Below are 63,480 nucleotides of genomic sequence, written 5' to 3'. Positions count from 1 at the left end.
GCCGTCTCGGGCACGTCCACGCCACGGAGCCCCTTCTCCGCACGGCGCGCAGGGACAGGCCTGGGAAGGTGGCGAGTCGCCTGCTCAGAGCTGGGGTGCTGTCGCCGGCCGGTGGGGCTCTGCCGGAGCGGCCCCCTCTTGCCCCCTGGGCCCCCGCGGGAAACCGGCAGGACTGCAGATGCTTCGAAGTCGATGACACGTCGTCAGTCCACGCTGCCGTCCCCAGATCCCCGCTGAGTTTAGTTATGAATGGACATTTTTTTGCAGGTCTCAGTGGTTATTCCACCGCATCCGCGGCGCCCGCGGCAGGTGAGGGCTCACGGGCCGCGGGACCTGTGCGGTGGCTCCTGTCGGGACGGGACAGGGCGGTCACCCGCCGCCCGGTGCGGGCCGTGGGGCGAGGGTGGCCAGCGCCGCGCTGTCCCGGGACAACGGCGCTGGGCTCCCGAATCCACTTTCTCCAACGCGGCGATGCGGAGCTGCCAGCACAGGGCACCGCGCCGAGGCCCGCGCTCTGCGCCCCGCCCTCGCCCTCGCCCCTGCGCGGGGCCCCCGCCCGCACGGCCAGCACGGCCAGCACGGCCAGGACGGCCAGGACGGCCAGCACGGCCAGGACGGCCAGCACGGCCAGCACGGCCAGCACGGCCAGCACGGCCAGCACGGCCAGCACGGTCCCCGCCCGACGGCCCTGCGCTCCCGCGGGCACACCCGGCCCGTTCGGGGCTCACGGGTCCGGAGAACGCCCATTCCCGCCTCGGGGTGGCTTCACCCCCACGCCTGTCCTCTCCGCACACAATCCGCGTGGCGCGGGGTCACCGTGCCCCGGAGCAGCGGACTAGCGTCCCCCGCCCCAGCCGGCGACGCCGGGCTCCCGAGCCGCCAGTCCGGAGGCGGGGCGGGGCTCCTGGGTGGGCGGGGCCCGGGCGGGGTTCCTGTGTGGGCGGGGCCCAGGGCGGGGCTCCCGTGTGGGGGGGGCGGGGCGGAGCTCCTGGGTGGGCGGGGCCCTGGGCGGGGCTCCCGTGTGGGCAGGGACGGAGCTGGGCTCCCGTGTGGGCGGGGCCCGGGTGGGGCTTCCGTGTGGGCAGGGCCCGGGGCGGGGCTCCCATGTGGGCGGGGCCCGGGTGGGGCTCTTGTGTGGGCGGGATGGGGCGGGGCTCCTGTGTGGGCGGGGCCCTGGGCGGGGCTCCCGTGTGGGCAGGGCCCGGGGCGGGGCTCCCATGTGGGCGGGGCCCGGGTGGGGCTCCCGTGTGGGCGGGGCCCGGGGCGGGGCTCCTGTGTGGGCGGGGCCCGGGCGGGGCTCCTGTGTGGGCGGGATGGGGCGGGGCTCCTGTGTGGGCGGGGCCCTGGGCGGGGCTCCCGTGTGGGCGGGGCCAGGGGCGTGGCTCCCATGTGGGCAGGGCCTGGGGTGGGGCTCCAGTGTGGGCGGGGCCCGGGGCGTGGCTCCCGTGTGGGCGGGGCCCGGGGTGCGGGGTGGGGCTCCTGTGTGGGTGGGGACGGGGCGGGGCTCCCGTATGGGCGGGTACGGGGAGTGGCTCTCGTGTGGGCGGGGCCCAGGGGCAGGGCTCCTTGGTGGGCGGGGCTCCTGTGTGGGCGGGGCCCGGGGCGGGCCTCCTGGGAGGGCGGGGCACCTGGTTTGGGGGCGGGGGCCTGTGGGGGCAGGGCCTGTAGAGGCGGGGCTCTGGGGGGCGTGGCCCCTGTGAGGGTGGGCGGGGCGGGCGGTTGGGGGGGCTGGAAGGGCCGCCCCGGGGCTGAGCGAGGGGGCGGGGTGGTGAGGGGGGCACGGGGGGCGCGGGGGGGCGGGAAGGGGGGCAGGGGGCGGGGGGAGCTTGGGGGGCCGGGGGTCGGGCCCGGGGCTGGGGGGGCGGGAAGGACGGAGGACGGGGGTCTGGGGGGCACTGGGGGTGCGGGACCGGGGCGGGGGGCTGTGAGGCGGGTGCTGTGTCTTCTGTCCGGAGGGCGTGTCCGTCTTCTGTCCAGTCCCCCTGGGGCCCTGGCCCTGCCGCGGTGTCCCGCAGCCCTGCTGCCTCCTGGCGCCGGCCGGCGCGGCCCGCTCAGCCTGCGGTCAGCCTGCGCTCAGCCTGCGGTCAGCCTGCGGTCAGCCTGCGCTCAGCCTGCGGTCAGCCTGCGGTCAGCCTGCGCTCAGCCTGCGGTCGCCGCGGACTCGGCGTCTCGGGGCGTGTCCTCTGGTCAGGCGCGCGGCCAGGGCGGCCGCCCCCAGGCTCGCTGCGCTGCGCGGGCTCCGGGGCCGGACCCTGGGCGCCCCCAGGTGCGCGTCCCGCGGCCGTGGCCGTCGGGCGGGCGCTGACCGGGCGGGCGCGGGCGGCGCTCCCTGTGCGCGACCCCGCGCGGCGCGGCGAGGGTGGACCGAGGCGGGGCGGGGGGCGCCCGGGCCACGCTGGCCGGCGGTGGGGCCGGAGCTGGGGCGCCCCGCGAGCCCGCCGCCCCCGCCGGGCGGGGTTCGCTGGGAGCGCGCGGAGAGGGACGCGCCTCCAGGACGCGCTCCTGCCCCGGCCGGCGCGGGCAGCTCCGAGGCGCGTGTCCTTCGCCGGAACTGTCCTAGAACAGCTGCCCGGAGCGCGGGCCCGCGCGGGCGTCCCCCGGGCGCTGACGGGGCGCTGACCGCCGGGTCCCGGGCCGCCCTCCGCGCAGCCCCCGCCGCCCCCGCCGCGCGGCCCCGCACAAACGAGAGGACCCGGCGTTGCCATTAAACGTTTATTGTTTTATTCCGAGGCTGCAGGAGCGCGCTCGGCACGGGCCCCGGCGGCGCGGTCGGGCAGGGCCCGCAGCGGCGGCCACTTGCCCCCAGCCCCGGGCGCCCCGCGCGCTGCGTGTTAGTGGACGGTCCAGTAAACCCGCGGGACATTAGAAGGGGATTAAAGGGTCGCCCCTGCCGGCTCGTCCTCGTCTTGGGTCCGCGGGGAGGGGGGCCGGGGGCGCGCGGGAGGCCGGGGCGCTCTCCGCAGAGGGCGGGTGGGTGTTGGGGGGGAGGCAGCGGTTAGAACGGCTCGCGCCGGCGGCCCGGGCCGGGCCAGCCATCGCCGGGGCGCCCTGCCGCGCCCTGGCCGGTCAGCTCCGCCGGCGCGGCCTGCAGGCGGCCGGGCATCCCGCGTCCCGCTCGCACGGGCGAGTCCCTCGCTCTCCGGCCGGCCCGCGCGGGAACAGGCGGGGGGCGGGCACCGCCCCGCTCCGCGCGTCCCCGCTGGGGGCCAGCGCCCCGGCCACGTTCGCTCCTGTCCATCCGTCCATCCGTCCGTCCATCCGTGCTCTCCGCCGCGCGCCCACGGCGCTCATTCGGGAGCGGGGCGCGCCCCTGGCCGCCCCGCCGTGCGCGCCGCGCGCCGTCCACAGCCCCGCCGCCTCTCACGTACCGAAGCCCGCCGGGCCGGAGCCGGGCCGCCCGCCGCCGGGAGGAGGAGAGCGCGCGGGGCGGGCGCGAGGAGGGCGGGGAGGAACACCAAGGAAGCGGGGAGCACCACGGGCCCGGCCACCCCGCGCGCGGCCGGGCTGCCGCAGCGCCCCCAGGGCAGCACCACCCAGGCGGGGGCGCCGGGCAGCAGCGCCAGGCAGCGCCCCGGAAAGGCGGCGGCCCGGGGGCCGGGCAGGGGCACCTGGGCGCGGGCACTCCCAGGTGGGCCCCGGGCGCGCGCCGTCGGGGGCATTTTTCTCCCTAAAGGTAAAAGCTGCGCAGCGGGGTCGCGGCGGCGCCATGGAGCTGCCGGCCGGGGCTGGGCGGGGGGGCGCGGCCTGGAGGCGGCGGGGCAGGCGCGGGGCCGGGGCGCGGGCGCTGGGGCCGGGACTCCGGCGCGGGCCGTGTTAGAGTCTGGAGGCGGGAGGTTAAGAGGCTGAGGACGGGAGACGGGGCCGAGGCGGGGCTTCAGCGTCTGGCCATGGGCGACCCGGAGCGGCTGTCCCGGCCTCCCTGCGGAGAGGAAGGGGGTCAGGGCGGAGCCGGGGCGCGGGGCGCAGTGGGGCCTCCCCAGCAGGCCCCCAGGCCCCGTCACGACCCTCCTTTGGGTCGTGTGGAGCCTCGGCCGAGTCCCTCCTCCGGCAGCTCCGGCGCTGGCAGACCCGCCGGGGCGCAGGGCGGGGAGGGCGGAGGCTGGCCCGGGCGCGAGGCGGGGCGCGGGGCCTGCTGCTCTGGGGCCCAGAGCTCGCTCGCCCCACCTCTGGTCGCCACCTTCCAGGATCAGGGCGCGGCCGCGCGGGGGACCCTCCCCTGCTCGTGTGGACGTGGAGGGCGCGCACGGCACGCGGCCGAGCCCACCCGGGAAAGCGCCGGCCCCTGCGCCCCCGCGCGTCCCGGAGCTGGGCTGAGGCCGGGTCAGCGCGTCTCCACCCGGCGGGGCCTCCGCACACGGGCCCGCAGCCCCCGCCCGAGCTGCAGTCAGGCGCGAATCCGGGCGGCTCGGGGCCTGCCCAAACCCTTGCGCCCCACCGGGGTCCGCCAGGCGGAGGGTCTCGGACCTCGGCGGGAGGGAGCCCTGGGCGCTGCGGCGGGAAGGGGCTGGGCCCCGGGACCGTGCTTTGATGTTCCTTAGGCCCCTCTGGATGCTGAGCAAGGGCCCCGCGGCCTCGTGAATCTCTGCTAAGGGACCCGCAGACCCCCCCCCCCCGCGGGCCGCCCCCCACCCCCAGGTGTCTCCATTACCAGCTTAAAGATTCTGGAAAGCGCGCCCTGGGCGTCGTGGGCCTTGAGTCCCTTGTGGGCGGACGACGCGCGGCCCCCGTAGCCGAATCCCGGCTTCTGCCCCTCGGCGCCCTGCAAGAGAGCGGGCACTGAGGGTCGCGGGCTCCAGCGGGCAGGGGCCGCAGGGCGGCTGTGGCGCCGGCCCTGCCTCTGGGAGCGGTTAGGGGTCCCGGCCAGCAAGTAGCCAGCAGGGGCAGGTGTCTTCAGGCAGCGCTGGGCCTGCAGGAGGGCAGAGAAGGACGCTTGCGGCCAGGCCCTTCACGTCTGTCCACACCCCGGGAGACCCAGGAGGGTCGCCAAAGTGCAAGTCAAAGTTCTGCTCTGTGGTCCCGACAGCTGGTTTCCTGGACGTGGCCGCCCTGAGTGTGTGGCCCCCTCTCCTGAGTGGCCGCCGGGGTGGGGGCAGGTCTGGGCTGGCAAGCCTCCCCCAGCCCTGAGGGCCAGAGCCCCCGGGTCTCACAGGCCCGGACAGAACAGGCCCCTGTCTAGGCGGGGAAGACCCTCCGAAGCTTCCTCGGGCACTGGCACAGGCAAGCCATGTTGCAGCTGCGCCCCACCTTCCTGCCTGACCTGCCCCAGTTCCGGCTGGGGTCCCCCGTGAGCAGGGCTCGGGCAGGAGCCCAGGGAGGCACAGCCGACGACTCAGCATCTGGGGTGGTGGCGCCCCAGCCTGAGGTGGGCACCCACGTGCTCACGGACGGGCGCAGGGAGTTTGCTTTGTTTGCCCAAAGAACGGGGAGGACCTCTGCACGGTCCCCCCCAGGGGGTCCCAGCCACAGAGCAGAACCGTCTCCTGGGGAGCCCAGGCTGCTGGCGGGCCCTCAGCCCCATGTGTCACGAAGGGGTTCAGCTCTGGGGAGGGGAAGCCACCTGACCCCCTGATTCCAGAGGTGTGCGGGGCAGGACGGGTGTGGACTGGGTGCCCATGCCGGCTGCAGACCCGGTGGAGCCGCGTACGGGAGAGCAGCCAGGTCTGCCCGTGCGTCCTGGCGATTTCCACGGACGCGCCGTCTCCACGCCGGCCCCCGGGGGGTAGGTGATGGTCAGGGAGTGCTGCGCCAGACAGACAGACAGACACGGGAGCTGGTGGAGACCAGCCTTCCCCACACCAGCGGGCACTGGGCCTCGTTCTCCTGTTTTTCTCCAAAAATAAAGCGCGTCCGAGAACTGAAACCAAGGACTGGGGTTCAGGTCAGCGGCGCGTGGCTCTTCCTCCCTCAGGTCCTTGGTCACCTCTATCTGTGGACACCCTGGCATCTACCACGACACGGACGACACAGCTTGGAAAAACAAAGCGGCGAGGGTCGGAACCAGCAGGGGTGGAGCGCAGGCGGGGGCTCGCTGGGGAGGAAGAGGCGGCCCAGGCAGGTGGATGCAGCGGGGGCAGGGCAGGCGGGCGGGTGAGGCCAGCTCCCAGGCGGGCGCCCGCCCCTGCGCCCGGAAGCCAGGCCGGAGTCCACACCAGCGGGGCTGCGAGGCAGAGAAAGCTCAGCGCTCACTAAAAGAAGGTTCTAGAGTTAAAATGGATCTGGCTCTTCAGGCTCATCTTTGTTTCCTGCTGGCACAGAAAGTCAAGCATTAATTGTCTGTGGGCACCGGCTCGTGCGAGTTTCCGGCATTTTGTCCCTGTGCAAATTCATTAGGTCAGAAAAGGGCCCAGATACAATCAGGTGAAGGGCGACACAGCTGACCCCGTGCAGCGCGAGCCACGTGACCCGGGTCTGGGCCGCCCGTGCCCCTGCCCCTGCCCCCTGCCTGCCCTGCCCCCTGCCTGCGCTGCCCCTCTCCCTCCCTCCCTCCCCTCCCCTCTTTTGTCCTTCGTGCCTTCATTTATAGGACCTTCCTGACGGAGCAGGAGGACAGGGGCCTCTACTAGAGAACAGGACGTTGTGTCCCCACGACAGACAGCTCCCGGCCCGGCGCTGGAGGTCAGTTTCCATTTTGTTCTGAAAATGAAACTTTTTCTAAAGTAAGAACCATGTTTGCTGTTTCACTAGAATACACTGGTGGCGTTTTAAGTTGGCTCGGACCAGAGATGTCGTGAGTAGAAAGTGCCCGAAGGACCGTTTTGAACCTTCCCTCTCCTCTGGGTGTCTAAAGCCTGACGTTCCCCAGGAGCTCGGCCCGGCCAGTCTCAGCCGCAGCTGCCGCTACGGCCCCCATAACGCCGGGTCTCGCGCATCGGCTGGGCCTCTGCGCACGGAAGCTGGCCCTGCCTCCTCCGGCGGGCGAGGGGCTGCTGCAGCTGGGGCCGCCCCCCCCACGCCCGGACGGGGCTGGCCTTCTCGTCGCCGCCTTGGGAGGAAATCGGGAGTTTCTGTCACGCGGCTCAGCGCCTTCCCGGGCGGGGCCGTGGATCTCGGGCCCTTGGGTGAGAGACATTGGGCCCAGCTGCGCGGCCCCGGGCGCGGGGCGGAGGCAGGGTGCTGAGCGGGGGGCAGCCAGGGAGAGCAGCGGGCGGCAGGAGAGACGGGGTCGGGAGCAGACGCCAGCGGCCGCGAGTTCTAGGGCGGAGAGAGGCGCGCGCCGGCCACCTACCCAGCTAAATCTGCTGAGGGACAGTCCTCGCCCCTGTGAGAGAGAGAGAGCCGGGTCACCGGCGCGGGAAGGAAGCCCGCGGGCGGACACTGCGCTGGGGCCTGCCCCAGGCGGGGAGGGGCGCTGCCGGCGCGGCCCGCACGGCCGCAGGGAGCCCGTGGGCGCTGCCCAGGTGGTGCGTCCCCTCCGGGACAGCGAGGGCTGCGGGGAGGCGGCGAGGGGACGGCCTGGCCTTACCTTGCCCTGCGACGGAGGGGGCGTGCGCGGCGTCACCTACGGAGACAGAGAAGCGTGAGCAGCCTGGCCCCGGGAGAGCCGGGCCCCGCGTCCAGCCTCCTCCCGCTGTGCGCCGTGTCTAGCGCCTACCGGGCACCAGCCCCGCTGCCCGCTCCCCCTCCCTGTCCGCGCCGAGTGGGGAACCCACAGGGTCCAGGGCTCCACGGGCCTCCCAGGTCACCGGAGAGGGAGGGGCCGTGCTGCGCGGATGGACCCAGCCCCCGCCCGCTGCCCCTGGGCTGAGTGCAGCCCCCGCAGGAGCCTGCAAGGACGCCCCGGGCCGAGGCTCCGAAGACTCAGGTGCCCACAGGCAAAACATGCCCTTCGGGTGTCTGCCGAGGGGAGACGTGTCATCCCGAGCCGGGGCTCTCCCTCCTGCCGCCCCCGCCCCCGGCAGAGTCTCCACCCGCGAGCCCGGGTGCCGCCAGGCAGCACAGCAGGAGGCGGAGGACAGCCCCGGCCCCGCCGCCTCGCCCCGCCTCCCGGCCACCTTCACGCCAGCGCCTCGGGCCGTCCCGTTCCCGGGCCAGTGAGTCCTGCAGACACGGGCGGGGGCGCAGGTGCCAGCCCCACGGGCAGCCTCCCCGGAGGAGGCACCGGGGCAGACGCGCTCCCGAGGCTGGCATGTCGGGGCCCCTGGCGCCCGCGGCGGGCGGCGCACTCACGATGTTCTTGAAGAAGTGGACCACGGGGTTCTCGTCCTGGGCGCGGCCGTGCTGTGACTTCTGGGGCAGCGAGCCGTAGTGGGTGGTCCTCGCCGCGTGGTGTGTGTCCTGGAAAACAGGGCGCAGCAACCACTGAGGACTCCCGCCGCGGCCCCGCGTCCGTCCTCGGGGATGCCGCTCTGCTCCTTGCGGGTCCAGGTCCTTCTGCCCCCCGACCTGGTGCCGGCGGCCGCGGAGGCGGCCCAGGCCAGCCTGGAACCCGCCCAGGGGAGCGAGGCGGGGCCTGGAGGGGCACCCTCGCCGCTGCCCGCTGGGCCGGGGTGCGCGGAGCCTGGAGTGCGGCTGGCGTGGCACCAGATGCCCGGGCCTGGTCTGGAGCGGGCACACGGGGCCCTCCCATCACCAAGAGCCCCAGCAAGGGCCAGACGCTCAGAGCGCGGGGGAGGGTGCCGCGGGGCGGGCCTCCAGAGCCCCAGCAGCGTGCGCCCCCCGTCTCAGAACAGGCCAGGTGCAGCTGGGGCGGAGCCTGTGCGTCCGAGGAAAATGGAGCCGTGGGGCCGGCGTCCTGGACGCTGTCCTCCGTCTCTGGCTGCGCCCGCCTGCCGGCCCCTTCGCACCACTGCAGCAGCTGGAGCGGGCAAGGAGGTGCTGGCCCACCCCATGGCGGGGGGCCCTGGCGGACGTGGCCCCGAGGACACCCCACTATTGGGGTGTCGCGCTTTAGGCCTCCAGCGGGCGCTCCGTGGGGGTGAGGGCTGCACCCCAGGCTGCGGCTGAGGGAGGGCCCTGGGCGCCCGTCCTCCTCTGACCCTCTCTCGGCGGGCCTGGATGAGGGGCTGCCCCCCTCTGCCGCGCGGCGCCCCTGACCAACAGCTCTCGGCTGCAGCCCCGCCCGGCCTGGCAGGTCTTCCCCAGCGACAGGGCAGGAATAAAACAAAGAACTGAAACGCCAGACACGAACCAGGAAACCATTTCAGCGACTAACAGGACAAGAGTCCTAAGCGGCCACCTGCCTGCTGGGTTATTAGACGCCCCCTCGAGGTCTCCCGCCACCCCTGGCGCCGCCCGAGCGCACCCGCAGGGACAGACAGCGCAGCAGGCCCAGGCGCCTTCACCCCAGCCTGGGATTCAGCTAGAAAAAGGGCTTCGACGTTGGGTCAAGGGTTTCAAACAAGTGAACGTTCGCCCTCGGACGGCTGTGGCTTATTTTGCTGTGAGACGCTAAGAAGTCGACGAAGGACAGCGTCCCGCGCAGCCGCTCTGCGCGCCAAAGAAAAATAACGTTTCGTGATTTTTACAGTCAAAACATTGGGCACCAATATTTGGGGGGGAAGTAATTTGATCTTTTAGATGCACATGGAGCTGGCTGTGCCCTTTCGTTCCAGGGGCTCAAATCAAGGACCAGCAGCTCGATGACAAGCCGGCCAGGGGCATAGGCCCCACGCGGACTGTGCGTGAGGAGGCGCCAGCTGGGGCGGGTGCGCGGGCTGTGGGTCCAGGTCAGGCGGAGAACACAGCTGCGCGCGGGCCGGGGCCAGGCGGGGGGGACAGACTGGGGCAGTTTCCGCATCACACACGCCCCGGGTGGCGAGCGGCCCTCGGCCTGCCCCTGCTTGCCCGTCAGCTGCCAGCTGCCCGAGCTTGTTGCCCTGCAGCTGTGACAGGATGCGACGTGCCGGTGGCGATGCCTGTGGCTAGAGGACACTCAGGCGGCCACTTCCACAGAGCAGCGCGCCAGCCACGCACAGCAAGACACGCAGAGCAGAACCACCGCCCCGCGCGAGGGCGTCAGAAGCAAAGCACCAGGCGCACGTCGAATGGAACCTGCACAGAAAGCGCCGCTGGGAGAAACCTAAGTGCTGAGGTGACCGCAGCCGGCGGCACACAGACGCCCACTGTCCCCAAGCTGACCTGAGGACTTAATGCGGCCCCAGTCGCGCCCCCCGCAGGGTTTTGTTTGGTTACAGACAAGCCTCTACTGCGAGGCTGCGTGGAAATGCAGAGGAACCAAAACAACCAAAGCGAGCGGGAGGGAGCACAGGTCGGGGACTCACTCGCGGCGCAGGCAGAGGGCGGCCCGCGGCGAGGGCACAGCTGGGATCGCCACAGCCGGCGGGGCCGGGCCGGGCCGGGCTGTGCCAGTCACCCTTTAGAGCACTTTAAAAATCCCGCAGCGCAGCACACAGCGAAATTCGCCACTCGGCTGCTTGCGGGCGCACGGCTCGGCGCACTGACCACGCTCGGCCTGTGCTGCGGCGTCCCCAGCGTCAGCTCCAGGACATTCTTGTCCCCCCACGGGGAACTGTCCTGGGGGCACCGGATCTGCCTCCCGCTGTGGGAGTGGGGCCCCAGGTCCTCTGGCCTGCGGCCTCCGGCCCATCCCTCTGGCCAGCCGGTCAGCAGAACCCTGTCCCGGATGGATGTGCGGCCTCGGGCGCCCACTCACCCCAGATGGACATCTCGGTGGGCTCCACCTTCGGTCGCCGTGCTGAGCTGCCTGATCTGACCTGGACGTGACTGACCTGAACTGGCCGTGACCCCTCCTTGGCCTCTGGCTGCGGCAGGAGAAGCTCAGCTCCCAGCTCCCTCCCTGGACGGTGGCTGAGGGGCAGCCGGGCCCAGTGGACGCCGGTGGAGGGGCAGCTGCTGGGAAGGAGCTCGGGGCTGTGGCCCAGCCTCGCTTCCACCAAGGGCCAGCAGGACATCCCTGGGATTCATGGTCAGTTGGCAGCCTCCAGGGGAGGTGGCGGTGGAGCCAGGAAGAGGGTCCAGTGTCCCAGGTCTCCAAGCTGACCACCAGATCTGACCAGGGTCCTCAGTCCGTGGGGCCATCTGAGTCAGGGAGCGCCCAGCAGGTTCTCAGCCGGGCCCCAGGAAGGCTGTGGGGTCCCCTGTGGGGTCACTGGACCCGGGGTCGGGGAGAGAGGAAGGACCTTTGGGTGGCTCGCTTGTAGGACGCACGTTCAGTGACCGTCAGGGGAGCGCTCTGCTCCCTGCTCCCGGAGAATGACTTTAAAGCCCACGCTGCACTTCGCCATCGTTTGCCAAACGGGCGTCCCTCTGCCCGGGCCGCCCTCCTTCACTCAGTAAGTGATTAAACGGCAAGAAAAAGCTGGAAGGCCAGTTGCCCCATAAAAGGGGGGGCAGGACAGTTGAAGGACAGCCTGGGTTTTCAGACAAAAGCTTTGTTATTCAGAAAAAGATGACGAGCTTGTGCTGCCGATGAGCTTCCACCTCAGGCCGGGGAGCACCCGAATGCCGGGGTGGAGCCCGCCTGGGGACGGCGCACCCCGGGCGCGGGCGAGGCCACAGCAGCAGCCGCCCCTGCCCCGCCTTGGCCGGCTTGGAAGGGACGCTCGTGGGGACCCGGCCCTGCCCCGGGTGCCCCAAGTTCCCTCCCTCAGGCGCCCGAGGCCTGGGGGTTAGGCGCGCCCCCACGGTCTGCAGAGCCGGGGCCTGCGGTGGACACTTGTCCTGTGGGCGGCGGCTGCTGGGCTGTGAGGGTCGCGGCGCCTCCGCGTTTGGGTCAGAACCCGGTGACGGCGCAGGAGCGAGAGCCGCTTCCCGAGCAAAACCAGGCCCGCTGGCCGGCCTACCTGTCTCCGCCAGCCCAGGGGTGCCCGCGGCCTCCCGGCTCCCCTTCCGCACGAGGGGCCTCCCCCGCCCGGCGGGGCCGGTGTGGACGCGAGTGGACGCTGGACGCGGACTCTGGACAGCGGGACGCGCGCCCCGAAATCCGTCTCCGCCTGCGGGTGGGGCGCGTCCCTGGGACGGGCGCAGGCTCAGCGCCCCGGGGACCCGCCGGGCGGCTGCTTCTCGCCGCCCGCCCGAGGCCACTCTTGCGCGGCCTGCGCGCCTGGGCCTGGGCCTTCCGCACTGCGGCACCCGGAGCGCCTCTGGGGCCCCAGGAAAGGCGGGGCGGCTGTGCGGAGCCTCGCCCTCCACAAGGCGGGCTCCCCGCTTGCGCTGTCTCCACCTGCTGCGGGCTCAGGTCTGTCCGCGGGCTCCTGGCCTGGGGCCTGCACCTCCAGGCGCAGGGGGCAGCCGGCGAGGCCCGGGACCACCTCAGGGCGACCGTCGGGCGGACAGCCCCGGGACTCGGCTCCGACGTGCGCACCACAGCCTGGCCTCTCACGGCCTGTCCGCACCGAGCGCGCGTCTGGCGCCTGGCGCCTGGAGCCGCCTGCCTGCGGGCACAAGGCCAGGAGCCCGGCCCCTGGCGTGGGTGCCGGGGCGACATGGCCGCCTGGGGGCTGCACTCACCGCGCCCAGACCCCAGGGGTCCGCAGAGCTCGCAGGAGGACTCGGCCTAGTGGACCCCCAGGGCGGAGGAGGAGAGGCTGCCCGGACGTCCAGAGGGACTCCGGCACCAGGGCCCCCGCGTGGGGAGGGCTGCAGGGCTGGAGGCCGGCTCCCGGGCGTGCGCTCACCTGCGCGGCTGAGGAGAGAGCTGGGGACCAGCCTCGGGCAGGAGAGAATGTCAGCCTCCCACGGTGTTGGCCGGGGTTGGGAAGGAGCTGCCGAGGCCCCTTAGAAGGCCTTGGAGACCAGCCTGCTGGTCACCTGGAGTGCGGCCTCTGGTCAGGGGTGCGAGGGGCCTCCGCCTGTGGCCATCTGTCCAGACTGGAGCCCAGCGGGCAGTCACACTCCTCGGAGCCTCGCTGTGCTCTCAGGTCCAAGCCCGCCCGCGGCCAGCCCGTGGCCAGCCTACACCCCTGCCTGGGTTCTCAGGCTGGCCTGGGAGGGGAGCCCACCAAGGCCTGGGCAGGGCTGCGGTGACGCCTTCCTCTGACTCTGTGGCCTTCCTGGAGCCGCGGGCTCAGGCGGCTGCGCCCCCCACGTCCACACCCCTTCCCCCGGCAGGACGGGCGGCTGCTTCCTGGCGCGGCCTCTAGGCCACGCACAGGTGGGGTTTGGGGCCCAAGGAGCCTGTTGTGCTAACAAGACAGCACGCCGGGTCTCTGTGGTCAGTCTGCCGGCGACAGGCCAGGGAGCGTGGGGCCCACTGGGCCCGGGCTGCCTGCGCCTTCTCTGGCAACATGCTTCCTCCCCCGACTGTCCCCCAAGGCTCCCGGGAGGGGCCTCTGTCCTCACAAGGCGCGTTGTCTCGCTGGCCACCCCCGTCTTCCTCCCAGCGGCAGGGCAGCGGAGCGAGTTTGGGGTGAATGGAGGCCCCTGAGGATGCCGGGAGAGTGGGCACCCCTGCCCTGATGCTTGTGGTCCCAGAAGACGCCGCCCGGCTTCCCTCCTGCCCAGCAGCAGGCTTGGTTCCTCTGCCTTTGGGAGACGTGACGGGCCACTCTGGTCCAACAGCTTCTCGTCCCCGAGACGGTGAGCCGGTGCTGGCCAGCGCTCAGGTCTGTGGCCAGGGAGAACGCTTCCGGCCGTCTGTCCGGTGCTGTTGCCCTTGGCAGGTCACAGGAGACATTTGTTCCTGAACCACCCACTGGGACGCAACGCCACGTGCTTTGCTTCTCTGCGGGGGGCCGCGGGGGCCGCGGGGGGCTGCAGGCGGTGAGGAGCTGGAGACACGGTGCAGTGGCTGGAGCCGGCAACCAGGGCGCAGGGTCTGGCGAGGGCGTTCCCAGGGTGCTGCGTTCCCAGGGGGCTCTGGCGTTTCCAGGGTGCTGCGGTGGCTGGGCCTGAGCCTGTGGGGACCACTCCCTGCTCTTCTCCCCGGCCAGCGGCAGGCAGGATGGCCTGGGGTCACGGGGTCATGGGGCCCAGCCTGGGATCAGAGGCTGCGACAGCAGAAACTGTGGACGCAGGGGGCTGGGCTGGGCTGGGGAAGGCGCACTGGACTGTCCACTGTCCACACTTGCAGCCGCTCCCGCTTGGACGATGAGATGCTGTCTGAGCCGGTCTGAATCCAGAGCCTGGACTCCACCTGCCAGAGGGGCGGCCGCAGGAGAGGACATGGTGCCGCCGGAGCCGGGTCCTCGGCCGGGCGGGAAGGTGACAGGAACTAGCGCGTGTCCACCTGGCTCCCGCTGCGGCGGGGCAGCCGCAGGTGTGCAGAGGGGCCCCTCCAGGAAGAGGCGTGGATGAGAGCCGCCCGGCCCCCAGGCCTCGAGTCTCATGCGGCCGTGCTGGGGGCGGGTCTCCGGGCGGAGAGGCCGGGCTCTGCTTCCCAAGCGTCAGGCAGGTGGGGGCCTGACCTGGAGAGGGCGCGTGAGGCTTCCGTGCTGGCTCCTTCCCAGCTGCAGGCGGCCTCGGCCCTCTGATGCCCTCTTGGCTTCCAGGTGCCGCTACGGTCACACGAGACCTCCTTGACGAGCATCAAGCCCAGTGCACAGGTGCGCGAGCCAGCGGCCATGTGGAGGCCTTTCCCGGGCCAGGCATTTGGTCATCGCTCAGAGAACGTGGTGAGCAAGGGTCTGTTGGAGGGAGGCCAGGCTGAGCCTCTGCTGCATGGGCACTGCGGGCCGGAGGCCAGGCCCGGGCAGCCAGTGGTGGCCTCCCGGGGGGTCCGTCTCCAGGGGCCTGGTGGGCTTAGCCCCACAAACCACTCATCCATGGCCAGAGCCAGTGGGGAAACGAGCCAGAGGGGGTGAGCCTGGCCCGGCCTCGTGAGGGCAGCGGGGCACTGACAGGTCCTGGCCTGGGAGCGTCCTGCGGGGCTGGGTGGGTGCTGGAGCTCTCACACCTGCACGTCACGACGCCGGAGACTCGGGAGACCCGCGGGCTGGAGCCGGGAGCGCTGCAGCGGTGGGCGGCGTGGGTGGTGTGCTGGGCGGCAGGGGCCTGCGGTCCTGGGGGAAGGGCCGGAGCGTCAGCCGACAGGACCCCCAGGCATTTCCGCTTCCTGGTCTCGGGGCACGGAGGCCGTCGCCCTCTGCAGCTGCTTCCAGGCGAGGAGGGGCGTTTGGAGTGGACGTGGCCATGCTGGGTCCCACGCGTGTCGCTGGAGTCACATCCCACGCGCTCAGTGTCAGCGCACAAGGTTGTGGGGTCGCGCTGGGCTGGCCTTGGGTGGAGCGGGCTCCTGGAAGTGGGTTCTGGACAGGCCGCGTGAGGAGCAGGCCTCTCGGGCCGGCGGTCAGCAGCGGAGCCCGGGTGGGGAGGGCAGGCCGCCCGCATTTCTCTGCTCGGTGCCCTCGGGCTCGGCCTTCACAGCTTGCGCTGGGCCCCAGGAGCGCCCTCCTCGCTCCTCCCGCCTGCCCCCATTGTGCAGCCTCCAGAGGCCTTCAGCAGCCAGCGTCTGTCCAGAGAGGTGGCTCCCGGCGAGCTCCTCGTGTGCTGCCCCTGGCGACACGGCGGGGGACGCTGGGGGTGCTCACACGGTGGTGCCTTCACAGAGACACAGAGAGACACAGACATGGGGGAGGGACATAGGTACAGAGACGCCAAGATACTGAGAGAGAGAGCCGAGGGGAGGTGGAACGTTCCAGAAGGGTGCACAGGTCAGCTTGCCGTTGCCACGGATTCCTCTGGAGTCTCCGAGGGGCGGGAGTTCGCTGGGTTCTGTTGGCTCAGTGCCCACCGCTGCCAGTGCAGCCCGTGGCGGCCGCCCGGCCACGTGCCCCAGTCAAGGCTGCGCCTCTGCGGCCGAGGGGTGGAGGTCCTGCCCCGCAGCCGTCCCGCCGGCGCCGCCACAGACCCAGTCACTTTCTTAAAATGACGGAGCCCCGATGCTCGAGGGAGGCCACCAGGGCCACGCTGCTTCCAGAGAGGGCCTGGGCTCCCTCCGTGCGGGGTCGGGCGGCCCTGCCTCTCCTGTCACTCAGTAGACGTGAATCGCACACTCGTACGCGCTCACACTCGCACCCCGGTGCTCCTGGACACGGGTGCTGGCGCCCTCGGTGGCCCCCGGTGGCCGTGCGCAGGCGTCAGCGTCCTGGCCCCTGCGCTGGTCTGCCCGGGGAAGCTGTTGGGGCGGGCACTGTTCTTCCTGCGCCGAGTGATGTTTTACAGAGAGACCAGGCATCCCGTCGGGAGTCCAGCCCCGGCCTCCTGCCCTCGCCCAGCTCCATCCAGAGCCGGCCTTTCCGGCAGGTGTGCCTCGGGCGCAGGGGCCCTGGCAACTCTGTGGCGCAGGGGCTGGGGCAGGGAGGGCCCAGGGGCCGGGTGAGGGCGCAACTCCCTTCCCGGGACCCCGCGCCCAGCACGCGCCCCTGCCCCGCTCTCCGGCTCACGTATGTGCCGTCCTGGCTGTGGAGCGGGGTGCGGCTGCACGAGGCCCGGGGCTCCCCCAGCGAGGCTAAGCCTGGGGAGGGGTGGTGCTGTCCACGGGCCGCGAGCGCCCGGAGGACGGCTCTCCACGGATAAGCCGCCAAGCGACCGAGTAACTACAGGAAACACAGCGGAGGACATCGGGGACTCAGGTGACCGTCCAGTCCAGCCCACGTGGGCAGTCACTGCCCAGCAGCCTTGGGGAAGGTGTGTCTGGAGCAGCAGTGGCCGCACCATGTCCAGCCAGGCTGCCTCTGCCCTCAGGCCCCGGGCTCCCTGCCCTGAGTTCCGTGAGGATGCACCGAGGGCGTGGCCCGCGCAGGACTCTTGCCCGAGGGCCTGGCCGGGAGCGCGCCCTCCCCACATTCCCACATGCGGAGAGGCTGAGCCGAGGGGGACAGAGTTGCGGACGCGAACGTCCTCCCCCCAGGGGCTCGGGCAGCGTGGGGCGGGCAGCCGGCGCAGGCCCCCGGCCCTGGGTGTGCAGGTTAGTCAGCCGGTGGTTAGTGAGCGCTCAGTACCTGTCAGGCGCTGGTTTGCAAAGACTCGACCCAGGCAGGCCCATGCCTGAGGCCGGCGCCCCCTGATCCGGCCGCCGCTGCCCGGTGCCGGGGGTCCCGGTCCGAGGACAGCCGCTGAGCCCCACCGGGTCTGAGGCCAGCCCTCCGCTGCCTCCGGGGCCCCGGGCCTGGCATGGGCCTGTGCCCACCGGGAGACTTGTGAGCAGCAGGCCGGCCCCGCTGGCCCTGCCGGCCACGGTGGGGCAGAGCGACTTACCTTGTACAAGTGGCACAGCCCGGGCCGGCTCCGGGCGTGGGAGGGCAGGGCGCTCCGGCTCTGCTTTAGCCAGGGGACCTGCCAGAGGACACAGAGTGGCCGTTTGAGCGACGTCCAGCCTGACGTCCTCGCCTGACGGCTCGGCCAGGCCTGGCGGTGAGCGGCGCTTGAGGACGCAGGATGGATGGTGGGCGCGGGGTGGGGCCCAGAAGGAGAAGCCAGCTCCGGGAAGGAGGAGCAGGGGAAGAGGAAAGGAATCCTGCCCTCGCCGGTCTGGGGCTCCGGTCCCGCCTCCGGGCTTGCTGCCCTGGCGGCCCCCCCCATCCGGGCTTCTCAGGAGCAGGCGCAGCCCCCCACAGCCGTGCGCGGGGCTGGAAGGTGTTTGGTGTCTCTCTGCGGTGGGCGGGCGTTCCACGGCGTCTACTCACTTTCCCCTCTAGAGCAAGCGCGGGCTGCTGGTGGCGCCCACAGGCAGAATTGCTTCTGCCTGGCGGGGTTCGCGCGCTGACCTTGCAGACCCAGCGCCTGCTGTTCTGTCAGCCGCGCTCGACCTGCTCTCAGCCGCAGACGGAGGGGCCGCCAGGGAAGGGGGCTCGGCGCCTCTCTTTCTGACTGTCCACAGTGGGATGGAGGCACGGGGAGACAGAGACCGACACGGCCTCGAGGGAGAAAATCACCACAAAGGCCTCGGGACGTGTGTTGGCTACAGGCAAAGCGAAATCCTAAAAACCAGCTTAAAAGCTGGTTATGCGTGGAAATGAGCAACGTTAAGACAGAACGCCGCCGCGACCTGCCTTCCCGAATGGAACGTGGAGGCGTTGGGCACAGCGGGGTGTCCGGCGCGCCTGGGGTGTGCTCGGCTGCCGGCCAGGCACCCTCCCTGCAGGGGCCACTTCCCCACGGCAGGAGGCCCCGGTGCCTGCGGCCCCTGGTGGTGGGGCCCGGAGGAGCGGTGACTCCCCCTGGGGTCTCCACCTTGTGCCCACAGGGAGCGACCCCCTAGAAGGTGGGGTGCAGGCCGCCGCACGTGGGTCACAAGGCAGAGAAAGAGGTTCTGATCTGCTCCCCCGCAGAAGCGCTGCCCCTCCCGAGCGTGTGCAGAGTTTCAGCAGCGCCCGGTAGCTGCTCGCCTCGCCTCTGCACACCCCAGCTTCCGGGGCCGGTGGCCAGGCAGGAACGGGCGCACCAGCTGCGGCTGAGTCGGGATGGCCCTGTGTGGAGCCTCCCGGAAGGGCGGTGGGTGAGGCTGGATGGAGCTGGTGCCCAGCGCCCCGGCCGGGTGTGGGTGACACGAGAAGGGCCTCCCATGGCGGGTGCTGGTCACCCCAGGCCTGGGGCTGCCCCGGGAGAGTCCACTCTCCTTTGCGCCCAACCCCTGCTGTTTGCTATTATCGATGGAGAGCGGTTTGGGGGCCTTCAGGGGTGGGGGGTTGGCGATGGGGGCACTTGGGGGGATGGACGAGAGGCCACCAGTCTTAAGCACTGGACGAGGCCTGACTGGTTTCCCCGAGACCTCTGCTGACTTTCCCCGAACGGTGACATGGTCCAGGTGTCGGGCCAAGTGCTCCATCCCCAGGGAGAGTTGCCTGGCGCCCCGTGGCTGGTCCTTTCACCACCGGGGACGGCAGGAAGAGCTGAGACCAGACTGAGCTGCGGGGGACAGGCGGGCCAAGGCCCAGGCGAGCCAGGCACATGGGCAAGCCCTTCTGGGAGCCAGGCCCACGCCCGTGCACCCGCTCTCACTCCCAGAGGGTCGCCCTGCCTCCGTGTGGGTCTCCAGTTCCCCTGGACAGGTGCCGGTCTGCCAGGGTGCCAGTCTGTCCCCCAAGCTCGTCCTGGTCAGTGTCCAGGACGCCCTGGGTCCCGGCGGGGCGAGGGATGTGGCCCCAGTGTCTGCATCCCCGTGGCACCTGCCAGGCGGGCCCAGCGAGTGGGGAACCAGCAGGACACGCGGGGCACAGGAGGGGTCAGGCCACGCGGCGGGTGGGCGGGGAGCCTGCCGTGGGCGAGGCGGGACCAGGCCCGGACTTACCTGGCGTTTGTCGTCTGGGGACCGACGGGAGTGCCAGGCACTGGCGCGTAGGGAGGGGGGACAGCAGTGAGGGCAACAAAAAAGGTCCAGGCAGTTAGTACATCACCCTTGGCTGTGAGCGTGTTTAATGAGTGCACAAAAGAAATATTTACAAAGCGGGGTTCAGAACCATCGGGAGCACAGTCTCAGGGGACGCCGTTTACAGCAGGACGCCCTGCAGGGGCTTGGCCGGCCCGGCCCACGCGCTAGTTTAACCTGCTGGTTTAAAAATGGACACCTGGAGATGACAGGCCAGTGTCGGCCTGGGGCAGGGCCAGAGGACCCACGGGCCCCATCTGGGGACCTCAGGAAGAAATCCCTGCAGGAAACCTCAGGAATGGGGGCAGGGACGAATGTGCCAGTGTATTTGGGTTCTGCCCAGAGGCCACCGGCCAGGCCTGAGGGTGAGCCCGGCTGCCAGCGGCCGGCGGGGCCAGGAGACATGGCTGTGCTGGTGCCGGGGCCACGGCTGGTGGGGGAGCCTGGCCACACCAGGGCGTCCATCCCGCCCGGACGGCGGGGCCGACCCGGACAGCCTGCCCCGGATTGCCGCATCCTGCCTGCCATCTCCAGGAGCACAGCCCGGTTCCCGGACAGGCCGCACGGTGGGGGCAGCAGGGGAGACCTGCGCACTGTAGAGCTCAGGCGTGTCACATGAGCTGAAACTGCAGGCATCTCCGCCCCCGCGAGCCCCCCACCCCTGTAAACCCCCCGGCCCCGCGAGCCCCCAGCCCCTGTGACCAACGTGCAGGCCGAGGCCCCGCAGCTTCACGCGACAAGAGCGCTGACTCTGCCAAAGCAGCCCCCGGGCGCCGCCCTGAGACGGAGACGAGAGACGGGCCGACTGTGGCGAGAATGAGACGGGGAGCCCTGTCCGAGGGCCGGAGCCCGGGCAGGGGTGGGGGCGCAGGGCTCAGCCTCGCACGGACACCCCAGCTCAGCCTAGCTCTCGGGAGAACTCACTGCTCGGAGCGAGAGCAGGTGCAGAGCCCAAGCCTGGGGCGGGCTGGGGGGGCGGGGGCGGGGCGGGCAGCAGAGGACGCTGCCAGCTGCGAGGCCACGCCCAGGCCTGGGACCCTTCCCTCGGGCACCACAGCCTCCTCCCGCCTTCCCCCTCGCAGAGGCCCCTGCTCGCCACAAAAGCGCTTTTCATGTGGCCCTCAAGGCCGCGCCTCCCCAGGAATCTGCGATGTGCTTTCCTGAAGGTCAGCTGCGGGCCACACGGGAGGGGGTGTGCATTCCTGCCCGAGGGGCGGGGTGGGGCCGCAGGGGGCGCTGCACACAGGGCCCTCTGGGTGGTCAGCGCCACGCAGTCCCACAGCGCCCCCCTGAAAAGCTGCCCTGGGCAGACAGCATGACAGGCGGCGGGGCCGCTCTCCCAGGTGCAGGGCGGCCCGCGTCCGGCCCGTGTCGGGGCGCGGCGGGGCAGGGGCACAGCGAGGGGCGCCGGGCTCCTCTGTCTCAAGCCTCCTGGCGAAGGGCCTGTGCGTGCCCGGGGCTCCTGGCCCGCCAGAGCAGAGGGAGGAGAGCGGACGCCAAGCCGCCCGCAGCCTCCCACCGAGACCGCCGGCCCCACCCGCGCTAGGGAACAGCAGGCAGCACCCCTGCGGCTCCCGCCCAGGCAAGCTGTGCCTCTTGGAGCCTGTTAGACTTGGCGCCCGCCGGGAGCGGGCACTGAGCGCCTGCTGGCTGCCGCAGAAGGGCTAACACCTCGGCTTCAAGACTGTCCGTGTTCTAAAGTCCCGCGAAAATGTTCCCATGTCTCTGCCCCGAGGTCCGGCGATGCTCGATCTTGCAAAGCGGGTGCCCGATTCTCGGACGCGCCTCCTTTTGCTTTGAAAATACTGGCGCGTCTGAGAGGCTCAGGCAGCCGCTGTCCCCGCGGGGCCGGGGCGTGTGCGAGGCCGCAGCGGCCACGGGGCGGATTCTGCTGACCTGCGTCCCTGAGTGAGCGCACTGCACCCCCACACCCCGCCTGGGGCCCGCAGGCACCAGCCACGGCCAGGACCAGCTCTGCTTGGAGCCGCCTCAGCTGGAGTTAGCGCCGCACACGGCCAGGGAGGCTCCGCGCAACCGGGAGGACGGGGCGCCTGCAGAGCCGGCGGTCAGGAAGCCTCCAGCAGACGGGCACCCCGAAGCACAAAAGGCCAAGGTCCGAGTCTCCCGTGAGACCCCCCAGAGCAGATGCCTGACGTGCTGCCCCAGGTCCAGGTGCCCAGTCTGACCTCACCCACTGCGGGGGCTGGGGCGGGGGGACCGTCCGAGGCAGGGACTCGAGCAGGCCCTTCGCTCCCGGCGGCCAGGGGTCTGAGACGCTGTCTCTGGCTCCCCGCTGAACCCCCCACCCAACCTCCCATCCGGAGGCTTCAGGCCATGCCCGGCACCCATGGAGAAAACCCGTGTCCAGGCCTGGGGCAGCCCCAGGAAGCTGGGCACTTTCTGGAGAAGCCCCTCTTCTCCCAAACCGCGCGCCGTGCAGCCTCTCCAGGGCCGCAGGGACCAGCTCTTTGGGCAAAAACCTGCCACCGGAGGGCCCCACGAGCGTTATCCCCACCGGCCCAGCCCCTCCGCCCCCCCATGCCACGGGCCTTCCTGGGGATGCAGCGTTCCCTGCACAGCACCCAAGTCCCGAAGGGCCCCAGGCTCGCTGTTCAAGCGGTACAGTACGGAGACAGAATTACCCGCCGCCCGTCCACGCCGCCGCTCAGACGGAGGGAAAGTTGGCTCCGGGCCAGTGCAAAGCTGAGTCTGTCAAAGACTTCACTGGCATCGCCCTGCATTGCCCTGCAAAGCCTCCTGAAGCCGCCGGCTGGCTCCCAGCAAGACCAGCCTGACCCCCGCTGAAGCCCCGAGGGTGGGCAGCAGACACGACCGGCCGTGGAGCTCCAGGCCCGAGACGCCAGGGACCCAGCTTTCTACATGGCCCCGTCTGTGCCACCTGCACAGCAGGCTGCACCCCTGAGTCCGGCAGCCGCGTGGGAGGGGTGGAGAGGGAGGGCCGCGGGGGCCTGTGGGCATTGCGCAGGGCCCCAGGCCGGGAGCAGGGGCCGGGGTCGGCGCCCGGGCTGCGGCTGCCCCTGCTGGCCCTCTGGCCGGCGAGCCGGCGAGCAGGCGCCCGGCGCTCCTAGTCCTCCGCGCTCACCTTGCCCGAGCCCCGCTTGGGCACGCCCCTGTCGCCGCTGAAGAAGCGCCCGAGCGAGTCCAGGAAGCCGGTGTCCCTGTGCCTGGGCAGGAAGCCGTGCCGGGCGTGGTCCATGGTGCTGGCCGAGGCCAGGTACTTGGAGCCGTGCCGCTGGGAGGGTCTCTTCTGCGAGGCCATCACGCTGGGGCCCTCAGGAGCGGCGGTGCTGTCCTCTTGGATGGTCTGGAGCTCGTCTGATTCCGAGGGCCTGTCTTTGAAGGTGTTGTCCTCCCGGCCCGGGGCATCTCGGGAGAAGAGGCGGATCAAGTGGGGGCGGCCCCTGGGGTCAGCTGGGCTGGCGCCCGGCCAGGCATTCTTCGGGGCGGCTGTGCGCGTGGAGTCTGTCACCGCGGAGCCCGGGGAGGGGCCCACATTGTCCGGCCCCGCATCTGCCTGCCCTGCAAACAACGGGGAGAGTGAGCGCGGGTGAGCAGGGCCAAGCGCGGACAATGCCGCTTTCTTCAGGCCCCGGCCCTGCCCCCGGCCCACGGGCAGCGCCGCCTGGATCCCGGGCAGAGCCCAGGCAGACGCCCTCCTGGCGGCCGGACCCCGGAGCCCCCTGGGCAGACAAGCGGGGCTCGGCCGGGCCTGGCAGGGTTGCTGCTGGGTGGTGTGGCTGCTCGGAGAAGCCGGGGCGTGGGAACCCCGAGGAGCCAGGAGCCGGGCTGAGCGCTGTGGGAGGGTTTATTTCACGAAAGGTGCTGGCAGTGCTCTTGGTAAAGCCCAGTTGCCCACGTCTCTGCCACCCAAGCCTTAAAGAGACGGAGGCCTCAGGAGGCTTTGCCGTCCAGACCCCACAGAGGAGCGGCTCGGGCACCGGGGAGGGCGCAGCTGGACGCCTCCCCGGGCAGCCAGCGAGAGCCGGGCCGGGGCCTCGGGGCGTCCTGGAGAATGCGCCCCGTCTGCTCCCCAGTTAGCGTGTCACCAGCTGCAGTGTCTCGTCAGTTACTGCAGGAAATGGGCCCCCTCGCACCCCCCAGCACCACAGCGTTCACGGTCACTGCTCTGCAGCCTCCGTCCACGTGTCCATCTGTCTGTCTATCCGCCCCTCCCTCTAGACACCCAGACACCCCTCCTCTCCCCACTCACCCCTCCCTCCTCCTACCCCTTCTTCCCCCCACCCGTCCAGCCCTCCGCGCTTCCTGCCCGCCCTCCCCATCCACCCTGCCCTCCCGCCTCCCGCCAACCCAGCCCCCCAACCTGCTGCTCCCGAGGACGGCCCAGCAGGGCCTGGCCCCGTGAAGGTGGCCGCCCTTGGAAATGGGTCTCTGGTGGCTCTGACCATGCTGGGGCCATGCCGGTCGCCCTGGGCCGTGACCGGGCCCTTGTAAGAAGAGGGGATTTGGCGGCGGACCAGGGAGGGGCTGTGTTCCGGGCAGGGCACCTGAGTGCGGGCACCCTGGACACAGCACCCTCTCCCTCGGGGCCGGGCCAGGCACCACCACACCTGGCCTGCTGGCCCGCACTCAGAGAGGACGCCTGCCCACTCGCAGCACGTGTGGCAGAGCCTGGAAACAGTCGGCGCAAACGCTCACCGCGATGCGGGAGGTGGCGGCCGGTGGGCGTCAGGCCCTGTGGCGTCTGGGGTGGGGAGGCAGCGCTGCTCCAGGGAGGCCCCGGGGCCAGCCCTGGGGTGGGGAGGGCCGGACCAGACGCTCACCAGGGCGAGTGGGGAGGCTGGAGCCCCAGGACAGCCAGGGCCGGGGGCCGAGGCGAGGGCACGCCGGCGTCCAGGTGGAGGGCGGCGACTCCTTTCCTGGCCGTTTCTCCAGGGAGCAGCCAGAGCCCAAGGGCGCGAGGGCGGTACCTGACCTCGGGGCGGAGACCATGGGCGAGGGCCACACGTGCCTGCGGGGGGTCAGCACATGGAGGGGTGAGCCAGTCACACCCCCGTGGGTGTTGGTCAACACACACCACACCCCTGCACACGCACGTGTGTACGGAAAGGCAAGTGGTGCCACTGCTCTGACAGAACCACAGGCCGCTGGCAGCCACCTGGAGCTGCCCGGACCCCCGGGCTGACCGCACGGACCTCTGCGTCCCTGTGACCGCGGGAGCCGGCCTGTGTGGCCAGCCGGGTGCGCAGGAGCCAGAGGCGCACACTGCCCACTAAGGGGGGCCTGGGCGGACCCCCTCTCATGACCACAGATTAAGGCTGCCGGCGGGCGCCACTGCCCATGCAGTGCCCAGGAAGTGAGCATGAGGAGCACAGGGCCAGGGCGCTTGGGCCGCAGCAGAGTCAGCACCTCGTCCTCTCACTGGGCCACGCCCTGTGGCGCATGTAGCTAACGCGGATGTGAGCGGAGAGTGGCCCCATTGTCCCCAGCCCAATGGCTGACGGACACCTGACCACCAGCAGGCCCAGCAGCTGGGCTACCTCTGAATGCCGGCCCTGTGAGGCCACAGGGGGCCCGTCCGAGCCACCTCTCGCACCTGAGGGGGACCTGAGGCCAGATCTGGGCATTTTGAGCGGAGGCCAGAGCAGTTTTCTTTGGCCATGAACATCAGCTCCGACCGAGGTGAAACCTGGTGTGGGTTATTCCCACGTGGGCTCGGGGCAGAACGCGCTGCGGGACGGGCCTGGCCCAGCAGCCGTGCCAGCAGCGAGCACTTTCCTCAGCACCCGTCCCAAGGGACCCGAGCCCCGAGACACGCTCGTCCCCACTTGAGGACCTTGAGGGGGCTGCAGGCACCCCGGGCCCGGAGGGTGCTCTGCCCTCTCTGGCTACCAGGGCAGGGGGCGGAAGTCAGGCTGCAGAGTACGGGCTGCAGGCCCTGGGCTGGCGGGGGACAGCTGGACGGGACCCCAGCTCCTGCCTGCGCGCCGACCCCAAGGTCGTGGGCCCCAAACCAGCCAGGCATGGCCAGAACCTCAGGTACTCACTGGAGACCAGCAGGCCGCCAGGGGCTGAGGGCACGGCTGTGTGGCAGACGCAAGGATGGCCGCCCTGCCGGGCCGCAGGGTCTCCGCGGGAGCCGGGCGGGCCTGGAATGCGGCCGTGGGCCGGGCTGCAGAGGCCTCCTTGCTGGCACAGACCCCCCTCCCTGGCAGGCAGCGGGTCCGCGGGGAAGGCAGGAACAAGCAGCCCTTGGTGTGGCCAGTGGGCTGGGGGCGGACACTCTGCATCTATGAGAGGCACGTGGCCGGCCGCCAGGCGTCCCGGCGAGGTCTCTTCAAAACCTCTCCACAAATGGATCTTCTCAGCCCACCCATCTTGCCCGAATGCCTCCTTTGTCCGCCCAGAACATACAGGTCCTATTTGCTCTAAATAGCTCGCCCCTCGGGCCCTCCCACGGCCGCGGGGTCACTGGCGGGCAGGGCCGGGCGGGGGGCGGCAGGAGGCTGGGGCTGGGGGAGATGGGGGTCCTGGGCAGTTCCGAGGAGTGAGCGCAGGCCTGCGGGCAGAATCACTGACCCCGGGAAATGCCAGGCGCGCCCTCTCTCACCAGGCCCGCTGACCAGGAGCGGGGAGGCCGGCATGTGCTGGGCGGGAAGCGCTGGGCAGCCCACGCTGCGGTTCTCGCCTGCACTTCAGAGAAGGCCGTGCCGGCCACACATCAGAGTGGGGGTCTCGGGGCGGGGGAGGGGGGCCGGGGGAGGCGTCCCCTTCCCGAGGTCCCCTCACCCTGCAGGCGCTGCCCTGCCCCGGGGCTCAGGAGGCTGCCCCCCACCCCGCCCCCCGCCTGCACGAACGCAGGGTCACGGGCCTCTAAAGCCCACGGCTCCGAGCCGAGCCCTGGGGTCTGGCAGCACTTCGAGCCTGGAGGCGCCTTCAGTGTGACCCTCCTGGGCCAAGTGGGCTGGAAGAAGCTTCAGAGGCAGCCCGGCTGCCCCGCGCTCAGCGACCCTCCCCCTCAGCAATGCACGGACATTGGCAATGCTGGAAGGGAAGGGACCCCGAGGGCGGCGGAGGCGCTGCTGTCACCCCCAACACTGGCAGGCACGAGACCGCGTGTCTTCTCTCCCCAGTCATGTCTGCCGGCGCCAGCCTGGACAACAGCCCCCCTCACGCCGTCCGGCTCCTGCCCAGAGGCCCCCCAAGGGCTGTGCCGGCCCGACCTGCCTCTGCTGTCTTCCCCAGCCCACCCCTACCCTGCGCCCCCTTGCACTCCCGCCGGGTCTGCAGGCCTCTGGGACGGAGACGCAGCCGGGGCTCCACTTCCGGCCGCGGGCCGATGGCAGCACCCGCTCCCCGGGGCGTCACCCAGGAGCCGGCTCACAGCTGGCGGGCGGGGGTCGTCGCCCGGCCTGGAGAGCGGAGGCTGCCCTGGAGGGCACGGGGAGGCCACAGCAGTGGACGCTCAGAAAACCGTGTGAAGGGACGGGAACCGCATCCTCACTGGTCGGTCCCAGTGGCGTTCAATGCAGGGGACAGGCCCAGGCAGGGCTGGCGACGGCAGGTGCCCGGGGTCCTGGGAGGCGGGACTGCGTGGGGGAGCCGCGTGGCCTCCGGATTCACTGGTGGTGACACACAGCCGCGCTGGGCGCTGGGCCCTGGGCCCGGACAGCTGCAGGGAGGTGCGGGCCAGGATGGCACGTCAGTGCACTGGTCTGCCCCTCAGTCTGGGGGACGCCGGTCTGCCGGGGAAGCAACTCTGTCAACTCAGCCCCAAACCCGAACCCTAAAGTGACACTAAGAGCTAGAGATTGGCCCCTGCGTATTTCGTGCAACATCTGCTTATCCTGAGCTGAGTCCGTAACAGTAAGTTTTTGAGAAAAACTTTGCAAAAGGTCATCGCGCTGAGGAGAATGTTCTAGAACAAGCTGCCGCCAGGCGGTGCTGACGCCTCTGTGGAGGGGTGTGCTCCCGAGCCCTTGCAGGCAGCCTCCCTTGGCCGGACGGCGTGCTGGGCCTGCCTGGCTCGGGGCCGGCGGAGCCTCCCACCTAAGAGCGTGTTCTGGGGGCCGCGCGAGAGCGCTGGGCCGACCTTCCCGCAGACACCTGCCGGGGTGACCCGTCCAGGACGAGATGGCCAGAGGTGCAGAGGCAACTGGCGGCCATCGTCTCGCCAGGCACCGCCCCACTCCCTTGCCAGGGCCGGGAGGCGGGAGGGGGCTCTGGGGTCTCCCGGGAGACACAGCAAGAACAGCCCCTGGGGACGGCCCGAGTGTCCATGCTGGCAGGTCTGCGTGTCAGAGCAATCAGGCCGCTCCCCGCAGGAGGCTGCTGCCCCGTCCCGCCGCCGCGCCGGCTCCTCTCGCGAGGGCTGACGTTTTCCGAAGCGGAGCCGGCTTCAGAGGAGTGGACATGGCCGCCGGCCTGCGCTCGGCCGCTGCCTATCCCCGCCGGCCTGTTCTCAGGCAGGGGCCGCCCCGCTGCAGAGGAGTCGGTTCATACAGGAACACGCGCCTGCCTGGCGCCACACCCCGAGCACCCCACGCCGGACGCCAGGATTTCTCCCGCTCGCTTCCATCCCTGGTGAGTTTGCCGAGTCAGCAGACGCAAGATGGCGCGTGGGGGGAAACCAGTGACAGGCCAGCAGAAAGCCGGCGGGACCGGCAAGCCAGGCCCCACGCTGCCCTCGTGAGCAGCGAGAGGTGTGACCGCTGGTGACCGTGGCGCCGTGATGAGCAGCAGAAACCCGCTCGTGCAGCCAAGCACAGGGACGCTGGCGCCCTGTGGCCGCCCGGGATGGGCGCGTGGAGGGCGGGAGCAGGAGGTGGGCTGAGGCGGTGACTCCGCCGCCCGCAAAGCCGTACACCCAGGCCCGGGCCTCAGGCTCCCACGCAGCACGGACTCTCTCGGGCACCGGCTGGCCGGCCAGCAAGGGTGAGGGGTCCCGGCGCGAGGAGTCCGGGCCTGCACGGCTGCGCTTGGCTGAGGGCTGGACGTGTCCCTTCTCCAGAGGGCTGGGGCGCGCCTCACCCGGCCTGGGGACGGCCCGACTCTGTCCCCACTCGTTTCACCTCCTTGGTGCGGGCGCGGGGGGGGGGTCTTGGCTCGAGGGGTCGCGCGCTCCTGCGCAGGGGACAGCACTGTGTGTCCCGGGGCCCGGGACAATGGGGCGAGTGTCTGCCGCGGAGCGGGGCGCACAATGCGGCCGTTCACCCGGCCCGGGGGCCGGTACCAGCTCGGGCCGCCGCGGCTGCTTTACGGGTAAAAATAACTGGAAAGCTCTTCAAGAAAGCAGCTCTGTGAGCCCCGCAGACACAGGCGGGCGAGCCCCCGGGACCTGCAGGTTAAGGAAAGGTGGTGCGTGGTCAGCTAAGGTGGGGTGCAGGGCCCGGCCTCGGGCGCCGGCCTGACCGGTGCTGGCCTCCTGGAGGCGGCGGCTAGGGTGGAGGACACACGGCCGCTCAAGGGTGTTTTCCAGCTTATTTTCTTTTCTGGAAGTCATTTCGAGACCATTTCTCACGCCCGCATGCTCGGAGACCACCGGCGTTTCACAGTTTCCCCCGAGGAAACTGGACACGTTCCCTGATCCTCAGCGGAGGGCGGCAGGTGCGCTTCATTCTTTACGGCGATTCTAACGTAGCCAGGAGTCCCTGCATTGACCCACTTTCATGTTCTGCTGTGTGGACCTGGCGGGACCTGGCGATTTCAGGGAGGACCACCCAGGGCAGGCCCCGCCCAGGCCCCAGTGCACCTCAGGGGTCCTCGAAGCTCCCACCTCCTCCACTCCCTCCGCCGCGTGCCAGTGTGCTCCCTGCGGACTCGCTGGCACATGCTGTAGGTGCTGCTGATTCTGGGGCCTGCCCACGGCCACCACCAGCAGCTGGCACGGCCATGCACCCTGACCATCAGGCCCCACCGCTCGGGACGAGTGGTGCAGTGTCCACGTGCGTCCATGCACCGGGAGCAGAGAAGGGGAGTGGAGCACATGAGAGCTGACGCAGCCAGCTCCTGGGCTGTCCCCCACCCGGGTCACCCACTGCTGACCACTGGGCGGGGCCACGCCCGCTCGCCCAGCCTCCCCGGCCTTGGGGACCCCGGCCCAGCGACCCCTGGCCCTTTCCTGACCCAGGCTTTGCGCATCCCTCACCTCTAGCCCACACGCCTGCTGCCCATTTCTGACCTTGGGCCCTGCAGTTCCCTCCCGCCCACCCACACCACCTGTCCTCCTCCAGGAACTGGCCCCACGCGGGCACCTGGACGACCCGAGTGCGCGAGTCCATGCTGCGAGGGGGCGGAGCCACAGCCAAGAGGGCAAAGGCCAGGCTCGGATGCCAGGCACTGTTGAGGCCAGCGTGGCCGGCTGCGGGCGAGGGCTAGAGCGGGCGGCTCCGGGGGCCGCGGCGAGTGGTCAGTGTCATGGCCATGCGACAAACGCCATCTCCCACTTCAAATGGGTGGACATGGGGGGCACAGAGGACAGGCCGACAGCGGGTGAGGCTGCTACGGGCATCCAGTACCTTGCTGCCCTGGCACAGCTTCTCAGCCGCAGCAGCCGACGAGAAGAGGCGCCGGGTGGGGCTCGGCTGCTGTTAGGGCGATGGGAGCGTGAGGAGGGGCTGATGCCCCCAGGTGGCGGAGGGCGCACATCTGCGGGGCAAACCCACAGCTCCTGGTGCCCCATCATGCCCACCGCCCACCAGAGGTGGCTCCGGGGGAGATGGCAATTCCAGCATGGGATGCGGGCCAGCATAGCGAGGGCCAGAAGTGGGGGCGCTCTTCTGAGACGGGGCCTCGAAGTCAAGGCAACAGGAAACCCACTGGCTACTGGCAGGAGGCTCCTCGGTGCGTCCCTGCGGCTGTCCCCAGGAGGTGCCTGCAGGGGTGGCCGGCGCCCTCAGAGGCCCTGATCCCTAAGGCACCCCAGAAGATGCCCTGGGGGCCCCCACAGGAGGCCGCGGTCTCAGGAAGCTCTGTCTCCTGGCTGCAACAGGCGTGGTGGGGCCGAGGCCCTTGGGCGACCAGGAATGGACACTGAGGCCCACGCGTGGGGAGGCGAGCTCAGCCCTCGGGGCCACGCCTGGTGGGGGTGAGCAGACACGCTGGCCCGGAGAGGACGCCGGGCTGGGCGGGGCAGGGGCCTCTCGGTGCACCTGGGGCCAGGGGCAGAGGGGGCAGGGCGGGAGGTGGCCGAGGCACAGGTGCCCGCGCTGGGCAGCAGGTGTGGGAGGCCGGGACACGGTGCTGCCTGCTGGCCTGGGCCCATCGCAGCTGCTGTTTGCGCCGCTGTCCGGCGGCATCTTCTCTTTGTCCCGCCATCTCTCAGTCACCCTATTGTGGCCCTCTGACCTCAAGTGACTCTCGGCCGCGCCGAACAGCCTGGACGCTGGGCCCCGCAGCTGGCAGTGCACGGGTGCTCCCCTGGGCCACACGCTCATGACTGTCCCTGGGAGCTGCAGACGTGCAGACCCAGGAACCCGCAGGCCCCGGCCGCACACCAAATCCCCCGCCCCCCGCAGGGAGCTGCTCTCCTCAGCCGCTCAGAGCCCGGCCCCGGGCTTGGAGAAGCACCAGGGCAGACGGGAGCCGAGTCTCCTGATCTGGACGGCCCGGGAGGGGCTGAGCACGCCAGCGCCGGCAGGTGGCCTCGCGTGTCCCTGAGACTCAGCCGTCCCGCACCTGTGCCTGCTGCTTCCCGCCCCGTCTGCCTAGTCACGGGCGTCCTGCGGGCTGAAGCGGCCCCTGAGGCCCCGCTGGCCCTGCTTCCACGGCCATGGTCAGGGCTTCCTGACGGGGAGCTCACGCGGAGCCCGTCAGAGCGACCGGGCTGCCAGCCGTCTCAGCGACGCTCTGGGGTAAGCCGGCCCGGCGCCCCGACTTCACAGACAGCAGCTGCTCTCGGAGCTCAGGGACGCCTGCCTGCTGGGGCGCGTCTGTGCTCGTGTGCAGCCAAAACTGGCAGCAGCACAGGAGCACGAGCTCACAAGCACACACGCAGGGCAACACGGCTCCTGCGGGCACATGTGCACGCCTGCGTCACGCCGCGCCTGACCCGCTTGCTCAGCGGGGCCGGGCCCAGGACTTTCTGGCTGTCATGGGAGGAAGCTGACTCCCCTCTGCGGGGCAGGAGCCCGGCGAGAGGCAGCGGCCGTGCCCACCCCAAGGAGGGGCCACTTGGCTCCCCAGGAGAGACCAAAGCGGGGGCACCTGAAGCAGAATCCTCAAAGCACCGGTGTCCTCACGGGCGAGCACAGAGGCCGGAGGCCCGGGAGTGCCACCCCCAGCCCCGCCCGCCTTCACCACGTGTGTTTAATTCCAGTGGTTACTCGGGCATCTGCGGAGGGCCCGGCCCACGGGGCACACCCAGCCCGGCGGCAGGGGGAGAGAGAAGGGCGCGCCCCGGCTTTGCTCTCAAGTCATGACAGGCGCTGTATGGGAGAGGCTGGGCACATGACACCTCCTGGCACCACTGCCTGCTCCGTGCAGACCTGGACGTCGGGCAAATGCTGCTTCCCAAGCCTCGGCTGGAACAGCCAAGGTTCTGCAGCGGCTGTTGGGTATTTTTAAGAGTGAAATGGGGGCCCCCCAACCCTCACGCTCCTGCACGCCCCCAAGCTCTGGGATGGCAGCTTGTCATGCCAAGCCTCCCCCCCCCCCCGCCACACACCCCCCCGCTGGCCCTCTGCAGCCCCAGCACCACGCCAGCTGCCACGTGGTCTCGCTGGGCAAAGCACCGCGCTCGCCCGCACATGCAACAGCAACTCGTGAACACGGACGTGGTGACCGGGTGAGGGCACCAAAGTGTCAGCTCTTCTGCAGACGAGGTTCCCGCCTGCTGCCTGTGGCACTCAGGAGGCTGACTTGGGAGCTCTGTCTACCAGCCGCTGATGAACAGGCCCACTTTCCCCGTCAGTGGTCACTCCCACAAAAATCACTGGGCAGACGCGGCTGAAATACGGCTCGATTGAAAAAGAGAAACAGCAGCGGCTGAGACCTGGCGCGGAGAGGCAGGACAGAAGCTGCCCAGAGGGGCCACGAAGCCGGGGCTGGCCGCCCACGGGCCCCATGGCCCTCCGGACACGCGGCTCCACCTGACACCGCTCTCCACCCTGAGGGATCCAGGTGGGAGCTCAGAGGTGGCCACAACGTTCCATGTCTGGGCCGGACAATGGCTCCCGGGGGCAGCAGCTGGAGCCGAGGACTGCGGGGGCAGCACAGACGGGGCCAGCATGGGGCGCCTCTTCAATGAGCTATTGGGACTTTGCAGGCGTGCGCTGTGGGGGTGGAGCCGGCTCCTGGGGTGCCCTCACTGCTCTGCTCTTCCCCCACATCGTGACGGCATCCACAGGGACCAGGTGAGGGCCCAGGGAGTCGAGGTGGGGGTCCGGCCAGTACTGCATGGGGGGGAGGGGATGCCAGGGTCCGCCAGGCCAGCCTCATGCGGGGCCAGTCCACAGTGGGGCCAGGGCGTGGCCACCGAAGGCGGGTCCCAGGGCCGGCTCCGAGGGAGCGGGTCTGTTTGGAGGCTGAGGGCTGTCGAGCAGCAGGACCGCAAGGGGGGGCCTGCGCAGGCCAGGGGCGGGCAGAGCCGCGGCGGCCGTGGCCCTGGCCTGCGCCTCCCTCGCCTGCTCGAGCTGCGGCTCCCGTGCGCGCGCCTGTGAGCGCTGGCCAAGCTCCGTGCAACACACGCTCAGCGTCCCGCACGTGCGTGCACAGCGCTCGTCGCCCCACAGGGGCGCGCTGGAAGTCACCGGCCCTGCTCGCCGCGCACGTGGAGGTGCCGGAGTCCGCGCCACCCGCTCGCCCCCAGGCTAGACGGCGGACTCTGGCTCGCCGTGAGCCAGGGACGCCCCTGGGGCGGCCACAGTCGGGCCCCCCGCGCAGACTCCTCGGACTCGGCCTTGCAAAGGGCGGGCAGCCCCAGCCCCTGGGAGGCGCGTCCCGAGGCCGGTCAGCAGGCGCCGCCCAGCTCCGAGCCGCGCGGGAGGCCCGGCCGCCCTCTTCTGGGGCTTCTCCTCCGCGTCGGGGCCGGGGGGCCGGAGGCTCCACCCGCCCCACCCGGGAGTCGCTGGCCCAGTTTGGCGGGGCGCAGTGGCCAGCGTCCCCACCGGCCTCGGGGACACAGGCTGTGCCTAAGGGGGCGGCCCGCACATGCCGGCGACTGCCTGGTTTCCCGAGGTCCCCAAAATGCCCCCGGAGACGCCCCAAGCTGCCGGAGACGAGGCACAGGGAGGCCTAAAGGGCCCCGAGCGTCCCGCCCGATCCGCCCGATGTTCCCGGGTCCGGCCGCCGCCCCGCGGGGCGTCCCGGCTGCGCGCCCCGGCTGTGCGCCCCGGCGCGCGGGAGTCAGACACCCCTCCGGGCCGGCCGGCGTCCTCCGGGCCGCGGGCCGCTGGGCCTCCCAGGACGCCCGGGCCCGCTCGGCGGGGAGCAGCGGGAGGCCAGCGCCGGCCCGCGCCGGGGGTTCGAGCCCGGCCGCCGCCGCTCTCGCCCCGAAGGCCCCGGGGCGCCCCCGGCAGCGAACCCCGAGCGACACGGCGCCTGCGCGACCTCCGCGGGCGCGGCGTCCCAGCCCGCTGCGTCACGCCCCCCGCTACGTCACGTCCCCCTACGTCACGCCCCCCGCTGCGTCACGCCCCCCCGCTGCGTCATGTCCCCCCCCCGCGTCATGTCCCCCCCCACTGCGTCACGCCCCCCACCCCCGCTGCGTCACGGCCCGGCCCGCTACGTACCGAACACCTCGTTGTCCTCCGAGGCCTCCCGGGAAAGCTCGCGCGCGGCGCGTCTCCCGCCGTGGCCGTCTCCGCCGGGGCCCGCCGCGTCCTGCGGGGAGACAGCAGCGCCCTGAGGAGCCGGCGCCCCGCGGCCCGCCCTCCTCCGCCCTCCGTCCCCCGTCCCGCGGGCGGGCCTGGCCACCTCGGGGGCTCCGGGCGGGCGCCCCGGGGGAGGCCGCGGCGCTGGGGGGGCGGGAGACGAGGCCGGCCATGGGCCCGTCCTGCCCCCGCCGGCCGCCCGCCTCCCCTCCGCCCTGCGGCCTCGCCCCGGCGGCCGCCTGTGCCCTGCCGGGCCGCGGACAGGCGGGGCGGCCCGGGGCCCGTCCAGGGCGAGCTCACGCGCAGGCAGGGCGCACGGGCGCGGGGGCGCACGGGCGCGGGGGCGCACGGGCACGGGGGCGCACGGGCACAGGGGCGCACGGGCGCACGCCGCCTGGTGGACTCGCGTCTGCAGCCAGCCGCGCTTGGGCAGGCCGGAGGTGGGAGGACAAACCAACGAGGCGAGGTCCAGGGTCACCCCCGATCAGCGTAGAGGCTTCTGAGAAAAGAACAGAGACCCCAGAAGCGCAGCCACCCCGCAGCCCCCCGGGGGGTTCTGATGCTGCGACTCCAACTGGGGAGTCGGCGCCGGGAGACGCGGGCCCCTACAGGTGACACCCCAGACGGCAGAGCCGGCTCCCGCCAGCTGCAGGCAAGCCCCGGCCGGCCACTTAGGAAAACAAACAAAAAAACCGAGCGAGACCTAAGTCCGCGAGCCTTCATGGCCACCGGCCACCCATCCCTCTCCTGCTCGCACCCCACCCGGACCCCGACAGTCCAGGACCAAGGACGCAAAGACCAAAGAGACCTGGGGTCTGAGGGGCTTGCGGTGCAGCGAGCAGAGTGACCGCCAGAGAACAGGGGCCAGGGACACCGTGCTGAGTGCCGGATGCTCCGTCCCCCAGGTTATAGCCCCCAGAAGGTGGCAGGTGGGGGCTCTCGGCCTCCCCGTCACAGCCACGCGCTCCTCTGGGGGACTCTGACCTGGCTGAGTTGTCTGGAAAGAGGAAGAGGCCCCCACAGGCCTGCCTGGCATCTCCTGCAGCACCCGGCCTCGGGCTTCCCCAGCTGGCTCTCCCCAGCCTGTGCCGTTCCCCTCCCCAGCGCGCCCTCCCCTCCCCAGCGCGCCCTCCCGGCCCCTGGGAGCCCAGGCCATCTCAGAGCAGAAGCTGCTGAGACAGATGCGTGTTCCGACACGTTTCCACTCCCTTCTCCCGTTCACGCCGTAGCGGGTGGGTCTGACCCGCTGGAGCTGCTGGGCCAGCCTGGCCTGGCTACTGCCACCCGCCGGCCGGCACCGAAGCGCTGCCCGCACAGGGGCTGGGATCCTGGGCACGCTGCCGTAACGCCCTTGAGAAAGCCTGCGGTTGCCACAGCGTGGGACAGACGGACAGAAAAGCGACCTTGCGTTCAGTGCGTTTTCTGGGAAAAGCATAATCAACGTGTCACCCGTCCCCCGGCCGCCGCTCAGGCAGGGGGGCCCCGGCACGGTTGGCAGCAGCAGGGCTGGGCTGAGGACGGGGCGGAGGCCCGGCCGTCGTGGCAGAGCAGCACAGCAGCCCGGTCGGGCATCCTTGCTTCTTCAAGAGAACAGCTCACGCGTTTGCTTCCATTTCCCCTCTAACAAGCCAGTCACCTCCTCTCGAGAGGAGACCCTGGGGGTCTCTGCTGGCCCTTGGGGTGTGGGTGTCCTGCCGCCCTCCTGGGCTGCGAGTCTAAGTGACACCTGCTGACCCTCTGTCTGTCGTGTTCATAGTCACGCGTTGGCCGTCCCCAAACCTAGTGGGAACCCCCTCACCTAATGGGTGAGTGGGGGGCAGATGCTGGCGGGCCCCCAGCCCAGCCGCGGGGGCCTGTGTCCTCCCTCACAGAGGGGCACCCAGGGCGAGCGTGTGACAGCAGAGGCAGAGACAGGGTGATGCGGCCACCAGCCTGGGGACACCAGGGGCCCCATAAGCTGTAGAGGTGGCAGCCTCGGAGCCCTGGAGGGAGCCGGCCACCCCGCTGCCCGCGGACTCTGGCCAAGCAGTTAATGCCCTGGGCTGTCCCCAGAGGCTGCCCGCGCGGGCGGCCCATGCTGCTCCCTTAGTCAGTTGGCTGTGGTGGCTTTCCTTCCCCGTGACGGAGGAGGCCACTGGGGAGAGCCTGAGGAGGGCCTCTCCAGAGAGCTTTCTCACGGAGCTGTGGCCTGGAAGCCCCCAGCAGGCACCGGAGGGCGACAGGCCAGCCCGAGGGGACCGTGACCAAGGCCTGGGGAGCAAGGCGGAGCCAGTGCCTGCCAGCCCCAGCGGGGAGGGACCAGCAGGGGCTCCGTCCCCCGCCTGCAACCAGCAGGAGAAACAGCGAGCGGGCGCCTGAAGTGGGGGTGCGGGCAGCGGCCAACAAGAGGGCCCGGGACGGGGGCAGGCAGGGTCTCGGTGCAGCCAATCCCCAAAAGGTCTAGAGACCGGGTCACAGGCAGTGCCGAGGCTGACCCCTGGCTCTGTCTTGAGACACGTGTCTTGTTGTTTACCTCAAGGCCACGATGAGCTAGTGGGTGTAACACACATGTCTCTGAATAATCGGATGCAGGAACCCTAAATCACCGTGCGCCATTAGTGTAATTACCACCTGCCTTATTTGTTTACTTACAACTCTGGTTACATATGACGTGCTGAGGGTCGCTGAGGAAGCAGGACGTGACAGAGTCTGCTGTGCAGGCATCAAAAGCCGCAGGAGCATCACAATGGGTTTTATTAGGCTTTTGTTACCAACGTGATAACCCCATTCGGCCCCAAGTCACCCCCAGGACGGCATGCCCCAGGGGGCCCGGTGCAGACCCCAGAAGGGGCGGGCGCTGCTGGTGGGCGCCTACGGGGAAATACCCCAGGCCGACTCGCGGGCACAGAGAGATCGTGTCTCACAAGTGGACTCCGGAATATAAAATCTTTTGCTTCCAAATTTAAGCTTTTAAAGCCGGATTGCCAAAGCCATGAGTCAGACAGGAAATAGCATTTTGAAAACGGGATTTTTTAGTTTTTGTTACATTTAAAACCTTAGGAGGGTTTTGCTAAAAATAAAAAAGTGCTTAAAAGTAAAACAAGTCCAGAGATTTCACACGGAAGGACCCTCGTTCCCTTTCAGAGCCTCAGAGAAACTTGGCTTCAAGGATGAAGTCACGCGGTGGCACTCGGGGGCTGCGCGGCAGAGAAGCGGCAGCCGGGGCCTCAGGCACACTTGGGCCCGTGCGCGGAAGGTGCTGGGTGCGACCCCGCCAGCCAGGGCCCCGCCAGCCAGGGCCCAGGCCGTCGCGCAGCCCCTCCCGCGGGGGAGGGTCCCGGCAGAGCTCCCGGGCGGGCGGCGAGGTGCAGCCGCGCCAACCGCAGAGCCCAGGCCACCGCCAGCTCCCCCCAAGACCACCCCTCACTCTCTCACCTTCCCACCTTAAATAAACCCGTCTCCTGTAATAAGCGCAGCCCAGTCGGTCGTGGTCGTCCTGGGCAGGTTGATGTGAGGCCACGACCTCTGGCTCCCTGCCACCCCCCACCCCCGGCTCTCACTACAGTTTAGCATGACAGATCCGGCGCGGCCCAGCTCGTGGCTGTGACGTGTGACCGAGAGAGGAGCCCCCTGGCCGAGGGCACCCGGAGTCCAGCCCCTTGCACACCTCCCCCGGAGGGCTGTCGCCCCGCCGCTGGCTCTCGGACATAGACCCACGGCGCCCGCAGCTACTTGGGGGATGTGGGGTCACGCCTGCCTCACCTGCAGCAGGACTGGAGCAGGGAGTCCGGCTCCCACCAGGCGGGGGCCTGCAGATCTGGCCCTCGTGGCCGCCAGGCCCCTGCACGTCTGACTGGCCGGCGTCAGCAGAGGGCACCAGCCAGCAGTCTCAAGGCACCCAGGCCACAGGGAACCGAGGGGGAGGCAGAGGCCCGGGGGGAGGGTGGGCCCTACGCCCCCGCCCTGCCTGGCACAGAGCAGGGCCCACAGAAACGGCGGACAGACAGGCGGATGGATGCTTGGCACGCAGCGCCGGGGGTACCCTGGGGGGCGCAGGACAGGGCGGAGGGCTGGCACCTGGGGGGTGGGTGGGAGGAAGCGGGTAGGGGCATGAGTGCGGGGTCCCAGGGCAGGGCCTCCAACAGGAAGGATTGGGGCTCCTCACAGGCAGGGCGTCCACGCCCCGAAACAGGCAAAACTCTCCAAGTATCGGAGCGCGCCTCCCGGAGCTGCACCCAAAGCTCCGGGTGCAGGTGAGGCGGCAGCCTGGCCGCTGGGAGAGGACCCGGGGTCGAGCACAGCTGCCCCCGGAGCTCGCCCGAGTCCCAAGATTTGTTTTGAACTTATCAGCACGCGGAGAATCGGGTCTCAGAAAACGCACAGCCACGGGCTCCCCCGGCAGTGAGCGGCCTTCCGTCGGGGAGTCAGACAAACGCGGGGACGTGCGGATGTGCGGGTGTCGCGCAGCGGGAGAGGCGCCATGGGCCACAAGGGGGCTCGGGGGCGGAGCCCTGGGCGCCCTGGCCAGCGCTCACTCAGGCTCACGGCCAGCGGACCTGTCTCCCCATATAGGGCCCCGCCCCGGCCCTGGCGCTCGCTGCCGACAGGGCTGCTCCTGGCAGGGCAGGGGAGCGGACGGCCCGGTGCCCACCGTCCTTATCGGCCTCTGCACACGGCCTTTCACTGGGAGGGGCCCGGAGCAGGGGCTGCTCTGCAGGGCGTGACGCCGCCACCTTGCTGGGGCCTGACCCCGGAGGCAGGATACCAAATGGTGCCAACTGTTCGCCAGCCCCTTGAGAGAGACCTCGAGGGAGGCCAGCGGTGGCCCTCACCGGCCTCCCAGGTGACCTGGACGCAAATGAGGGAGGATGATGCGTGTGGCAGAGGGACAGGGAGGCCAGTGCAGGACGGAGCGTCCAGGCCTGAGCCTTGGGCTGGGCAGACTCATGGGGCACCTGGGCACTTGCCCGGCTCCACCAGGACATGGACATGGTGAGTGACCACAGCTACTGGCGGACAGTCCTTTGCCTGTCGGTGTGACACAGGCTGCAGGCTCAAGAGAAAGCCCCGAGACACGGAGCCCCTCCCGCCCCCCACAAGGGCACAGCCCTCTGCTTGCCGTGCAGCCCCGCACCCCCCCCCCCCGCCATCTGCAGTGACCCTGGGCAAGTGGTGGACAGAGCCGGCCCAGGTGCCGGAGGTTGGCGGTCCCGGTCACCTGCGGAAGGGGGCTCGGTCGGGAGAGGCTGTGCCTCTGTCCCCAGTCACCGGGGAGGGGGAAGGGGGCCAGGCTGGAGGGTGGGGAGGCCGTGGCCTGTGCCGGGGGCGGCAGGTCCTGGGAGCAGCTGGAAGGACTCGCTGCAGCCTCCCAGGCTCAGCGCTCCCCAGGCGGGGTCTGCCACTGGCCGCAGCGCCCACATGGATGCTGGGAGGACCCCGGGATCACTGTGGGGGCCGGGAGGGGGCTTCTCCCCGGAAGCGCGGCCTGCGGGGTCTGCAGCCCGCTCCCCTCTTACCTTCGTGGCCTTCTCGGCGCCAAGCTCTCGCTTTCCCACGTGGTTCCCCATCCTGGAGCCCGGAGCTGTGGGGGCGAGAGGCAGAGACGGGGTCAGTCTCCAGAGCAGCTGTGGCTTCCAGCCAGACCCCGCTGTGCACGCCTGCAAATCCAGACGCCCCGAGCAAGAGACGCCCTGCTGCCTGCTAGTGACCATCACTGTCTTCCCATCAGACTCAGAACGGGGTGCTGCCACCCCCAGATTCTGCTTCACAGCAGCGAGACACCGGGATGCTCCTCCTCGATATGAAACAGCGACAACTCTCAAGGCCGCTCACGGACGGTGTGCACTCACTCTCACTCCTCACACTCCACATGCACAGTGACTCACACATGCACACTCACCCTCACACGCATGCACACTCATGTGCACTCACACAATGCTCACTGACCCTCCCTGTCACACGCACGCACACTTACACACACTCTCACACACTCACACGCACACTCACACAGGCTTGCTCACATGCACGCGTGCGGCTACACCTTCCGGCAGTGAGCTGCGCGGGACTGCCGATGGCTGAGCACAGCCGACGCTCTCAGCCAAGGCCCCGGCACCCCTGCCAGGGAGGGCGCCACCCTCGGGGCTCTGGGCAGGGGCAGCACCCAGAGGAGTGAGTGCAGACAACTGCAGGGGCTGCAGGGGCTCCAGGAGGGACAGCCGCTCCCCAGGTCTCAGCCGAACCGGCAGCGAGCCCACCACCCCCGCCTCCGCAGGGCTGCCTGGCTCGGGGATCCGACAGGGGTCTCTGCACTTGTGGGTTTGTTCCTTAACAACCGGGGCCCTCAGGGGCTTCCTACCCCGGCACGGAGCACGCGCGGGCGCCATGCCCACTGCCGTCTCTCGGGGCTGAGTGCTGGCCGCCTGCCCCAGGAAGGCGCCGAGGGGAGCGTGGCCTGGACTTTGCCCGCTGCAGACCAGCTTTCTGCGCTGCGCCAGCCCCTCCCGGGGCGCCTCTTCCTCTGGGGCACCCGCTCGCTGTGGAGACACGCCTGTAGGGGCCACGCAGCCCTGGGCATCCGGACACAGCGAAGACCTGTGTCCAGAGGGGTCACACTTACTAACACACCCGTGTGACCTGTCGCGAAACACACACGTCCCAGGGGCCCCCAGCCCCCCGCGGGATCCTCGTTGGGCACCCCCAGCAGGAGGGGCGGCCACACTGATGCCACCAAACACAGACCTGGGCAGAGCTCGGCGAACTCTGCTCCTCCTGCTCACAGCACCCGCCACGCCTGGCCTGGCCCGGCCTCCCTGCCTCTCGGCCGGCCAGCTGGCTCAGGGCCCAGAGTAGGGCGTGGGGGTGGGGCGCGCTGCGTGGACAGCTGGGGACCCAGACCGGGGCGGGGGGGCGTCGCCGTGTTAGGAGGCAGCCTAGGGGCACACCCCAGAGGACAGGAGGGGAGACTGTGGGTCTGCACACCGGAGAGAGCACCTCCACCCCGACACCCCGCTGGACACGAGGGGAAACCACGCGGGACTCAGACCAGGGAGTGGGCAGGGGTCCGGGTTCGGGCGATGGCCCTGGAGTTGGCGAGCATCCCAAAGGCCTCCTCCCTTTCATGCTGGGAGGCCAGATGCCAGGACAGCGCAAGGCTGCAGAGTCCCTGCCACCCCCACCCCTCCCCCCTCCTCCGCACAGGCCGCCCCCACGTGGCGGGGCTGGCTCAGAGGTGACACAAACCCGGCGAACGAGACCCGACGGTGTCACTCCCGTGTGAGGACCAGGAGCCAAAGCAGACGAGCCGACAGGGCAGACAGATCCGGGCGGCGGTGACGCTGGGGGCGCCGCCGGAGGGTGCGCCGGGCCGCTGAGGGGAAACGGCCGACCCCCTCCTGCCAAGGGCTGGCGCAGGAACAGCTCCAACCGGGTCAGGCCCCGCAGCGGTCGCGTCACCTGGCCGCCTGCCTGGTGCCTGTGCCGACAGGCCGCGCGCAGACGGGCCCCCGGGGCAGGCGGTGGCGGACGCCGTCCAGCTCGGTGCCGTCCTCCTGTCCTGAGGCCCCGGGCCCGGCCCTCTCCACCGCCTCGCACCTGCTGTCCTGGGCCTCAGGCACTTCGCACTCAACCCCGAGCCCGGGTTTTAATCCACCTTCATATTAGAATTTTATACCAGGATATAAAATAAATATATTACATAATTTATGAATGTATGGGATGTGAATATATATAATTTGTGTTAATCACACGTGCTCATATATAATTACACCCGCAGCGTATTTTACAGCTCCAGGCACTGCTGTGTCCTCCCTCCACACGGTCATTTCCTAGCGCTCCCCTGGAGTGCGCGAGCTGAGCTTTAACACCTGCTTTGCAGCCTTCTCGCTTGAAAGGAAGTCTGGACAGACGGGGGTAAGGATGGAGCCACCGGTGCCCTTTGAAGCCACAGCACAGTGAGTGCCGTGCGGGTGGGGCCTGGAGAGGCGACTCACCCGCTGTCTGTCCACTTCAGGAGACCCTCGCTGCCTGGGGCTCGGGGCCATGACCCTCGCGTCCACCCCCGCGGATTACACTGCCCGCCCTTCCTACGCGCCCGCTGCCCGAGGGCAGGATGGCAGGTGCCGGCACACTGGCCAGGGGACGGGCCAGGGGACAGGCCGGGGACAGCTGAGGACACCCGAACAGCCCAAGGGCTGGGGCAGAAGGGCTTTGCTGCAGGCCCGTCAGAGCCGGCGCTGGGCGTCCTGGGCCCGGGCTGCCCATTGGGGAGTCCGAAGCCCTGGGGTCCTGCGCCTACACGGCAGGCTGCTGCCCCGCCCCGGCGCCCTGTCTGCTGTGCAAGGGCAGAGCCGCTCCCAGGCCGTCGTGCCGGGCCTGGTCACGCAGCCAGCGGTTTCTGGGCCGCCCGCAACCTCACTCTGCGCGTTTCGGTCTCACAGGCAGGACGGCAACGAGTTTCCACCACGCGGGAGACGGCCCGAAGACCGTGAGTCTGGTGAATGTTCCGGGGATGAAGTGTTATTTTCTAAATGCAGAGAAGGTATTAATAGTAAAGGATCCCAGTGAAGACGCGCTGTGGCTCCAGAGGCTTGCTCCAGACACAAGCTCGGCCCGCCCCACGCGGAGCCCACGGCAGCTCCCACGGGTCTCATGAGGAGCGAGGCGGGAGCTCGCGCTGCGGGACGCCGACACCTCTGTGGCGCCAGGGACCGAGGGACAGAGCCGGGGGCGGAACGCAGCAGCCCGGGCACGGGACCCCGCTAGATGCGGTTCTCGGCCAGGGCGTGGAGGCCGCTCCGTGTTTGTTTTCAACAAACAGTCCTGGAGCCGCTTGTCATTGCAGGCGAGACACGAGCAAAGCCAAACCCTCGGCCTGCGAGTCACACTTCACGCGGAAGCTGGCATGACAGGGAGAACACCGAGGTGTAAAATTATAAAACAAGCAGAGAAAACAGGAAAAAGCCTTGGGACCAGCGCCAGCCCCTGAAGAGGAGCGAGCTGCTGGGTCTCGCTGCACAGGGGGCCCCGCCGCGCCCCGCGAGCACGGGAAGGAGCCGCCCGCGGGCTCGCGCACCCCCCCCAGAAGCGCCCGGGACACAGGGCTCAACTAGAAAGCGGGCAAAGACGGGACGGACTGCCGCTGCGGACAAGCAGGAGGCGGGCGGCTGCCAGAAGCCTCCACCGCCGGTGGCCGCTGCCCACCTGGGCTGACCGTGGACACCGCCAGGAGGCCCCGCGCGGGCTGCTGGGGGCCAGTGGCGCTTCGCTGCGCAGGCGTGGGTCGGCCACGGCCCCCCGGGCGTTCATCTGGAGGGATGGACAGTGCTCACGCCGAAGCCTGGCCGGGCGCGCCCAGCCGGACCTCCGCCGGGAAGGCCCGTGCCCTCAGGGGGCGAAGGGCTGGCAGCAAGCAGGTGCCGCCTCCAGGCGGCTCGGCCGGGAAAGATGCGCAGCCAAACCCAGTAGCGGGTGAGGTGGCCAGACGGTGCTGGCGAGAGGCGATCAGAGGCCTCATGTCTTTTATTCTATTTACCGCACTTTCAAAATGATGACACTACTGAGAATGGGGAACAGGGCAGTGGCTGCCAGGCTTGGGGGAGGGAGTTGCTGTGGCCACAGGAGTGGCGCGAGGTCCCGGAGCGAATGGCCCTGCGGGGCTAGGCCGGCGGCCCCTGCCCCACCCGGGTCAGCGTCCCTGGGGCCACGCGCGGACACGGGCCACATGGGCGTGGTGAGTGAGCTCCGGCCTCGACAGGGGACGCCGGGCTGGGTGTCTCAGGCTGCGGGCGCCCTGGGGCCCTGCCCACCCCCCAGGGGGACGTGCAACTATCCCACACGGACAGGTTGAAAAACGGCTTCCGTGAGCACCCTCTGTGGGCGCCCCTGCCGTGGGGGGTACACGTGGGGATGGCACCGCTGGGCACGGGCATTTCCACCCCAAGAACTCGGGTGCGCTCCCTCCGGGTTTTCATTTATCCCACGGAGAGGAGCATGTGACGGGGTGCACCGGGTGGGGGAGCGGCCCCGTCCTGTCACCTTCCAGCCCGCAGCGCGGCCCAGTCTCCACGCCTGCTTGGTGCTCTCGGCTGAAGCGGTGTGAGGGCATGGAAAGCTCTCCCACTGGGACCCCCGGGGCCCACAGTCTCGTGGGCCACAGGAAGTGACCGCCGGGCAAGGAGGCCCCCATCTCAGAGGCGCAGTGTGTGCCTCCTTCCTCTCGCCGGCCGCAGGGATGACAGGGGAAGATGACTAACAGACCCGCGACCGCAGCCGGGGTCAGTCACCCCAGGAGGAAGCTCGCTGCAGGGCGTGGCCACCCCAGCAGCGGAAGCGCGTGAAAAGAGAAAAGCAGGCAGCTCTGGGGGTGTCCCCGCGCCTGGGGTGCAGGGCGGGGCTGGTGGCCGCCCTGCTGTGCAGGGCCGCTGGGTCTCTGTCCCAGTCGGTATTAGGGGGACCCTAAGAGGGAGGTCAGTCCTTGGGGGCCCCGGAGGTCAGGTGACCGCGTGCCGGAAGGCCGCCTGCCAGCGGGCCCCGGAGAGGCCCAGACCTTCGCAAATCTCTGGTGTAAAATTGTTAAAGGCCCCAGAAAGGAAGTTAAAAAGCAAACAAAATAACCTTCCACTAACATTCAAAATTCAGGCAGTGTGGGGCACACGCCAGGCCGCGCTCTGCTCTCCCAGCTCCGGGGAGACCTGCAGTGGGCACGAAGGCCGGGGCCGGCCAGGAAGACGCGGGCGGACACCCCAGCGCCCCGCGCCCCCATCACAGCCCACGCAGGCGCCTGCTCCGCTCTCACCTTGGGCGGAAGCGTGGTGTTCAGGCTTTCAGAGTTGATATGAACCAAATAGCTTTTGTTTAACCCCAAGTCCACAGAACAGTCGTTTCTGAAGCGTTACAGGCGGGGGAGTTCCCATTTACCAGCATTTTACCATAATGTTTACCCGGGTGCTCTCCCTCCAGGTTTTTATTCACCCCACTTAGGAAAGCACGGTGCTGTGGGAGCAGCCGGCGCGGTGGGGTCCTGGGGTCACTTGGCACTGGCCCGAGGGTGGGGCTCAGCGCTGGCCGGGGCCTCGCCCCACTGGGCAGTGGCATCCCACACAGGGTGGGCCGGGCTTGGGGGCGAGGGCCCGTAACCCGCCCCGAGCTTGATGGGCTAAAACTCTTCTCCACAAGCTCTCTTCAAGCTCGCTCACCTGAAACACTGTTTTCAACGGAGAGCAGCTGACGCCTCCCTCGCCCTGACCGCTCTGCGCCCTGGCCACACGCCCAGACTTTCCCCGGCCCCTGAGCCCACGCAGGCGATGCAGCCCTTTCTCACCTTGTTGCGAGCTGGAGCAGAATAAGAAACCCAAAACATCCATTTCCTGCCGGGAGCCTCCCAGACCTCCAGGGAAGCTTAACCTTGTTCCAAAGCCCCGTCCACCTTCAGAAGGGGGAAGGACAGCTGTTCCTAAGAGCAACCAGGCGTGGCCGCCAGCATCCCACAGACCCAGAGCAGAGCCCCCGGTCAGCGGGTGACCATCCACGCTGCCCCCAACAGCCACCAAAACCAGGCTCCTCTGGCCTGGAGGGGCTTCAACTCCAAAAGGCCGCTCTGGTCACAGCGCCTGGGGAGCACGTGCCCAGGTGGGTGACAGGTGGGCACAGATGCCTGCAGGAGGTCCCAGGTGGGTGACAGGAGGGCCCAGGTGGGTGACAGGAGGGTGCAGGCAGCTGCAGGAGGGCCCAGGTGGGTGACAGGAGGGCCCAGGTGGGTGACAGGAGGGTGCAGGCAGCTGCAGGAGGGCACAGGTGGGTGACAGGAGGGTGCAGGCAGCTGCAGGAAGGCCCAGGTGGGTGACAGGAGGGCCCAGGTGGGTGACAGGAGGGTGCAGGCAGCTGCAGGAAGGCCCAGGTGGGTGGCAGGAGGGCCCAGGTGGGTGACAGGAGGGTGCAGGCAGCTGCAGGAGGGCCCAGGTGAGTGACAGGAGGGCACAGGTGGGTGACAGGAGGGTGCAGGCAGCTGCAGGACGGCCCAGGTGGGTGGCAGGAGGGCCCAGGTGGGTGACAGGAGGGCCCAGGTGGGTGACAGGTGGATGCAGGCAGCTGCAGGAGGGCCCAGGTGGGTGACAGGAGGGCCCAGGTAGGTGACAGGAGGGTGCAGGCAGCTGCAGGAGGACCCAGGTGGGTGACAGGAGGGTGCAGGCAGCTGCAGGAGGGCCCAGGTGAGTGACAGGAGGGCCCAAGTGGGTGACAGGAGGGCCCAGGTAGGTGACAGGAGGGTGCAGGCAGCTGCAGGAGGGCACAGGTGGGTGACAGGAGGGTGCAGGCAGCTGCAGGAGGGCCCAGGTGGGTGACAGGAGGGCCCAGATGGGTGACAGGAGGGTGCAGGTCAGAGCAGGACAGGCCCAGCAAAGGAGGAAGTTGGACTGAGTTGTGTGTCTCTGGCGCTGGCTGCTTTGCCCAAAAGGAAACTGTTTTCTGGGGGAGCGGCGGCAGCGGCGTGGGGGGTGGGTCAGGTGCAGGGAGTGCCCCCCCACTCCAGGCGCGCGGTTAGGAAGCACCTGAAGCCAGTGTGGACCCCAGGCTTGGCCTGCAGCTGCCAGGAGCTCCCGTCCAGCGCAGGCAGGGCAGGCGCTCGGCACCTCCCACACCTAAGCTCCGCCCCGCCCAACCCCCACCCTAGGCCGGCGCCTCTGCGACCCCGGGCCGGGCTGGGGCCTCACCTGGAGACCCGACGGTCCCGGACCGCCACGGTGGGTCCGCGCCCACACCCGCGCCCACTGCTCGCCGGGGCTCGCGGGGCGCAGAGGGTCGGGACCGCGCGGCTCCAGGGCGCGCTGCCCGGGGAGGGTCCTGCGCTCCCGCGCGCCGACAGCGCCCCCTCCTCCCCCGCCCCGCGCCCCGACCCGGCTGGGGCCCCGCCAGGCGCTCGCGTCCCGCTCGGGGCGCAGAGACAAAGGCCCCCCGCGGGTCACGCACCGGCCCTGCAGTGGCTTCCGCGCCCCCGCGCGTGGGTCCCGCCGCCTCCGGGCACCGGCGGGTCCTGGCGCCGAGCGCGGGCTCCGGGGCCGCGGCGACGCCTTCCGGGGTGCAGGACGCGGCCGCGGCGGCGGAGCTCGTCCTCGGGAGCGCGCGGCGACGGCGACGGGCGGTGGCTGCTCGAGGGCCCGGCGCGCACCCCGCCTTCCCTCCCCGCCTCCCGCTTCGCTTCCTGGAGCCAGGTAAACAGGCTGCCGGGCGCGCGCCCCCACCTGGCCGCCCCCACCTGGCCCCCTACCTGCACCCCCCACCTGGCCGCCCCCACCTGGCCCCCCACCTGCACCCCACCACCTGGCCGCCCCCACCTGGCCCCACACCTGGCCCCTCACCTGGCCCACCCACCTGGCCCCCCAACCTGGCACACCTGCGCCACCACCCTGGGACGACCTGCTGACGGCTGCCCAGGCGGACCTGGGCAGGGCGGCGCCGAGGGCCCAGCTGCCCCCAGCTCCTCTCCAGGTCCTGCTCCCTGCGCAACCGGGTGGCCTCTGCGGCCAGGACAGGAGGACCCGATAGCATCGCCCACGCCCACCCTCAGCAGGAGCGGCTGGTAGGGCCAGGCCGGGTTCCCGCTCCGGAGCGCCAGGCTCCCACAGCCGCCGGGCAGAGCACCCACGGCCTCCATGGGCCTCATGGCCTCTGACAGGCCTCTCCCCCAGGAGGGGGCCAGGAACCCCAGCCACCTGCCAGCGAGCTGCGACCCAGCGCCCGCGTCACCCTGCTGCCCGCCCAGTCAGCTGGACACAGGGTGGGGTGGCCCCGGCATGCGGTGGGCTCTCCCCTGGGCCCGGCTCCTCCTGCAGGCGGGATGCGGGAGCCCCTGGAAGGGTCCCAGGAGACCTCCCTCCTGACGCACCTTCAGGGGAGAGTGCTGCCTCCCAGGAGGTGCGGGCACAAGAGGCTGCTGGGGGGTGGGGAGGGGTGAGGCCAGCAGAGGATGCTTCCTCTTTCCCCTACCTGCTGCCCAGGACAAGCGGCACCTGCTGCCCACGCCCCCCCCCCCCCCAGCCACCAAGACCTGGGCTGGCTCCGTCACAGACACGTCACACTCACTAGAGGATTAAGAGACCCAGACAAAACTGGGGGGCCCAGAAAGTGTCCTCCACCGGGGCACCCCAGGCCCTGACTCCGCTGCGCCTCCCTCTCCCCAGGCCTGCTGGGGCGGCTCCATCTTCCAAGCCAGTTTGTTCGCCACGAACGGCTCCTCCCCAGGCCTCTGCTTGTCCCTGCACTAAGATGGACGCGAGGACCCTGGGGCGCCCGGCAGAGGGGCAGCTGGCCAGGGGGACTCACAGGGCACGGAGCTGGGGGCTCGCCTCACACCCTCGCGCTGCTTCTCTGTGTCCGTAACACCGCAGCAGACGCCAGGCGGCAGCGAAAGCTGTTTTATTTTTTTAAAGATTTATTTATACAAGAACCAGGGCACAGGCCAGATGCACGGGAGGGTGAGAGGATTCACCAGAGCCAGAGCGGGGAGCAGAGCAGGCAGAAGGACCGAAGGACACTGCTGAGGGGAGCAGCTGGAGACAGGAGGGGTCTGCTGCGCCCTGTGGGTCACTCCCTGGCCGGGATCAGACTGTGCTGCAGCAGCACCTGAGACCCTGCCGGCTACTCTTCACCGACCTCCCTCGCCAGATGCCGCTTCCTCCCGGGCTGCCGGCCCCTCTCAGCAAACCTGTCCCTCCCGGGGCCCTTTCTGCCCACGGCGTCTAGGCAAGTGCCCTTTCCTTTTCTCCCCCTTCGTAATAAACCTGCCCTTTGGGACGCAGTTGACGTCTCTGTCTCGTGGGGAAACTCTTCCCAGGGTGACCCGAGGACCCCACTCTCCAAACCCAACGTCTCCAAAAAAAGACTTCAAGAACCCATTTGGGCCGTGGAGAAACTCACCCCCTCCCCCGGAGAGAAGCCTGCAGGTGACCTCCGCCCGGCCGGAGCGGCCACCCTATTCCAGAGCGGGGGCCTCTGCTGGTCCCGCAGGCTTTAAAATTTTCATCTAAACTCTCCCTATGTATGTTATTAACTTGGTCCTTTTACCTACTAATCTGTCTTGTGAACACATCTTAAAATTTTCTGGGGACCGCCCCCCGCCCCAGCCTAACAGGCGACAGAGCAAAACTTGTGCCTGCACTTTGAGTCGAAACAATGGCAGGGGAGGCCAGGCCCAGGCCGGGCGGGGGGACGACCAGGGAGGCTCACCCAGACAGGGCGGTCTGTGTATCCGCGGGGCGCCCTCTCGAGAGGACGGGGGTCCTGCAGGCCCCCCACCCCCTGCACCTGCGCACCACCAGGTTCGGGAGATGGGACCTGAACAGCCGGAGTGACTACGTCACTGGCCCGCCGGCGGCTCCCAGGGGACCCACGGGCGGGCCGAGGGGCCAGCAGGTCCGGGAGGAAAAGGGCAACATCCAAATCCAAGCCAGGGTGAAGGTTGCCACAGCCCCCCACAGGGCCCTCACCCCGCCTGACTCTTCTGAGTGTCTCCCTGCGGCCCCCAGTCCCTGGCACAGGTCAGGCCGGAGAAACCAGCATGGCCTCTTCACACATCTCAGCCCCAAGAGCCTCCTCCGGGCCTCCCCTTGGCTCCCTCCCGCCCTCCTCCAGTCTCCTTCCAGCTGCTCCTCCTCCCCCCAGCCCCACCCTTCCCGCAGGGCCGGAGCCTCCCCTCTCAGTGCATATCTCGCTGCTGCAGAACTCAGCAAAAATTGAAACTTGCGCCTGCCTCGACCTGGCGACCCGCCCTGGGGCCTTGGCCCAGTGCCGTGGTGGTCACCGCAGCGCAGGTCCCAGGCTGGACGCCAGCGGCCTGCTGAGCCCCGGCTGGCTCTGTGGGTGCTGGGGGAGGGCGTCCTGGGGGAACTCAGTCACAAACCCGGGTTGGATGGGCCCGCCCCCACCCCAGGCCAAAGAGACCCGAGGCAGCCAGGACTGCAAATCCGTAAAGTGGCTGGGGGGTGGGGGGGTGGTGGTGCTGGGATCTGAGCTGCAGTTAGCCCCCAGGCTCCTGCGGCCAGACTGGGCCGGTTGGCCTTTGTGCCACCCTTCGGTGTGCTCTTGGGGTGACCCGGCGGACACGTGTCTCTGTCTCCCTGGGTTATTCCTGCCCGCGTGTCCCTCCTGTAAGACTGCGCTCCCCCTTGTGTAGCACACAGGTGGGGACCCATGCTCAGAACACCCCGTTTCACATTGGGGTCGCCCTGGAGCATTACAGGAGTCAGAGCAGGGAGCACCCCTCCCCGCAAGCCGAACGGGGCTCCCAGGAGTGGGACAGAGGGAAAGCCTTAAGGAGACAGCGGTGTCAGCGGGAGGGGTCATCCGGCCAGGCGGGTCCTGGGCAGGCAGGGCTGGCCAAGCTGTGACATCCCCGCCCCCCCCCCCCCCCCCCGCCCTCCCAGCTGCGGGACCCAGAGGGCCGCTCTGGGCCCCACCCCACCCGGCAGGTCTTCAGGGAGCCAGGGCCACCTCGCCAGGCCCAGCTTGTGGGCGTGTGCTCCGCGTGTCCGCCTTCTCCAGTTACAGCCCCGGGTGCCGAGGGCGAGCTGGGCCCCAGCTAACCCTGGAGGTCCCGCAGGCGGCCTCTGGGGTCACTCAGGACACGCCTTGGGGCGTGAGGTCCACCCACGTGGCCCAGACACCTCAGACCAGGACAATTAACCTCAGTCAGTCCTGCCTGTGGGCGCAGAGACACCCAGAGTAGCTCGCAATGGAGCAGCTGGCCCCTGCAGCCCCTTCCCAGGAGACTCAGCCGTGTTGGATCAGGACGTCGGAACGTGCGCTGCTGACACCACCCGGCCTGCTGGTCTCCATCAGCAGCACCCCAGGAGCTGCAGGGCCACTGAACGTCTGATGGAAATTGCTGGGGGACAGGCGTACAAGTGTCAAAATGCATTTTTTGTTCATCTCTGACTCTTTATGAACTTCAAGGAAATAATTGCCCTCAGGGTAGACATCTGGATGCTTTTAAAAAATAGCATTTGGAAGATAAAGCACTTGAGAGGTCTTCAAGACGCGGCCCCCTCCGCGTGATGGCGTCTTCGCGCTAATGTGCGCCCTCGGTAAGCCAGTCGCTCTTCCCTGGGAGGGTGCGATCCGTTCTCTGCTGACTGTTGTAAAAATACAGATAAAAGCAGAATTTCAGAAGCTGCTCCACAGGGTTATCCAGTCATCCCAGGCCTAGGGGAGTGCGCCTCCTGCGGGCGCCCTGCCAGGTGCTCTCCGCGCGGGAGGGAGCTCCAGTTTATTCATCGGGGCAACACCTGCTTCAGGACCAGGCCGTGGCGCCACAGTCAGCCTGTACGAAGCGGAAGCCGGTCTGGGCCTGGGCACCGGAGGCCCTTCGGTGCCTGCTCGCGTCTCAGACGCTGCCTCACAGGGTTACCCTCTTATCCTTGGCAATGGTAAGAGGCCCTGCCCGTGTGAGAGCCAACGAGATGGCAGCTGCCAACCGGCTTCCTGTGGGTGGCTGGATTTGGGGTCTTCCACCCCGAGGGTGGAGGGAGGCTGGGTGAGCCAAGCTCTCGGTGGGGGTGTCTGCCTCTGGCTGGTCCTGGGGTGTGCAGTGCTGGGGCTGACCCTGTCCTCTCCATTCAGTTACCCGAGGTGTCGCCTCCCTGAGGGCTTTCCAGAGAGCCAGAGCTGGGGTGTGGAGAGGGGGAGCCGGCCCCGACGTGGGGGTGCAGGCGGCTGCAGCCGCTGTGAAGCAGGGTCCTGGGAAAACCACCAACAACCGCCCTGTGGCCCGCAAGCCCGCTTCCAGGGGTTTGTCCAAAAGAACTGAGAACAGGATTTTGAGGCTCTGGGAGTCAGTATCCCCAAAGGGTGGGGTGAGCTCCCCAAGCTCTGGGCCATGCTGGGCTCTGCCTTGGGAAGCTGGTCATGCTATGATGACGTTTTTCGGAGTCAGTGGGTTTCCCCAGAGCTCCCCTTCCAGCGGCACGTGGCGGGTTTCCCGGTGAGTTTCTCCACGAGACAGAGACATTAGCTATATCTAAAGGGCAGGTGTACTAGGCACAGGGACAGAAGAGTAAAGGACACTTGCACAGACACCAGCGGGCAGGAAGGGCTGCCCCGAAAGGGACAGGTTTGCTGAGAGAGGCCTGTGTGGCCGCAGGCGGGGCCCTGAGGAGAGCGGCCTCCGCTGAGGGCGGTCAGAGAGGAGAAGCCCCGGCAGGTGCAGGGCATGGGCAGGCAGGAGGTGGCTGCCCTGCAGGAGAGAGTGGGTGACAGGAAGCACCTGCACAGGCACAGGTGGGCAGAGGGAGTGCTGCCCCGTTGGGGCTGTGTTAGGTTTTATCATCTTCAGGATGGTGTGTGCTCCTGACACTCCGTGCAGCAGGCTGATAGTTTTCGGGTGTTGCACCTTCTGATCTGGGCGTTGATGCCTCGGGTCTTGGTTTCTGTAACTGGGTTAGTGGCTTACACTCACCCCCTGGCCCCACCTCCTCGTGTGAGTCAGGTTCTTGACCTTGTATCTCCTTCCCTCCATCATGAGGGCACCCCCAGTTCAGGGGAGGGAGACAGACAGCGCCAGCGCCCCTGGGCCTGCACCTGCTGAGCTGGCAGGCGAGCTCCGCTGTGGACATAGGCCGGCCCCAGGAGCAGGGTGGCTGGGTTTCGTGCCGTTGTGTCGAGGACGTCTCTGCTCGTGCAGGAAGCTGGCACGTTTGCTTTATGCTTATCAGCAGAAGCTTTATGATCCACGCTGCAAGGGATCAAGAGCCCGGGACACAGCGTGGAGAGCAGGGTGACCCTACAAGGGGGTGTGTCAGCCCTGCTCTCTTGGCATTTGAGGCGATGCCTCTTTGCAGGGCCTGGAGCTGCGCCTCCGGCCTCCGGCCACCAGGCGTCAGCACACACATCAGTCCTGCAGCCAGACGTGGCCAGTGGCCTTTGGAGGGGCTGGGACCACTGTCCCTGGCAACTCTGGCTGTGGCCATGCTGCACTGTTGCCCCCGGCAGAGCCACTTGCTCGGTGTCTGGTTTTGTAGCTTTGAAGAGGAGATGTTCTAGATTGACACAGCTGACCCCCGGGCAGCCCCAGGGGCTGGTCCGTGGCCGAGGGCCCTGCTGACTGCGCCGGGGCAGGCCCTGCGGAGCTGAGGTCACTGGCCGGCGTTGGGCCCTCCGAGTGCGACCCTGTGCTGTCACTGTAGCGATTCAGCTCCAGAGCCCTGGGCAGGACGCGGGCAGGGGCTGCAGGGGGCTGGCCTCCTGCAGAAGGACAGGCCTGTGGGACCAGAGACCCTGCTGGCCCCACCAAAGCCGAGGCAGAGGGCGTCCTGGCAGCCTCTCTCGTTGGTCAGCACACCCAGCTGCAGGGCACACTCCTTGGCAATTGCAGCTAAGTGGGCCCTTAGCCTCTCTTAGCCCACAAATTGGACATAATCATGTCTTATTAGTTCGTGAGGTTGTGATGTGGATTTAACGAGAGCACACATGTCAGTTCTCAATAAATATAACTCAACAAATATCAACTTTATTAACACAAATATCATTAGCCGATGAACTGAGTCATGCAGTGTTATCGGTGATGGCGACAGTCATCAGCCCCCTAAGTTAGACAGGTGTGTGCCGCGAGTCTGGTCACGGGGGACACTGAGCCTCAGGGCGGTGATTCGCCCCCAGCTCCGAGAGCCCCTGCTGGACTGCGGCCTGCCCTCCGGCTCCCAGCGCCTCCTCTCTGCCAGGCTCGAAGTGGGGGGTGGGGGCTCCCCACCAGGTGTGAGGCAGGAAGTGGTTCCCAGCCCGGGCGTCCCGGTGCCTATGAATCGACGTTTCCCAGCCCTCCCCACCTGGCGGGCGAGTGCCTCGGGGTGCTGGCTGGGGTGCGGGCGGCCACCCCAGCTGCGCCCTCACAGGCAGCCTGGCTTCAGACGCCGGCGTTTAGAGTCCACTGGCCTGTCCCTTCTGTTTCTTCTAATCATCGCCCCTCTGCGTGTTCATCATCTCCTGTCTTAGTTACTCGGCTCTGGAGTGAAATTCTGAAGTCATTCTCCAGGTGCTCCAGAGCCCGTAGGACTCGGGGGGGCAGCGGCCTCCTCTGGTTCCCAGCCGCTGGATGACGGCCCGGGACGCGGTGTCCAGCACAGCCCTTGAGGTGGGGGTGTGAGGACACTGGCTTCCAGCCCACAAGGAAGAGGCCGTTGTTGAGCGTTTCAGATGTAATCGGCCAATTATCCCTCACTTAGGCTGTCTTTGAAGGGGCCCTGTCCCTGGGCGGCAGATTAGATTCTTGTAACCCGTCTCCTCCGTGACAGCCGATCCGGGAACCATGACAACTGCTGGGGCTTGTGCGGAAGGACCGCAGTGAAGGGTCGGGCTGCCGGCGGCTGGGGTGCTCCGTTGTCTGCTGGTTGCACTTGTGGTGGAGAGAATAGGAACGTGAGTAGCAACCCACCCTTTATTGGTCCACTTCTTTTAATTTTAGGGTTCCCCAGGTGTGGCTTAACAAGATCCTTGTCATCAACTTGAAAGCAATGGTGCAGGGAAGAGACAAGCTTTGAGGCCTCTGCCCAGGCCCAGCCCCGCCAGACCCCACGGGGAAGGCTTCGCTCAATGGACACGTGTGAGGCGCCCTGACTTGTCCGCAGGGGCTGAGCATGGGCGAGGGGCCAGCTGGGCCCTGCTGGCCACAGGCAGGCAGCGGTGTTGGTGGCCAAGGGGGTGCTGACCAGTCAGCTCACCCCAAGGTCAAGTGGAAAGACTAGAGATCCAGGCCGAGCTCTCAGCAAATCAGAAACCAGCCAGGAGCTGAGTCATCACCCCCTCACTGCAAAACAGCAGTGAGCGCAGCTATGGCACCGTCTGTCTGGAGCTAGATGTGCCCTGAGAGGGCCGATGACAGACGCCGATGCCACAGCTCCTGGCGGTCGGGCTGTGCGGACGCAGCAGGTGGACCTGATCTCCACCTCACGGCCTCCTGAAACGCCAGATGACCCATGGTGTCGGTTACAGAGTGGCCATTAGGGGCAAGATGATCTCCCCGGCCCAGCGGCTCAGCCACGCCCACGTGGGACTTCCACAGGGAGACGCTGGTAAGTGTTGGGGACGTTTCTCTATCAGCAGCCCCACCTCGTGACGGGCCTTGTGTGAGGTCAGAAGTGTTAGCTCCTTGTGTGTCTGCACGTCCACGAGTGTGGGGGCACGGCCCAGTGACACACACCCCTCATGTAGATCCTCTAGCAGAGACCACAGGAATCATTTTGATAACTTAGTGCCGCCCCCCCACAGGCCTTGGCGTTCATGTACCGCTCTGCGTGCTTTCAGTTGCGTGTAATTGCAGCGGCAGGCCGGCCACAGGGCAGCATCTCTGCGATCCGGGCAGAAGAGGAGGCCTGGAGCCCTCGGCGGCTTTTCAGGCTTTTACTGGGATTTACCGGGTACACGGCAGGCAGGGGTGCGGGGGGCTGGGAGGCGAATCTTCACTCTTCCTGGGCTCTCCGGTGTTCTCGCGTGGCCTCTGCGCTCCCTTCGCTCTGCTGGCGTCCCCGTGACGCCGCCCTTATGAGCCCAGTCTCAGCCCAGGTGCGCCCACCTACTTCCGCCCCCCCCCCCCCCCCCCCGCTCCAGGGGCCGCCATCAGGCGTGCAAGCAGGACCGCAGGGGTCTGTCATCCATCCTGAGGGCGGGAGGGCGGAAAAGCCTGAAGGTTCATGACTCACAGCACTTGGGGTTTGTGGAGCCTGAGGCTGAGGTACTGCCTGGTCCAGCCGTGGACCTCGCCCGGCTCCGCACCCGTGTCCCGGGCACCCCACAGACTGGACCCGAGAATCGAATGTAAATAATCCCGCGTTAGGAAGAGTTTGACGTTCTACTCCTCGTTTAGCACAATTAAATACAGATACTCTGAAATTGCGGAGTTTTGCCAACAGTACAGGAACTCTCACCTTTTGGAAGCTCAGGGGCGTTAAAAAGGCCGTGACTTCACAGCATCTTCATGTGGGTTAACAGCCTCGGGACCAGGCGTTGGCAGCTACGGGTGTCCTTCACTGACCTCCCGGGGCCCCTCTCCGGACTGGCGGCGGCCGTGCCCTTCCATCAAGTGTGAGGAAGACCCCTGTGTTGAAATAACCACTCTCTGATATTCGGGCCAAGTTTATTATTGGCTGGACCGTATGTAGGGTAAGGAAAAACGTCAGGCTTTCCTGCCCTCCCGCCATCAGGAGAGATGGTGGATCCCTGGGGTCCTGAGGGCATGCCTGAGGGCGGCACCTGGAGCGGGTGTGGGCATAGGTACATGGGATTCACCTGGGCTGAGACTGGGCTTTCAAGGGCGGCGTCACAAGGACGCCAGCAGAAGCCAAGAAGCAGCAGAACAAACGGAAGAGCAGAGAAGCAGAGAGAAGGCCGGAGAGCCCAGAGAGAGTGAGGATTTGCTGGGGGCTGGGAGGCCTGCCAGCCATATGCCTGGTGAACCCCAATAAAAGCCTGAAAACCCGCCGAGGTCTCCAGGACTCTCCTCCTTCACCCCGTCTGCTCGGGATCCTAGAAACCCTGCTCCGTGGCCGTTCCTGCCTTTGCAGCACACTTGGGCAATAGTGAGGACTCAACCGTTCTTGTCCAAGAAAGTGAGAATGGCGCCAGGAATAACTATGATTATTAAACGTCAAATGCCGACGTCTTACACGAAAGGCGAGTGCCTTTCTCTGGACTCAGGGCCCGTGTCCCCAGGGCCGGTGCAGAGCCCCCCGGCCCCCCAGAGCTGCCCTCCTCTGCTCCCAGGACGGTGGTGTAAGGGCAGGACTGGCCACAGGGCAGGTTTTCTGACCCAGCAGACCGGGTCAAGGCGGAGTCAGGGTCCTCAGTGGCTTTGCAGGTCTTTCATTGGGATTTACCAGGCACAGGGCAGGCAGGGTGCTGGGGGGCAGGGAGGCTGGGCGTCCTCTAGCCCCCAGCAAGGCTTCACTCTGTCTGGGCTCTCCGGCCTCCTCTCAGCTCTGCTTCTCTTGCTTCTCCCTCGGCTTCCGTTCGTTCCTGGCTTCTCGGCTTCTCTTTCGGCTGCTGCTGGCGTCCCCGTGACGCCGCCCTTGAAAGCCCAGTCTCAGCCCAGGTGAATCCCATCCACCTAGGCCCACACCCCCCTCCAGGTGCCGCCCTCAGGCATTACTCAGGACGGCAGGGATCCCTCATCCAGCCTGATGGCGGAGGGCAGAAAAGCCCAACGTTTTTCCTTACCCTACACCGGCGTCCCGCCTAGTCCTGCTGGTCCACTGCCTCCCCCCCGACTTGGTTCTGCCTAGGAATCTGCACACTGGGGGCCCCTCCTGTGCTGTGTGCTCCAGGGACTGGGTAAGAGGGAGCCCCGCCCCCGCCCCGAGAGCCTGCAAGGCCCTGCCCTCCTGGCCTGTGCGCGCCCTCCGTCCCCCAGCCGGAGCTGCACCCCTCTCTGTCCTCCCCCTCTCCCTTCCTAGCCCGGCAGCCCAGCCTCCTGGCTCCGCCCTCCCCAGCTGCACCCGCTCCAAAGGCTGGGGTTACCTGGTTTACCTGCCCTCACCTGGCTCCTGCCCCCCTCCCGTTCTGGGGGCAGACTTGGCTGTGCTTCTTCTCCTCTGCAGGGGGGCTGGTCGCTACTGTTGGTGTTACCCCCCCATCAAGTGCCCCCTCCCAGCCCCGGGGGGTGTGTTTCTGTCCAGGAGAGCCGCCCCAGCTGGCCTCTTTGCTGTGAGGCTCCTGAGAGGACCCTGCCCAGCAGATGTGGGTGCAGGGGTGCGGGTGGGCGGTGCGGGGTGCCCCGGCTGGTCTCCTGGCCCTGCGAGCTGCGGGTGTCAGGGAGTGGTGGGGTTTTCGGGGAGCGCTGGGGTATTTGGGGAGCAGTGGGGTGGTCGGGGAGCGCTGGGGTTGATGGGGAGCGGTGGGGTGGTCCGAGTGTGGGGCCGCCCGCCTTCCAGAGACGTGTCTTCTCTACTTGTTTGCTGGGCCACCCTCGGCCGGGCTCGGCCTGCGCTGGAGGCAGCACCAGACCCGCTTTTCTTCGAGGAACGGAGAAGGCAAGAGCTGAAAACGTGGGGCAGGGGGTCCCTCCCTGCTCAGCCTCCTGGAACCGCTGGATGCACTGGGGGGTTCGAACCCCCGCCCCAGCTGCTCCCTCCCCGCGTCGTTGCGGGGAGCCCTGGGAAACCCGCCGAGGTGCGTCCCGGGCCAGCCGGGCCGCGGGAGCGGACAGCAGGGAGAACGGCCTTCCAGGGCGTGTCTGCGGGGCTTTCGGGAAGAGACCGCCCGGAGGAGGGACGGGAGCAGATGGCCTCGCCCCTGGGGAGCCCCGAGCGGAGGCAGAGGGGGGTGAGGGCAGCTCCTGGCTCCGAGGGCTCCCCGGCCGCGGCCGCAGCCAGCCCGGCCACCAAGCCTCCGCGGAGCCGCAGCCGAGGCCTTGCAACCTCACGCACGCACACGCGTGTGCACACACGCACACGCGCCACAGTACAAATGACCCTTCTCTGAGAGGCATTAACACATGCGTCTCCCCCACTTCCTGACAGGCTTGTCTTTGATGGGCACTAACCAGAGGAACAGTTTGTCGCCCCCACTGTCCACTGTCCCCTTGTTCGGTGCATTTATCTCCACGGCCCGGAACCCCGGAGGTGCACCCCGCGTTTCGAGGAAGAGAGGTGAGCATCGGCCACTGAAGGGAAACAAGCTGGCGCCCGCCCGTCTCAGGGCCGACCCTTCCCCTCCCCTTTCAGACCCCGCGCGTCTCCGCTGTCCCCCTCGTATAAACACCCCCCCCTGCCCAAGAGCAGGACGGGGGCCTTCGGGCAAGAGGCTGCTGCCTCCTCGTTTGTTGACAAAATCAACCACTTTCCTTTTCCTCAAACTCTGCTTCCTTGCGTTCGGCCACACCACGTGCACACGCACCCACGACAGACATGCACCGCCCGTGTCGCCTGTTCTGTGGAAACCCCACTGCAGGGAGCAGGGAAAGGATCCTCTTGGCCTCCAGGCCCTCCCGGGAGCTGGGGCGCCGGGTGCACCCCATAGTCCCGGACCTCACTGGCTCTGCCAAAGCTGTGCTTTCAGAGCCGGCGCTCTGGGGAAACTCTGTCTAAACAAAACTGAAGAGAGAAACGTGCTGACACCGTGGCCGAAGGGAGGCTAGGAGCTCAAACTCTGAGTGGAAAATAGTTTCGAAACATGTCACCCCAGGCCCACCCAGCCTCAGGCCTGGGGAGCTCGCGTGTGAAAGGCTGGCTGCACACGACGCCTCAAAGACCTCTTTTCACCCCAGTTGGCGTGCGCTCCTCCGTGACCCTCTGCATCCTGCTTGGGGGTCAAAGCCAGTCACTGTCGCTGGACAGAGGAAACTTCTGGGAGCAGGGGCCTTCCTTCCCGGGAACCCCAAGGGGCGGCTCGAGCCTCTGGAAGCAAAACGCGGCCGCTCTGAGGGGCGCCCCGTCCCGAGTCGCTGCTGGGCTGTGTCTCCCCAGCTCTGCTGCTGTGACAGTTTGGGCCCCCAGAGGCCACTCCCCGCCCCCGTTAGCCATGTCGTCATCCAAGGACGCCCGCTGGCCCGCGGTTGTTGGGTTGGTTGGACACTGGAAATTGCTGTTAATTTCTAAGGCTTTATTCGGAAATGTTTATATGAACGGAACGAGCCACATCTTTCGCCTCAAAACCAAACAAGGGGACGGGCCTGACAGGGCTGCCCGGGAGCGGGTCCTGCTGGTCTCTCTGGTCCGCCCCTCCCGGGCCGCCCGGCCCCGCCCCGGCTGCTGGGCTCCCACCTCGGCTGACCACGGGCGCCCTCGGATCTTGCCCGACGTGGGTGCCGCTCCCCGGTCGTCGGTATTTGTCCTCTTCAAGCTCTTGATCCATCTTCCCAAGGGGAGGGCAGCCTCTGGGAAGGAGCCCACATCTCGGGTTTAGTTCAGGTCGAGGCCGGCCGTCTGTGCTTTTTTTCTCCCCCCATTTTTAAAAAAGGGTGATCTGTGCCTCTTCCTGCTCGCCGCGGCTGACCTTGCGCGGCCCGCCTGGCGGTGCCGTCACGTCCACTCTTCAGACCCGGGAAGGCGCGCGTCCCTCAGGCCGTGGGAAATCGGACAGGAGTTTAAAGTACGTGAAAAGAAATTGCTGCCACTATTTAAATGTTAACACATCATAAAGGTCAGGACGGTCACTGTGGGAGAATCCAGAACCCTGACGGTGGATGAACGCCCCTTGCTGCCGGCTGGGGAGCCCCCTGTGCTGGGGAGCCCCACTCCCGGGGACTCGCGCCTTCAGGTGGGTGCGCGACACACCCGGGGCCTCGCTCCTCCTTGAACAGATCCAGGCGTTGGCTGGTGGGTTCCCTTCTGCAGCGTGGCTGGCTAGCGTCGTTCTTGAAAGCTTTTAATATAATTTGACCTCACTCGAGTGGGATGGAAATATTTGGTTAAAATAAATAACAAATAAAATGGCCAGAAGAGCTGAAGACGGGAAGCCATGGTCACACCAGGTGCCCGGGAGCCTGCGCGGTCCCCAGAGGACGCTACTTCGAGTTACTTCTATTTCCAGTCCCTGTTGCGCCCCGACTCTTTTTAAATTTATAGCACCGGATAGTAGCCATGAACTCCTTGGCGCAAAAGATGAACATTTCTCTCACGCACTGTGTATCTTATTACTTTTAAAAAAGATTTATTTATGCATAAAGAGCTGGGGTGCAGGCCAGAGGTGTGGGGGTGAGAGGACTCCCCAGAGACAGAGTGGGGGGCAGAACAGGCAGATCGACCGAAATCCATTGCTGAGGGCAGCAGGGGGGAGACAGGAGAGGTCTGCTGCGCCCTGTGGCTGCATTTCAGGGGAGCGGGCTCCCACCGTGCAGACGTGTGACAGCATGCCGCGCCCCACAGGGCATGCGGGGGGCTGTCAGGGCACATGGGGGCCTGCCGGGGCACGTGGGGGGCTGCTGTGGCACGTTGGGGGAGGCCGGGGCACGCGGGGGCTGCTGGGGCACCCGTGTGCCCAGGTTTTGAGTTGATTTGGGCGGAATGACTACCGGGAGCTTAAAGCGGGCATGTTCACAGATCCCCTTGCCTGCCTGAGGAGCGAGTGTCCTTGGGCGCGGCGTGGGCGCGGCGTGGGCGCGGGGCCTGGAGGCGCTCAGAGCAGCGTGGCTGCGTTTATGCTGATCTTACGCCGCTCCACCAGACGCCCAGGTTTTAATAAAGTTTTGGTCCCTCTAGATGTTTAGATAATCATCTCATATATTAAAAAACGACAGTTTTGCTTTTCTGTCTAACGTCTTTTATAGCTTTTTAAAATTTTCTTGCGACCGGCGCATGCGGGATTCCTGGCTGATGCTGCCCGCGCGGGGGGCGCCAGCTCGCTTCTCAGCACCCGCCGCTGCGCCTGTCTGTGCAGGAGAAGGTTCCGGAAGTTCTTGTTTTCCCCTTTATTCTAGAAGAGTTTAAATTAAAAAATACGTGCACCCTCTCAGACCCCGGCTTCACCCGGCCCCTTAGTATTCAGCGCTCGAGACGCGCCTGCTTCCTCGTCCCCCACGAGCACGTTCACATGTTCTTCCTCTTCCTTTTACATCGCATTTTGCAACAGGCTGGGTAGAAACTTGGGAACTGTGTCCACAATCTCAGAGGCGTCTCTGAACATCAGTTCACCACCTCCAAGCTCCGGCTGCTGGTCCATCTCAGCGGTTATTTACTTGCACGCTCTGGTTTTTACAACAGAAGGTGGCGTGTTTCCCCATCCTGAAAAGGTGAAATTAATGTCACTCTATTGCGTGCCTTCCCGCGCAGTCTCCATGACAGAATGTGGGCGCCCGGCTGACTTTCTCTTCAGGACAGGACGAGGCTGAAATCCGGGTGGTGATGTGAACAGGCGTCGTCACTGATTTGCTGAGACTTGCGGAAAACTCGCTGCAGTTTCCTCTCCCTGCAATTTTTAAGCTTCTATTTCCTCCGTTCTTGACAAATTTCCTTCCTCGCTGTCCTGGCCATGGGGGGAGGGGAGGCATGGGGCGCCCCTCTAGGAGGAGGGGAGGTGGGTCCTGCTGCCCGACCCCCTCGGGGACGTCTCGGGCCCCCCAGCCCCCCAGCCCCCCACCCCCAGCGCGGGCGCGTCTGTGTCTGTCCCGGCCGGAACCGCGCGGCCTCCGCGGCCTCGTCGTGGCGCCGGGGCTGGGCCGGACCGGGTCCCTGCGCGGGGCTGCAGGCAGGATCCCCCCCCCCCAGTACGGCCCCGGGAGGCCCGCAGGGACCCCGAGAGGTGCACAGGGACCCCCGAGAGGCGCAGGGACCCCGAGAGGCGCGCAGAGACCCCGAGAGGCGCGCAGGGACCCCGCGGAGGGCAGCCCCGTCCGAGGCGCCTCGCCCTGCGCTGCAGCCGGCGGAGGCCGCGCCAGCCCGAGGAGCCGCAGGCGCGCGGCCCCCCATTACCCGCCCCCGCTGGGAGCCGGGCGTCCGGGAGCCCACTGTCCACGCCGCGGCGTCGCGGGAGGAGACCCCAGGACGCGGCCCCTCCAGCCCCGGCCTGCCCGGAGCCGCGGGACAGCGACGCGGCGCCCCCGCCGAGTGTCCCGTCCGCCCTCCGCGCTGGGGGCCGCGGTCAGCTCCAGGGCCGCGAGGCCGGGTCAGCGCAGCCGCGGCTCCTCGCAGGCCCGTCGCCCCGCCCCGCGCGGCCTCCCCGCCCGCGGCCCGGAGCCCCCCCAGGCACCCGCGCCCCCCGCACCCCCCCGCGCCCCCACCTCCCCGCCCTGCTTGCGGGCGCTGCCAGGGCGCGATCTTTGGACGGGGGCAGGTGGGGGCGGGCGCCCTCACGGTCTCGGGCGGGGAGTTGCCGCCCCCGTGCGCGCCCTCCCCCCCTACCCCCCCCCCCCGCGCGCGCCCTCCCCCCCTACCCCCCCCCCCCCCCCCGCGCCCAACGGCGCCTCCCCGCGCCCCGACGCCGTCTGGACTCGCGGGGGCCTCCAGGCCGGCGTGTCCCCCCCGCGAGGGCCCCGGGGGCCCCCGGTCCGCAGCCGCGTTCTTCAGGCAGCGCCCCGCGCCCCGCCGCGCCAGGCCGCCGTCACCGCCCTCCCGCCCGGGGCCTCAGGGGGGTCCCGCCCGCGCCCTGGGTGGACACCGCGGCCGCGGAGGGCTTGCTCTGCGGGACCGCCGGCGCCTCCCGGTCAGCCCGCTGGCGGCCCGCGGGCCTTGTCCCCCGACGGCCTTCAGTCAGCCTGGGGGCAGAATCTAGCTTTGCGCGCAGACCCCTTCTTACCCTCTCCTCTTGTTTCCTTGGCCCGCACTGCCTCCTGGGCGCACCCCGCTGTCCTGCCCGCACCGCCTCCTGGGCGCACCCGCAGACCTGCCCCGCACCCCCTCCTGGGCGCACCCCGCAGTCCTGCCCGCACCGCCTCCTGGGCGCACCCCGCAGTCCTGCCCGCACCGCCTCCTGGGCGCACCCCGCAGTCCTGCCCGCACCGCCTCCTGGGCGCACCTGCAGTCTCCTGGCTCTGCCCTCCGCTGCCCCAGACACCCTGGGGCGTCTCCTGTGTCTTCCATT

The 63,480-nt window shown here is 68.8% G+C and overlaps 1 protein-coding gene across 1 annotated transcript; it reads right to left on the bottom strand.

Annotated features, from left to right (window-relative positions):
• Nucleotides 1-3,802: 3,802 nt before the first annotated feature.
• On the bottom strand, nucleotides 3,803-40,376 carry MBP (myelin basic protein). Its single transcript, XM_037509664.1, has 9 exons — nucleotides 40,034-40,376; nucleotides 39,510-39,574; nucleotides 33,934-34,024; nucleotides 22,329-22,765; nucleotides 8,167-8,274; nucleotides 7,463-7,498; nucleotides 7,226-7,258; nucleotides 4,649-4,759; nucleotides 3,803-3,919 (listed from the first exon to the last, which is right to left on the bottom strand). The coding sequence occupies exons 1-9, from the start codon at nucleotides 40,374-40,376 to the stop codon at nucleotides 3,875-3,877; spliced, it is 1,269 nt and encodes a 422-aa protein (XP_037365561.1). The 3' UTR covers nucleotides 3,803-3,874.
• Nucleotides 40,377-63,480: the final 23,104 nt, after the last annotated feature.

The sequence above is a fragment of the Talpa occidentalis genome, unplaced genomic scaffold, assembly GCF_014898055.3.
Source record: "Talpa occidentalis isolate TD23 unplaced genomic scaffold, MPIMG_talOcc4v2.1 talOcc4.13, whole genome shotgun sequence".
Classification (NCBI taxonomy): Eukaryota; Metazoa; Chordata; class Mammalia; order Eulipotyphla; family Talpidae; genus Talpa; species Talpa occidentalis.
This window is presented reverse-complemented; position numbering and strand designations above follow the sequence as displayed.

Excerpts from the sequence above, each read along its gene's own strand:
- MBP (XM_037509664.1), bottom strand. The coding sequence starts at position 40,376 with ATGGCGCCCGCGCGTGCTCCGTGCCGGGGTAGGAAGCCCCTGAGGGCC. Across the intron at positions 39,575-40,033 it reads GCGCAGCTCACTGCCGGAAG|CTCCGGGCTCCAGGATGGGG; the intron begins GTGTAGCCGCAC and ends TCGCCCCCACAG. Across the intron at positions 8,275-22,328 it reads CCAAGCGGGGCTCGGGCAAG|GACACACACCACGCGGCGAG; the intron begins GTGAGCGCGGAG and ends CCTGTTTTCCAG.